Source organism: Nelumbo nucifera, chromosome 5 (assembly GCF_055504915.1).
Source record: "Nelumbo nucifera cultivar China Antique chromosome 5, China Antique-T2T, whole genome shotgun sequence".
Taxonomy (NCBI): domain Eukaryota; kingdom Viridiplantae; phylum Streptophyta; class Magnoliopsida; order Proteales; family Nelumbonaceae; genus Nelumbo; species Nelumbo nucifera.
The window spans coordinates 22,342,375-22,414,013 of NC_142653.1; the positions used below are offsets into that span (position 1 = coordinate 22,342,375).

Here is a 71,639-nt window from a genome sequence, read left to right on the forward strand (position 1 = left end):
CCATGTATTGGGACTATTTTTTCATGGGAGATATTCTTAATGCACGCTGAGATGTGCATATAGGGCGCTAATGTGATTTTCAATATTCTGGGATTTTGTCTTTACTCATCTCACATTTAGGCAGCTAGTAGAGAATCCTTTTCAGACTGGCCTGAAGAGGATTCGGGGTGCAATAATGGCGAGACTGGATCTGCTCCTCACACAATGCACCTCACACCGACATCACAAGCACATCCAAGTCCGACTTCAGTTAGAGCAAAGCTTATTCGAACAATCTTTACAGCCTTGCATTGGGAATATCTCCTTACTTATGTGCTTTACTTCATGGGTAGATATTCTCAATGCAAGGTTACAAGAGGCTGTTGGAACGGTGTGAGGATGGACTTACTCTGACTGAAGGAAGATTTTTGCCAAATTCTTTAAAAATCAGAGGAGGTTTTTAATAAAATAAAAATATAGGAAAAGTTTTTATGATTGTCAAGATCCTTCAGGGAGGTTTTTGTATTTTAATACTCCTTTTGAGCCTAACACACTAATTTTAGTTAATTCTGTAAAAGTGTTAATTGTTAAACATGAAACTGATGGACAACATTTTTTCCACGACTCATGATGGCAGCCATGAACTGACTATTTTTTTTCCAAAGTACTAACAAGTGTGAAGACATCGCAGATCGCACAATTAAAATAAGAGCCAATTTATTGACCACCGGCACCGATTCCCTTCTTAAGTGCAAGATTTTTGTCGGGTGAATCATGGTTCGAAGCATCGATGGGATGCGTCCCTTGTTAAGTGGAAGATTTTTGTCGGAGGTTAGAAGTATTGGATGTATCGTGTTATATCGATATCTTTGCAATTTCTTTTTTAAAAGTTTTTTATATTGGGTGAAATTTTTATATTTCCCCTAAAATTTCATACAATCATAAAAATTTTCCTTATAACTTCATTTTAACAAATACCTCTTCTAAACTTTTAAAAAATTCCACAAAAACCTCCATTCTCTTACCTTTTCAGATGGAAAATGTTAAACAGATACACCAGTTTTTTCCAAGTACCTGTTCTACCCTTTAACAAATTACTTTACATATAAAATTATTGAAATAACCTATTTTAACTCAACAAAAATGTTAGAAGATGATATTTAGTGGAGGTTTTTGTTAAGTTAAAATAGAGTTATTTCAGTAATTTTGCATGTAAAATAGTTTGTAAAAGGATAGAATGGGTATTTAGAAAAAAAACTGATGCATCAGCGTAACGTTTTCTATCTACAAAGGTGATGAAAAGGAGGTTTTAGTCGAGTTTTTCAAAAATTCAGGGAGGTATTTATTAAAATGAAACTATAGGGGAAGTTTTTATTATTGTCAAAAACTTCAAGGGAGATTTTTATATTTTACCCTTTTATATATTCAATGTTTTAAGCTTTAAACATCATTAAAAATGATCCTAAAAGACAAAAGAATGGTTTAAAGTATTGACATGTGTCAGGGTGTATTGATAATTTGAACCTTAGGCTTAGTTTGGAAGGAGTATAAATATAAATATGTAGAGTATAAATAAATACAAAATAATATAAAATGCAAGGTTTGCACTCTACATATTTATGTTTGTATTCCTTTTCAAATTTGTACCGTACATATTTGCATTTGTATTCCTTTCAAACTGAGCCTTTGGAGAAACAAAATTGAAACAACCCCCTCCCCACACCCACCCAAATGCTCTTGAATCTTTACCACAAATAATGTATATGTTTGGCATCGATGCTATAGATATAACACCATTTTCTTCGAAATACCGTTTTCTGAGAAAACAATGTCTTTTTTTTTTTGTTTTGGAAACGTTGTTGCCAGGTAGAACGTTTTCTGGAGCAATAACAATGTTTTCTGTTTGGCACCAATGCTCTAGTAAACGTTTTCAGCACCGGTACCTATTAGTCAGTGCCACATCATGTCCCTATCACTGCCACCTCACCTCCCTATTGACAGCAATGAGTTGTAGCTCCAGGAAACACCAAATTCGGCATTGCTCTAAGCCATGCTTTTCTGATTTCTAAGGTGTGACTTGGAATACCGTTTTTTATGGAAAAATGGTTCCAAATAAATAAACGCTAATTTCATGGAGCACTATTTTTCTGACGTGGCACTGATGTATCATCGTTTTCTGGAGCAATGGCACCGATGCCAAACAGACACAATGGAACCACTCTTTTATCATTTATTGCCCGAGAGAGATGATTAGGGCTGTCAATGGATTTCAAAAGCATGACATTTGATTTGATTATATCAGATTTTGAAGTCAAAACTTACATTTTATTATCATTCAATAACCTTGCCCACTCCCCTTAAAATTCAAGTTCAATTAAAAATTATTATTTAGTTATATTGCATAAATTACACAATAAAACAAAAAATGTGAACTATAAATTGGGACTTACTAAGTGATATCTTTAAATGTTATTAAAGGTGTTAACATGACGGATAATTATATCTTGTGAAATATAAACTAATGAAAAAATAAATAAATCATATAACATCTTTTTTATGTAGTCTCATGACATGACATTTTTAATGTGGTTGGAAATGGAAAGACATAAAACTTGCAACCAATCAACTGGTATCATTAAAATGATAACTATTTAGATGGTATTTATTAAAATTTACCAACTTCCGATATCATGTCTTAGGCAGCATAATTTTTTCTATAAATATATATGTATATTATAATTACATAAAGTTTATAATCAATAAATTTATTATTCTATATTTATAGACATTTATTATACATATATGTAAATTAAAACTAATTACTTTTTCAAAACTCGTTTTAGTTTTCCGTCATTTAAAACACAATGAGGTCAAAGAAAATTAAATCTTAATGCTATTCGAGGATTCGGATCCAAAGATTCGGTAGTCAAATTGGATGGGTCAAATCTACATCCGATCCAGTTGCTAAATGGATGTAGATTTTAACATCCAAACCGGATCAAATATTGGATTGGATATCAAATTTCCGGAATCCCTGACGACACGAATCCAATTACAATCCTCCTTTTGATGAACTTCATCAACTACTAAAAAGTGGAGGATTTGACTTGTTTTCGTGAAGTACCTTCAATTAAGAGCCCTAATTAAGGGCTAAAGGGGATCAGGGGATGGTCCTAAAACTGAGGTGAATATTCAGTTAAATTGGTTCATTTATTTTTGAAGCGCTCCATATAAAAATCTGTTGGAAGAACTTATGCAGCGATTGAGTTGCATTGACTAAACGACTTCTGAGTTCTGAGATTTTGAGGTTCATGCAAACCTATTTTTGACTTTCCGGTTTTTACCAAACGGGACTTTACGACTTTGCGGGTTTTTTCACGGTTCATGCAAACGCGAGAAGCCACTGACTGAATGTCACTGAGTGACAAGGCTAAGGCATTTCTACACTTTTGTACTTTTTTCTAACGACGACCACTCACAACGTTAGCATTGACAACTAAGAAAAAACCTTTGATTTAAAATTTGTACACGTGGAACTCTTTAATGGCACTTTCGTCATTTTCTTTTTTTGGTGGAATGGCACTATCGTCTAAGTAAATATTCAATTCTCCACATTTGCTCAGGATCTAACGATTAGCAATTCTCCACGCGGATAATTTAAATATGTAGAATGCGCAGTGCTTCTACAGGATTGAAGATGCTAGGCGCACCACCATGCTCCTTTGCCCGATTACCGTGATTATGATTGGTAGGACGGCAATGAAGCGTGGTGCTTTCCTATCCAAAATCCTATCTTTGTGTTACGTGGTTTTGGTTTTGAAATGTCGAAATTAACGGAAGAGAGATTGGAGTTTTGTTTTACCGAAGTTGGTATATGATGGCGATGTTATGCTATTTACCATTCTCCAAAGGAATCTTTGATTCTCTGCTCTTTACTAACGTGTTGTTTGGCAAGTATGCTTTTAGAAAATTTTTTGATAATCCATATGGACAAAAATGGACAAAAGACAAAAGAGGCTATTTATCACATGAAAAGGCTAAAAATTTTTAAAATTTGTCATTTTTCGGTATTTTTTAAATTCCACTATGATATAGAAAAGATATGATAGCTGATTTTTTTTTTAACCAATCAACTGTTGTCATAAATGTGATAGTTAGTGTTATTTATCAAAATTCATGAGTGGTTTTTGATTGATTAAAATTTTTCGATACCTTATCTTTCCTGTATCATAGATTTTCCCTATTTTAAAAGATACAACTTAAAAATTAAATTGTCTTTTTTTTTTTATTTTTATTTTCTGCTTATTTGATGCTCCGTTTTCTTTTACAAAGAGAATACTAAAATAAGCGCTTTTGTTCCGTTCACTGTTTTTCGCTTGAAAGCGTTCTCTTCTCCACTTAAAATGCCGATGAATTCAGACACCAAACCTTTCATTTGAATATTAGCCATCTTCACTTTTCCTTGACAAAATAAATTGTAATCACAAAGCATTCAAAAGATCACTAGATTTCAAACGTTCGAGGCTATTAAGAGAGCATGGAGTTCATCAAACAGGAGGTTCTAGTATACCTAGCTATAATTGTCTCTCAGAACACAGCATTAAGGGCCTGCTTGGCAGGGATTCTGTCTTGATTGAGCTGCATTGACTCAGTCATTTCAAAGAAGTTACTTAAGATGGCTTATTTTCGACTTTTTAGGGTTTAATATCAATAAAAGTAATATATTTAAAAAAAAAAAAATTCAAAAATAGATTAATTTTTTAAAATTAATATCAATAAAGGACAAAAACACTATTCATCTTCATTCTTCTTGCCATTTGTTCACCAGAGCCGTTGTCCGCCGCCGCCTGCCTCCGCCTCCAGCAACGTTGCCGGAGGCAGAGGTGGCAGCGACGGCACTGGTGGTCATTTCTCTGCCCGCTGCCACTGCCACCTCTGTCTCCACCCATCTCCGGTAACGTTGTTGGAGGCGGAGGTGGGCGGCGTTGGACAGAGAAACCACCAGCGTCGTCACCGCCACCTCTGCCTCCAGTCATCTCCGTCAATGTTGCTGGAGGTGGAGGTGGAGGCGGTGGCGGGCGACAACGAACGGCGATGACGGGTGGTGGTGGCAGCGGCTCTGGTGAACAAATGGCAAGAAGAAGAAGATGAATATTGTTTTTCCCTTTTACTGATATTACTTTTAAAAAATTAACCTATTTTTTAAATTTTTAAAAAGTTACTTTTATTGATATTAAACCCCAAAAGTTGCCCTTATATGCTATTACCCCATTTTTTTTATCAAGTATGACTTTACCTCTTTCAAGGTTTCTCGGCTCATGTAATGCCACAAATTGGCACTTGAAAATCCTCCCCTTTGGACACCAAGAGTTGGGAAATCAACAATCTCAAATAGACTTGATATTTGAACCATCGTTAATCCAGATGGTTGGATCATTCGGTTCAGGAACTGTCTAAGCAACTGATTCCATTTCGTCCTTAATCCGGTCCTTGACCAAAACTGTTGACCTAGATGATCGAAGTCTTCAACTCGGCTGCATTTGGCATTCTGTATTTTAAGGACTTATCTCATTTTTTGCAGCTAAAAGGAGATAAATTCTTAAAATAAAGACTGCCAAATGCAGCCTTAGATGACTAAGATTAATTAATTGGTTTTAAGAGATTTTCCTGACTTTTAGGTTAACTTGGTACATGATTCCAAATTTAAATACCGATACATAACAATTGATATGTATTGATTTGGAGGCTACTCATGAAATTTGGATTTGTTCCTCACAAATTATGCCTCACACCAATTTTACAGCGCATTGCAGTTGTAATATCATTTCATAAATAGTAAATAACATCAAGAATGAGAGCTGTTCTATTCAATGAACGGCTGCGATGCATTGTGAGGTCGAGGTCGGTGTGAGACAAGCATAAGGAGAAATCCGATCTCAGGTGGAATTAGTACTCAATTCCATTCCACCTCTATCCACCTTATCAACCAATATGATAATTGTATCAGTTTGTAATGGGCTTATATCTAGCATCATAAACGATATTGTGAATGTATCAACATATACGGCTATACCTTATAGGTTACAAGCATATCGACAAATACACAAGGAGTGATCACGGGCCAGACCAGCCCAAGTATATCGTTTATGATGCTAGAAACACATGTTACCGGAAAAATGATATTATCTTATTAACCCTTAGTGCTGATTGGTCTAATTGATAGAAGTTTTTATAGTACCATACTTCTCTGGCTTCATAGATACATGCTATTCCCCTCATTTAATAGGGGTACAACTTGGGTTGGACTAAGGTGGAGTTTGAGAGTGCTTATTCTAATAAGTATCGATGAGAGTTCGATGAAGAAAAATTATTTCAAATAGGGGTTGTACAGGTATTTTCAAAATGACGTGGTAGGTCAACATATGCCATTAGAGAAATAAGCACTTAAAAATAAATTCGAAATCAGAGTTTTTCAAATAAGTGCTTATTATTCAGGCTTATTTACAAAACACAAATATTCTTAATTTTTTTTTTTAATTACAAATTTGAAGAGGGAAATGCCCACTTCTCCCCTTGAAAAATAGGATCAGTTGGGCTGTTGGAAGCGTTTTGGACATGGCACGTTACCATCGGAGTGAGTACTTTTCCAAAAACGTTCAGAAAGCCGAAGTTTTCTTTTTTGAAAATATGGCCATGCACACTTACACATGGTCTGAATTTCCTGTTGATCAATTGCGTTGGGACATGTAGAATACAGCCAGCCACACCATTGAAGGTGTGCCCCTATTTTTAAACCAATTTATTGATGAATGTTGATGGATAGGAGTGACGTGTGGTTAAAATCGCTTTTAAAGGTGCCCAGAGCATTCAACTAACACACAATGCCAAACATCCAAAAAGGTGGTGTTTAAATATCTTAAAAATGTGTAAAAGAAGTAAGGTTGCATGTATGAGTGGGTTTTGCTCATACTATATCTTTTCTGCATCATAAATTTTCCACCTTATAAAATGCGCCTAAACCTCCCTGACCTTTCCGGTCCAAAGAGCTCCCATTATGGGATGACATCATTGCATAAATACCTCCATTCCGTTTGCAATCCAACAACATTAATTGCATTTACACATGCATGATATTATGTCTGGGTGAAGAGTTGGGATCTGGTCCAATACAGGATTCCAACACAGTCCCAACAGGGTTGGATTTCCTCCTCACAGAAACCTATTTACATCCACCTCACACCATGTTACAGCCATACATCGGAAACATCAGTGTTTTTAAAATCATACCGGACTGGACGGTTGGATTGGAAATCAATTATTTGACCAATTCCATTTTACCCCAGAACCCATTTTTGGTTAAAAAATATTAATTTGGTCAGCCAATCATTGACTTACAAAATTGAACCATCAACCGGGACAATAATTTTTGCCTTTTTATCTATTTATTTTTATTTTTGACCTAAACAGTTCTGATGAGATGATCAAACCATTCAACCTGATAACGAGACTCAGAATGGTTCTCTTTCCTATCCAATTTTAAAAGCCTTGAAAAACATGTCCTATGCTTATGCTTGTATATTGTCATTCATGTGGAGATGCTCCTAATGCACAACTTCAAGGACTGAGAGCAGGAAATCCGGATACACCTCTATAAAACTGCAAGTCTGCAATTGCTGTTGGAAGTAAATCCAGAATCCCTCTAGAATACCCACCTACAATGGATTCTGATTGCCCGCATTCAGCCCAACCACCAAAGATATCTTGGCTCTCATGTTCTTGTATGTATTTATATTGTATATATTTGTATTTGTACTGTTTTTAAACTAAGCTCAGGAACATCTCCCACACCTGTAAATTTTTAATTATGGGACATGTTTCCAATGCATAGCTGCAAGCTTATGATATTGATGTGAGGACCCTTTTGTGAGAAGGAAATCTAAATTCATATATATGGAGATGTTCCTGACTGCAATGTGCTGTAAGATTGGCCTCAAGAGCGCTCTGTGAGGAGCAAATTTAATTTTGAAGGAATGTCTCTAAATTGATAGTCTTTCCTGCTTTTTTTTTTTTTATTCTCTAGAATTTATATTTAAGGACAAGGCACCTCTAATGTCCCTGCTAACGACTAGTGACTCAATTGCAGGTATTCATTCGTAGTTATTGATGTAGCGCGATCCGGTTGTTCTCTCATGTCAGATGACTTGGATGTCGATTCGGAAGATTCCTTGTTAGGGCTGAGCTATGTCGGGCCAAGCTGATAGTGTTCTGCAAGAGAGAATGTTAGAGTAACCGACTTATCTTTACTTGGGGTGGGCACTCTGATGCTTAATCTAAGAGTGTTTGAGAGTTCTTTGAGAGAATGAGAGAGCTTGAGAGTATGTAATTGTGTGTACCTTCACAAGTAAAAATGAGTGTCTTATATAGGTATTGATGGTTAGAGTCATCTTACAACGTGTCTCTTCTTCTCGCGGAACCATTTCTGCTTAGTTGGGCGTATTAGTATGTTGGTTACGAGATCTTTGTGGAGATTGCAGTTAGCCCGAAGAACTTTGAGGCGTGCTATGCGGTAGGCCGGTCAAACGGTTGAGGTATTAATGTTTGTAGACCTCGGGATGGTAATGCATTGTCAGGACAAGTCAGCGGGCTCACCTTGCAGGTCACTATTGATTCCTACAGCTCGGCCAGCCTTTGAGACAAGTCGTCGCTAGTCAGGGGACCTGACAATTCAGTCTAGCCGAGGTGGAGGTCGATCTGGGTGAGGTGCCTTGGGCTACCTTGCCGAGCTGGTTTGCTTGTCCGGCGTCGATGTGTTAGTTGAAGGCCATGTGTCACGAGGCTATTTGGAGGACCAAATTACCCCTCATCAGTTATGTTTCAGAAATAGGACAAGTGAGAAACCCATTAGAATGATAAGAAAACATGATTTGTAGATGGGAGATGTTTCCAATGCATGATGGGATGTGCCTCTGAGGTGCCTTGTGTGATTAGTAGATCCCAGTTCCTAGCCAGCAAAAAAAGAATAGCTCACTTTGGAAGGAGTACAAATACAAATATGTAGGGTGCAAAACTTTATTTTTATATTATTTTATATATATTTGCATTGTACATATTTGTATTTGTATTTGATATATATATATGTATATATATATTACTCTTGGCCAAAAAAACTACCCTATCATTTCTAACCGTGACAGTTTCATTACCCTCCTTTATGTTAATAGTACTGTCCTCTCTTGAGCCTTGTTACATTCTTGTAGATGGAAATGGGTAAAATTATCAAAATACCCAACTTAAACTTTGTCTGTTTGAATGGTAAATTTTCCCTTTCTTATTAAATTGATCTTAAAATTCATAAAATTTGTGTTTGTTCTACAATTTCTATATATTTTATTGAATTATATAGATTTTTTTTGTTTTTAATGAATTTTATGTATTTCCTACATTTTCTACTTTTTATTAAAATATCTTTTTGAATTCTTATCATTTTATTTGTTTTTTGCACATTTTGCCTTTTCTTACTTGAAATATATACTTTTTGAAAATTTTATCATTTATGTTTTGTTTTTCATGCAACTCTGATGTTTTGATTGAAATATATTTAAAAAAAAAGTATCATTTTTATGTTTTTTAAATTTTATATTTTTCTGAATATAACTTTTAAATTTTTATCAATTTTTGTGTTTTAAGAAAAATATTGAGTATAATGAATATATGGGAATTTGGATTAATTGAACGTGAGCAATGGAACTAATGACAAAGTTTCATACTAATGAGCCCCACTATAAAAAATGCGGCCTCCATGTCTGGCATAAAACCTTACCATTGATTCCACAACGTATTAAACAGCTAAATCATTCAACTAAACCTTCCTCGATATATGGATGAAAGCGGGTGGATTGAAGTGAGTGAGGGTTAAGGTGGATTATAACCCACTATTCAAAAAAATATTGATGACTAGTGTTGTCGATATATTTTTTTAGTGTAAAACCACATGATTAATGTTTTCTTCTCGGAACAATTTTGATATTTAAAAATGTTGAGACAATGTCTAAAGTTGAATTAATGAAATAGGAATGTAGATGCAAATTTCAGAAGTTCACATCTGTGCACCCCATGAGCGCCCTAGATACACATCTCAGCGTGTATTGGAAATATCTCCGAAGTTATTCGGATGTACAGTGGGGCGCGATGTGTGGGACGCCAATCTCATCTCAAATTTCAGGAGAGGGCAGTGTCAGTGTGTGAAGGGTACTGAACCGCAACCGTGAGAACTGAGAAGGGGGAGGTGGGGAAGTTTCAGCAATTTACCGAAAAACAAAAAACAGCCTTCACATGTCCGACTGGTTACTATTATCACAAGTATCAGCTGTCGCCAAATAGAGAGTGTGATGTCAAAAGATCCCGATTCTATAACGGCCGTTAGTCGGTTTCCATTTGTGATTTGCCAATCTTCCTTATCCTCTTCCGTTAAATCGAAGAGATAGTGGATTCTTTATTTCTTTTTTCTATTATTTGTTATAGAGGTGGATATTGGGAATTTCCAATTCCTGATTTCCATACAGCTATCAGCATGGTAGACAGCGAATAGCAGAGGAGACCCTCCTTCCCATCATGTGTTCGCAGTTTTGGAACCATAGTTGAACCCAAAAGGATGCAAAATCAAAACGAATTCCTTTTGTTTTTAAGATTCGTTCTCACTAATCCTACAGATTTTTAGATTCGCTCTCTCTCCAGAAAGAACAGCAAAGGAAAACCTTTTCAGGTTTTCTGCTCTCTCTCTCTCTCTCTCTGATAGATAAGTAAAGCACAAACCAGAAGATGAGTACCATCCTGGGTTCATGTGTTCAAACCTGTTCCATGTTTAACCATACAGGAAGATCCAGACCCACAACCTTCTGCACGTTTAATCCCCTGAGAAGGATGCCCACCTATTTCTTACCTGGAAGGAGAAGACGAGGGATATCTTCTTACGTCTCTATCTCTGCCGTGCATACCGCAAAGGAGGAGACTGAAGAAGAAGCCCAAGAGGCCACCTTCAATTTCAAGGCTTACTTGCTTCAAAAGGCAAATTCCGTGAATAAAGCCCTCGACAAGGCTGTTTCCCTCAAAGACCCCATCAAGATCCACGAAGCCATGCGCTACTCCCTTCTCGCCGGCGGCAAGCGTGTACGTCCGATTCTCTGCATTGCCGCATGTGAGCTTGTCGGCGGCCTGGAATCGATGGCCATGCCATCAGCATGCGCTGTGGAGATGATTCACACCATGTCTCTGATTCACGATGATCTCCCCTGTATGGATAATGACGATCTCCGACGTGGGAAGCCAACGAACCACAAGGTCTTCGGCGAGGATGTGGCGATCCTAGCCGGAGATGCTCTTCTGGCCTTCGCATTCGAGCACATCGCCACGGCAACCATTGGGGTTCCGCCTTCAAAGATCATTCGTGTGGTCGGGGAACTGGCGAGAGTGATTGGGTCAGAGGGACTGGTTGCTGGGCAGGTTGTTGATATCGGGTCTACTGGATTGTCTGATGTCGGCTTGGAAGAGCTTGAGTTCATCCATCTTCACAAGACCGCGGCGCTGCTGGAAGGATCTGTCGTTATTGGGGCAATTGCGGGAGGTGGATCGGATGAGCAAATCGAAAAGCTGAGGAAGTTCGCGAGGTGCATCGGCTTGCTGTTTCAGGTGGTCGACGATATCCTCGATGTCACGAAGTCATCTCAGGAATTAGGGAAGACGGCTGGGAAAGATCTGTTGGCCGACAAGACTACTTATCCGAAGTTGATGGGTCTCGAGAAATCGAGAGAATTCGCGGAAGAGCTGAGGAAGGAGGCCCTGGATCAGCTCTCCGAGTTTGATCCAAATAAGGCAGCTCCATTGATATCTTTGACGAATTACATTGCTTTTAGGCAGAACTGATAATTTTCTCTTCATGAATTTTTAGTTTAGGGAGGACTGGAAGAGCAAGAAGCAATATTTATGCTGTAGCATGGAAAGAAAAAAAGAATCCTTCTTCGTGTTCTAGATTTCTGGTGATAATGTCTGTAAAACTGTTATTTCAATTGGATTCTGCTGTACTGCTCAAATTAAAGTATGGTTATACATGAATATCTGTAACTCAAGTTGGTTGCCATCGCAAAGACCAGTTCATTAAATAAAAAAAGAAAAGAAAAGAAAAGAAAGAACATTAGAGATCAATTCTGTAGCCAAAGGTCACTCGAGGACAACTCCCTTGCAAGCACAGAAATCTCAAATGGCTGGAGCATGTTCTCTGGTCTTCAATGCCTGTCATTTCTTAGAAAAATTTTTTGATGTTACATTTTGGAGCAGATTCTGTTAGTTGTATGTATATGTGGGAGAATAAGTGAAGTTTCTTGACCTAGTTTTTGCTTTCCCATTTGTTTCTGTTGAGTGATTTTAGATGTACCATTGACTTATTTCTTTTTTGCTTGCCAATAGCTTTGGTTCATTTCATGGGTAGACAAGAGTAGCCATAGTTCAAGCTGGGGAAATGACTAAGCTGCTTCAATTTGAGATTGTTATCAGCTTCCCAACGTTTATAATTGCAGAATGTGTCCTCATATACTTGGAATTAGATTTGATCTGCGCTATAGTTGGTTAGACTTCGCTGCAATCCCTTTCTTATAGGAACAGTTCTGTCATCGTAATTCCAATTTTGTTTCACTTTAATGGCTGTTTTTGGTTTGATAAAAAAAAAAAGAGAGAGAAACAGAAAATGGGAGAAAGTTTAAAATGCAATGGTTGAACTTTTCCTTCCTGTTAGTGGCATTGTGATTTTTAATTTTTGGAAAGTGAGTTTTGGGAATCTCATCACTTACTGAATGTTGACACCAATGATGATCAGAAATACTTTAGCGATGTCCATTTGATCCAAACAAGTCCAAGATTCAAGAAATTGTTAAGTTAAAGCTTAAAAGGAATAGATTCTTTTTGGGGCAATGACTAGGGGGAAGTAGCATCTCCTTCAATTGCTTAAAGAGAATCCAGGGGACCAAATGCCATCGATAATATGAACGGGCTTGATTTCATGATATTTGGCTCTGGAGACTCTATTAGAACTGGAATAACCCTTGAGCCTTGATGCTTACAAGTTAGAAATTGGAGCGGCTGCTCATGTGAACTTATACCCCTGTTCATGCTATCGGGTGTATTGATGCTTTAAACGATGTGTAAAAAAGAAGAAAAGATCCATGGGTAATTTCACCATCAGATTCAATGAGACTGATAATTGACACCACTTTTATAGCAGAACTACAAAACTGGTACAACTGAAAATAAGTCATTGGTCTTAAGGCTGCATTTGGCATTCCTTATTTTAACGACTTATCTTGTTTTTGCAGTTAAAATACTTCTATGAACACTGAGTTTTTAACTACAATTAAAGTGAAACTGGAATGCCAAATGCAGCCATAATAAATGGGTATAAAAAGCAGTCACAGAAACCATGCTCATCAAAGTTTTGAATTTGTTTTCCTTTGGGTATATTCTCATTCTCCATGTGGTTAGTTTAATCATAGACCATCTCATGACATGCTTACATATGGAAGTTAGGGCAACATGAACAATTAAAGTGAAACTGGATTACTCTTTCAGAGCAAGAGAAGAGACCTCACAATTTCGGAATGTTTTACCTTCGGTGCAAACACCCGAAAGTATGCATTATGGTTTTGGTGCAGGAGAAATGAGCTTATGTTAAATGAGACCGATCTAGACATCTAGTATGCATTCTTGTTAGTGCAGTAGTAATCACAGAGTAATGTCATTCATTAGCAGGATGGAGCATCCTTTATAACAGTACTACAGAAAAAATTAAGGATAATTCATCATCTGAATGGGCGAGACAGAAATAAGTCTCATTTTGCAATTAAGTGTCAGTTTGGAAGGAGTATAAATACAAAGATGTACAGAACAAATCACTGTTTTCAAAACTGGATCGGACCGGAAAAATCAGGAATTGGTCACTTGACGGGTTTCGTTTTCCTCCAAAATCGTTGATTTTGGTCAGCAAACCGCTGAACCGGCCGGTTAACCGTTCAAATCGATAACCGGTTCGTTTTTTAAAAACCATGGTACAAATACATACAAAATACAAGGTTTTGCACTCTACATATTTGTATTTGTACTATTTTATATGTATTTTATATTTGTACTCCATCCAAACTGAGTATGAAGTTCAGCTATATAACATGCTAAGGGGGCATTCAACAACATGATTTTTTTTTTGTTGTCAGTTCCAAAAACAAATCAAAACCATTTTATCTAGAAACAGATTTGATATAACCGTTTCTGGTCACGTACGATTTTTTGTGATGTATAAAAATTTTTTGGCTAAGTACCTCGTTATTTGATCCAGTGGTGACGTGCCTTGGTGGCGAACTCCCTGGGGAAGAACTTCTTGGTGACGAACTGCTTGGTGGCGAACTGCCCGGTGGCGAGCTCCCTGGTGGAGAGCTACTTGGTGACGAACTGCCGGGTGGCGAACTGCCTGGGAGTGAACTCCCTGGTGGCGAACTGCCTGGTGGTGCTCCTTGGTGGCGAACTGCCTGGGGGCGAACTGCCTGGTGGCGAACTCCCTGGTGGCGAACTGCCTGGGGGCGAACTGCCTAGTGGCGAAATCCTTGGTGGCGAACTGCCTGGTGGTGAGCTCCCTGGTGGCAAACTGCCTAGTGGCGAACTGCCTGGTGGTGAACTCCCTGGTGGCAAACTGCTTGGTGGCGAACTACCTGGTGGTGAACTCCCTCGTTATTTGACTTGCTCTTAGGCGGCCTGCAACTCAGAGAATGGTGGAGCTCCCTGGTGCAGCGCAACCCGACTACCCTCTGCGTGAAGTGATTTCCTCTCCTTTGTAGGCGACGGGAGATGAGGGACCTGCAAGAACTGAATCAGAGGACCCGGGGGTATTTTCCCGACGGGGGCTCTCTGATGCCTAAGTTAGCATTCTGATTACAGAGAGCTTGGAGAGAAGTGAGAGAGCTAGAGGGCAGGGGTTACCATCCCATTTCCCCTCCCCCTCCCCTTTGGGGGGTGAGGTCTTTATATACTGGAGTCCTCGCGGGTTAGGTGGGTGAAAAACCTCCAAATGGTAGGACTCGTCACATCTCGTCAGAACCGGGGTGCAGTGGTGAACTCCTCGAGGTCGTCAGGCTGGTGCTTGTGTCAGGCGGCCAGGTCGGCGCCTGGGCCAGGTTGTCAGGGTGGTGCCTGCGTCAGTCGGCGGGTCGGTGTCTGGGCCAGGTTGTCAGGTCGACGCTTGTGTTAGTTGGCGGGTCGGTGTCCAGGCCAGGTTGTCAGGCAGGAGATCTTCCTGCGATACGCCAAACTACTCCTGTACCGAGCTACCTTACAAGGGGCGAGCTTCCCAGAGGAGCTATGCAGAGTTGTTTGTGGTGAGCTCTGCCGAGCTGCCTGGCTCCTTGGTGGCGAGCTCCTTGGAGAGCAGCCTAGCTCCTTGGTGAGCTACCGAGCTCCTTGGTGGGCTACCAAGCTCGCGGGGTAAGCCGCTATGGTTCATCGATGGGCATCTTATGGGCGGCTAGGTCGGCCAGGTCAGATCATGCGCTAGGCCGATCCAGGTCGGCTAGGTCGCACAGGCCGCGCAGGCCGCGCCAGGTCGTGCACAGGCCGCCTGTAGCCCATGTGAAGGTCGCGCCAGGCTGGCCATATCGGTGCCTGGGTGGGATACCAACTTGGTAAGTTGTTACCTGGGTGTTTACCTAGTTGTCACGAGGTTCTACATGTCGCAATTTCAGTGGAGGGCCAAATCTGCCCTCATCAAGATTGTTTCTTAAAAAAGATATTCTTGGTCATGTGTGTGTTTTTTGTTTTCAAAACTGAAACCAAAAGCATATTTGAAAGGAGTACAAAATCAACTTCTATTTCGCATTGAAAACAAAGAAAAAAGAGTTTAAGAACATGTTAGTGTATTTTCTGATGGTTCAATTTGGATGGAGTACAAATACAAAGATGCACGATACAAATACATACAAAATACAAGGTCTTACGCTCTATATATTTGTATTTGTATTCCTTCCAAACTGACCTGATGTAACAATTTCAAAAACAAATAAAAACAAAAGACATTCATGTTGTAGAACGCCCCTTGGATGAACAGAACATTGGTGGGACGTGGCATTTTATTCACCCAGCGTGATTGGAAGCTTGGAAGGTGAGCTAATGAACTGTCCCATAAATGAGAAATTTGCTGCAAGTGTGGTCGCATTCAATCCCTAGAACGGTGAACACACTAATTTTTTAAATAAATAAAAAAATTAGGCACTGCGTTGATAGACTTCTTCTTCGGCAAAAGCATGTCTGTTTGTACTTTCGATGATGGTTTTGGAGTCTAAGGCCGGTGACGGTAATCTCAGTCTAGCAGAAGCAAGTGGAAATAGTGTTGATTGCACGAAAACGATGATTTCATGCTTTTGGATTTTTTCATACTTTATGAAAACAGAAAGTATAAAATACACAACACAAATGTCATATCGTATTTTTCATACTTGTATACTTTCAGAAGTACAAATAGTTTATAAAAGTCTATCCAAAGCCCAGTTGATGTAATGCCTTGGATTTACTTCAAAGGCTAATGTCTTTGTACACGGGATCCTGTATGTTGCTTGAACACTCGGAATCGGATCGTTTATGTTTAGGGAATATCGCATCAAATCAGCAAATTTTATGTTCACATCTGCGCCCCCACAGCACATCTGCACCTTGTATTAGAAACATCTACTGAGTACTATAATAGTATGGGAGATGATGAGAAACAGAGCAAGAATCATCTTAACCATCCAATCCAAATATTTAATTACACGCAGCATTCTTTGGTCGTCTAAAACTACAGAGGCTTATAGACACTAGTCCAAAGTCTGAATAAAACCGGATCATGATATGATTATGATTTGAATTGAATTGATTGGGATTTCTCCTCTATCGTATTTTTTGGACCGGATTGGATTGAAAAATGGATCTGTTTCAAATTCGGATCAGATTCAAATCACCTCCAATTTGATCCATGTGTGTATACCCCCCATTTTGTTTAAAATATATATATATATATATGACAAAAATGAATGAAAAAAAATCATGTGTTTTTTTCTTTGTATAGACTGTTTTGTTTTTCTTTTCTTATTAATAATTAAATTGGACCGGATCAAATTCTGATAGCTGATATCCTTAGCAAATTTGAATTCAAATTAATCTTTTGAAGATCCATTGGTCATTAAATATTGGATTTACATTATCAAATTGGATTCAGATAATACCTTGAGTTGAATCCCATCAAGGCCCATAGTCTTGCGATGAACTTGAAGGATTCCCCAATCATCATTAGGGCGAATTGAAGTTGGTCATCTCCTATCTGCAGCAAGCTATTCAACCCCTGTGGAGACCTAGGAATATCATTTTAAGTTGCTTGGAACTTACAGATACGTTTGAGAGGAGTGGGTGTAAGCTTTCAGCATGTGTCTCGTCTCGTGAAACAAATCAAACAAGTAATATTTTTTATTTGCTTTTTGTTGATCTATGTAACAATATTCCATGGTCTTTACCCTATATCTATTTCTTTGATTTTTGTGGATGTGCTAGGGGTGTAAGCGAGTCAAGTCCACTTGAGAGTTATTCAAGCTTAACTTGCTAAATACTCAAACTTGGTTTGAAGATTACATAATTCAGTTGAGCTTGACTTGAGTCAAATAGTTAGTCGAACCCACTTCAAGCTTTGTAAAACTCAGTTAGAGTAGCTTGAGAGCCTAATCAAGCTTCTAATAAAATATAATTTTTCAATATTTTTATTTATAATATAAATAACTATTATTTTTTTTATTACTTGTATTTGTAATATGAATGAATAAATTTAGAATCAAATTTTATAATATATAATATTTTAAATATTAATAGACTTAAAAAGTAAAATAAAATGACTTAAAGTAAGCATTCAATAAATATTTTGAATGTCGCCCTAATAACATACAAACACACCTAAACTTTAAACAAAAATCAGTTGAAGTGATGTCCTATTTTTCTTTGTTAGGGAAACAGAAAAGAAACCGAAACAGGCTACACAATATCTGGGGGTAACCCTCCCCCACAAATCAACAAAAAACAAATAAAAGCCAAAATCCTTTTGCTATGAACAAAATTATTACTATCTTCCACATGACCAACGCTTGCCGTTTGGTTTGCTTATCTGAAAATTTGGGAACATTGAACGTTAAGCCTCCATATTTCACATAATAAAGAATCACACTCCTCAATGATGCACTTTATGCTCCACGGCGCCACATCCTTATGAGGAGGAAGTCGATCAATCACCAACTTTGAATCCACTTCAATGATATGATGATAAAAGGTACAGCAATGTCAAGGATCGCCTAAGCCTCAGCAACATTAATACAACAACACTGGCCCACTTATTTACTTCTAATGGGCAGGACCAGGATCTCCCCCTTTTCGTTTCTCACGACACACACACCCAACCACTGTCCAACCATTAATTTTCCTTGATGCATCAAAATATACTTTAACAAAGGAATATCATTGGGGGCCATCCATCGAACCCAAATGCTCTGGGTTTTCATATCATTTTTTGTTGGGAGTTATGGGATTCATAAATTCGTTCCATTTATCCCTGGCTTTGCTGAACAGCACAGCAGGAGGAAGAATGGTATTCTTAAGCACATTTCCATTTCTGTTCAACGGTATTAGGGTTAAAATCACTAATTGGTAGCACATTATATTCAATTTTATTGTAAAATTTTCTTCAGGATCAGAATGCCAAACCATCGAGTCCTCTTTATCTTTAGATGGAATAACAATCATTCTTGTTTTATTCATTCCATGTTTTCTCTGTATCATCTATATCTCTAAATTTCTCATTTGAATTTGTGATATCCCTCCTTTCAGTTGAATTAGCTATGGAGTGGCTATCAATCCAATTATCCCTCCAAAGGCTTCCCAGGAGTCAATATTTCGTAAAAGTTTTAGGGTTTAGTTTGAATATCCAACCTAGTTTTGCTTGGCAAGCAGCATACATCCATTCACCTTTTTTAATATCCCACCCGCCATTGGATTTCAATCTACAAATGCTTCTCCATCCTATCAAATGAATAGGATGTAATGTCTTGAATTTATTAAAATGCCAACATGTTTATATTCAATAGTCACGCGCTTTTGAGTAAAGGGATAAACAAATTTCTAAAATATTAGGCAGGATTGGCAATTTTGACCCTAACCCATCTGATTTATCCATTCCCACCCATTTGATTAGTGGGTTAAGATGGATCAAATTACCTCAAATGACCCATTAGCGTCAAGTGAAAACGGGTTGGATCAGGGTGAGTTAGCGTGGTTACCATACTTCTTGTTTAGGCCTTAGGGTTTGAAAATCAGAAAATCGAACAGAACCCTCTCCCTCCCCGCTCCACCTCCACCCTCTCTCACTCCACTCCTCTCCCTCCATCTCTCCGTCTCCATCCCTTCTCTGGTAAGTAGAGATGTCTCCAACCATGCATTTATATTCGCAATGGGCGTCCGCCGTTGACTTCGGCTAACGAGTTACAGATCAAGTTGTAGATCTTCAAGTTGCAAATAGCTAATCTAGTTGCAAATCTGCAATCTCTAGATGCTTCTCTTGGATCTAACGAGAGTGACAGGTTCACTTCCTCCGCTACTTTGAAAAGCTTTTAATGGCCTTGATAATAGATTCAAGATCTAAATTAATTTCCAGATCCACAACTATTGCGTGGTCATTGTCATTGTATCGTTTGACACATGTTCTTCAAGTCGGAGAAGAACCAAAAAAGCGAAAATACTCCTCTTCATCTTCTTCCCAAGTTTCAGTTCTCTGAATTAATTTAATGACAAGAACCACGATATGAATGATGAGATTTCGATTCTTATCTAATTATCTAGTTATCTTACAAATTAATTATATCTTCTATTTTTAATAAATTTTCTTGGATTTTAATCTTTCTCTGTATAAATGTTGATATACCCCAATTTAATGGTGGAGCCAACACCATGAGACATCCTACGAGTCATAAGATCAACTAAGCTGTAATCTGGTATTTTTATATATTGGTAATGAACTACAAATTTATGTGGGAGATCAAAGATTCAAGCTCCAAAATTTTCTACATAATGTCTTACAACAATGGGTTTTCACCTTACACGTTCAAAAGGCAACCTCCCAATTTTGCATTTTCTACATTTTTCTACAAAATGTATGTATTTTTTGTAATTTTTTCCAATTTGCACTTTTTATAATTTTCTACAATGCTCTAATTTTTGCATTTAATCATTTTCTCAAGAATTTTCCATTTTCTTATTTTTGGTTGAAATATATTTTTGGATTTTTTATCATTCAATGTATTTTCTATGATTTTTTTTTACTTTTTGGTTGTAAATATTAATTTTTTATCTTTTTTTTTTTTATTTTTTTGGCATTAACTACACATCTGCCTAAAAAAGACAAAAACAGTTGACGTGGTATCTTTTAACTTCTTCAAAATGCTGACGAGTTCAAGGGATTAGGGGTGTTCACATTATATGTTAAATCGACTAAACCGACCTGACCCAACCCGAGTTGATTGGTTTTTCAAAGCCACCAGTCGGTTCCAGTTTGTGTGAGAAATAAACTACAACTCAGTTCAGTTTTCGGTTTTTATACATGAAAACCAAAACCAAAACCGACCCTATATGTTTTAAGTAATTACTAAGTAATCCCTATTCAACGCTATTCCCTATCATAGTTAACTTTAAACTTAAGTAAAGTTATTTATTACCTTTCTGGGTTTAGCAAGCATTGATGTAAAGGAGTCTTGGAAATTTGAATGGACATACATGTTGGATTCTTCATTCTTCAATTTTGGAAAGAGAAAAAAAAGAGGTTAGCAAGCATTGCATTTAAGGACTCTTGGAAATTGGAATGGAGAGATGGAGTATTTACTCTATAGGCCTCGTTCTCTTTTCGGTAAGTTATTTATCCGTGTAAATGCAATTACCTAGGTAAGTTTTTCCCTAGGTAAGTGCATTTACCCATGTTCTTTTATTTCTTAGGTAAATAAGGCAATGACCATTTTAGCCATAGAAATCCATTATTAAAAGGGGCATTTTTGTCCCATTCAAGTGTTGTCAACTTTCCCCCTATGTGGGAAAGTTATTTACCCACCTAGGTGATGGGTATCACTTTCTGCGTAAGTGATACCTAGGAAAATAAACTTTCCTTGGTCCCCACATAAAACTGAAAAAAGAACATGAAATTCTTGGTCAATGGGAACCAAGATCCTATTAACCAACTTCCCCCCTCTCCAAATCCAAAAAAGAACACCCTCTTAGTTTCGAATAGAGAAAAAAAAGAGAGGTTAAATAAACCGACCCTTCATGTTTGGGTCAGTTTTGCTTCAAGATCGATTGGTTTCGGTTTAGTCAATAAATAAACTGACTAGGTCGGATCGGTTGAAGAAAATGACTCAAAGCGACCCAACCCGACCCGTGAATACCCCTACAAGGGATTCAAAGGGAGTGTTGCAATCATGGTCACAGCAAATGGAAACTACACCTCAGTTTTGATAATTGTCTAATGTCTCAAATTACATACATACTTTTTTGGAGAAAAAAAATGGAAACTACACCTCAGTTTGGAATGAGTACAAATACAAATATAGAGTGCAAAACATTGTATTTTATATTATTTTATATGTATTTGTACTGCACATATTTGCATTTGTGTTCTTTCTAAATTGAGCTTATAAGTTACCCGTTTGAAACAAAACTTTAGGCCTGGTGGTTTATAACTTTATAACTTATCTTGGTAAGTGCTCTTTCCCAATTAATGGGCAATTTCACTTACTCATGTTCAATGACATTTTTACACAAAAAAGCTAATATTAAAATGGGAAAAGTTGTCTCATTGTATTTTATAAAATTTTTCTAACATGGGAAAGTTATTTATCCACATGAGAGATGGATAAGTTTTATTGGAGAAGTGAAGTTAATTTTACCGTAGGGCCCAAGGTTCAAAATATTGATATGCCCGATATGTCGGTAGAGGCATATCATGCAGTATTGTTTTTTTAGTTCTTTTTCAAAACTGGTTCAGAGGGGCCGGTTTAACGTCTTTCACCCCCTGAACCGGTCAAAACCCCATTACACCATCTGTAGGGGCGTATCATAAAGCTTCTGATATGATACATACCGGCCGATACGGGCCAATTTTTTTAACCATGGTAAGACCTGATGGAGGGAGATTTGACCCGACCCCTTGGCCATGCAACACGTGGAAGCAACCGAGAGTGACCTGGCAAAAGCACTGGCTCGGCACGGCAGCAGGCCCACAACCCAAGCTCCGAGAAAAAGAGTCCCAAGCTCTCCCAAAGGAGGAACCTACAACCTGAGCTCTAAGCTAAAGAGTCCTGAGCTCCCCATGGAGGAACCCGAGCTCTCCCTTTGAGGTCCTGAGCCTTACAAGGAGCACAAAAGGCAAAAAACCCGAACTGCCCCTGGGTAGGCAGTTCGGTCCACACTTCTATCCGAACTCAAGACCACCTCACACACCACTTCGGCTTCGCCTGACTGAACAACCGTACCTGACGCGTAGGAAGCTCGTACACGGAGGCGGCGCACCTGATTGATTAGGGGTCCGACACATGATAACCGCCCGCCAACGGCCACCTGCCACCGCCATCTCAAACGTGGCAGAGACGGCCCTGGCAAGGAATAGTGGAGGTTATGACACCCGAACTAGCAACTGGCAGTGGAGGTTATGACACCCGATCTGGCGGAGGTAATGATGCCCGAATTAGCAGAGGTATATGGAAGTAAGTGTACATGGTGATTATAAAAGACCCCCATCTCCCAAGGAAGGAGGTATGTGATTCTTGCGCTTTCTGGTCTTGAAGTTCTTCATTTCCCTTGCCTTCTCAAGAGCACTAACTTGAGTTTCGGAGTGTTCCAATCGGGTTCCTCCCCGGAAGCCTTCGTTTTCTTCCTTGTTTCAAGCACCTCCAATTCCGTCAGAGGCGAGGTAACCGGCAGCTAGGATCGACCGGATCGCGCACTATCAAGACCCATTACTAAATGCAAAAAAATATATAAAGTTGGTCAATAAGAAAAATTTATATGAAGAGCATGTAGGTATCATCTATCTTAGATTTTAATACAATGTCTATTTCCTTTTGCTTCAAAAAATGTCTATATTTCCAAATTCTCACTAAGCCTTTCTACACTTTTTTCAGTCCATATCTTGGATCAAGACAAAAGCCATCACCATTTTCTGATGGGAATCAATCCAAGTAAGGCTGATAAGTATAGATCCACGGTTGTAGACCTAAGGAGATTATCTAAAAATGCAGTAACGCAACAAACCCTAGTTCAGGCCATGCGGTAAGGTGGGGAACCCACTTGACTGGTGGGGGTGATGGAAAGGGCTGAGGAAAATTTGGTAAGCGGTTCCTGGGTTTTGAATTTGCTAATTTCTATCACATCCAGTTGATCATTATCTACAACCAATCTCAAATGGCTGGAGCATTCACTTTGGTCTCCAATGCCTGTTTTTACTTGTAAAATACTAGGTAACACTTTTTCCCCTTTTGCTTGCCAGTTACTTCGGTTCAATTAATAGCTAGACTAAAGCAGTTATCATTCATGCTTGGGAATTGACCAAGCTGCTTCATTTCGATATTGTCATCAGCTTGCTTACATTTGTAATTATTGAATGCGTCCCTGTGCACTTGGAGCTAGATTTGATCAATCCTCTAGTTGGTTGGGCTTCATAAGCAATTTCTACAGCCAAAGAAGGTCTGTCTCTGTTTCAAAAATAAAAAAAGATGGGATTGGATCCCAAGTTTGATACCTATAAATGCCTGATTTCAGCATGTCGTAATCAGCAATAATGGGAAAAAACTGAGGGTCTTTTTGAAGGTCAGACAGCTCTCCTGCTAATGATCACGCGAATGGTTGCACGAAGGAGAAGGGGTAGTCACACAAGGTTGGGACAGCTATTGACATGTTATTGGGTTTTCTGTAAGGTTTGGAGCATTGGGTTTACAGGAGCTTCAATCCTTTCATTTCCATAATTCCATTTGTCCCATAACAGGTTCGCTGTCAACACAAGTTATATTGATGTGTTCATTAGTTCTGGTGACTCTGGCCTTTCCCATGAACCATGATGAGCTTCTTGTCGTTGCAGAAAGTTGGGTACTCTCCTGATGTGACAAGAAGCCCAATTACATGGAATTTAGCTCCCTTAGCGTATTGTCATTTTGCTGCTGGTTTCCTCCGAGAAGTCAGTTTACTTATACGTTCCTTCTCGCTCTAATCCTCTAGGAGAAGCACATCGTTTGGTAAACAACCCGCAACCTTCATTCTCCCTGCCAACAAATCCAGCATTTCATAGGTTTCCTTGGATCTCAAGTGCGAGCTGTCTCCGGAAACAAACTCATGAACGTGGAAATTGACTTCAATGGAGCTGCATCCAGGTGTTCTTCTCGTCCCTTTCTCTTTCATCTTCTTCCTTGTTTTAGCAACATCATCCCATCTACTAGTGGCAGCATAGATGTTAGATAAGGTCACAAGATTTCCTTTATTCCAGGGATCCATTTTTGAAAGGCGTTCCATCACTTGCTCCCCCAATTCCAAATTCTTGTGCATTTGACAGGCACCAAAGAGGGATCCCCAAATAACAGGATCGGGTTCAAATGGCATGGCTTTAACAAACTCCATAGCCTCTTCAAGTAAACCAGCCCGTCCAAGGAGGTCAACCATACAACCATAGTGCTCCATTCTGGGCACCAGAAGGTAATCTTTATTCATGGAATCGAAGTAATGAAACCCATCCTTAACAAATCCTGCATGAGCACATGCACATAGAACCCCAAGAAACGTTACTCGGTCAGGCTTTATACCTTCAGTCACCATGCGATTGAAGAACTCTAGGGCTTCTCTACATTTTCCGTTAATGGCTAGTCCAGATATCACTGCTGTCCATGTAATCACATCTTTCTTTGTCCCCAGGTTGAAAAAGACCTCCAAACCTTTCTCCATATTTCCACACTTAGCATACATATCTATAAGTGCAGTACCAAGATTGGTCTCAATTGAAAAGCCAATCTTTTTTATATAAGCATGAACCCATTTTCCTAGTTCTAGTGCACCCAAGCTAGCGCAAGAAGTGAGCACACTAAGAAGGGTCACCTCACTGGGTTCGATTTCAGCCAGCTGCATCTGATGAAATAGAGCCAAAGAACGATCATAGTGACCATTTTTCACATACCCGTCGATCATGGCTGTCCAAGAAACGACATCCCTCGCCGGCATTCGATCAAAGAGCCTTTCTGCAGAGTTAAGGTCACCAATCCTAAGGTACCCGCTGATCAGTGAATTCCAGGACGCTGTATCCTTCTTTGGCATCTCCATGAACAATCTCTCTGCTTCTTCAATCCTCCCAGAGTTGGCGTACCCAGAGAGTATCGAATTCCAAGAGACAAGGCTCCTTGCAGGGGCATGATCAAAATATGTTCTCGCCAACTCCAAGCTTCCATGTCTGACATGCCCAGAAACCATGCAATTCCAAGACACCACATCCTTCAGGGGCATTTCCTCAAAGACCTTGGTTGTGGCTTTCATGCTACCTCCACACACAGAGTACATGTTCAAGAGTGTGGTCAGAACATAGAGATCCGACCCAAGCCCAGTTCTTAGAATGCACCCGTGAACCTCCTTCCCGCCTTTGAGGTCCAATTTGTCCTCGAAGGCACGAAGAACAAAGGGAAATGTGAAGTTATTGGGGAGGAGATTCTCACCCCGCATTCGAATGTACAGGAAGGTGGCTTCTTCTGATCTTTTGTTTATTAAGCAACCCCTGATCATGGTATTGTAGAGGAACAGGTTGGGATTTTGGATCCGATAAAACAGCTCGCGCGCGTAAGCAAAGCTTTGAGGTGTAACAGAAAGAGAAGTGAATTCTACAACTTTGCTGACTTCATATGGGAATTGATCCAATGCAGTTTTGATCATGTGGGCATGGATTTGTTTCACTTCTTTCAAGCTGCTTAGTTTCGGAAGCAGAGAAAGGCACTGTGCGGTGGCTCTTTGTTCCATTTTTCCGATTACTCACATTCATTTCTATATGATAATATGAATGAAGAAATAACAAGGCAATCGTATTTCGTAAATCCTTGCAGAAATAAAATAAAAAATAAAAGAAAGCGCCGTTGCCGGGGATCGAACCCGGGTCACCCGCGTGACAGGCGGGAATACTCACCACTATACTACAACGATAGGACATTTATGACAAGTTTACTATCATCATTTTATGGTGGATGAATAACGTGACTTCACATCTAAACCATAACATGAAAAATCTATTGTATTCCATTCATTTTTGTCTTAGGAATCTTTCTCTTCGGTTGCATGTATCACATAACTAGTTAATGCATCATTTTCTAAGGTAAACCTTGTTATTGTATATAATAGATAATTAGATATTCAACATTTCTAATGACAAAATTATCAAATTTGGACATTCAACCTTCCGAAGAGCAAAATGGTAGATGATAAAAGGGCTTCTCTTGAGAAGTGACTTAAAGCTATATTTGGTTTCAAGGAAATTGCAAGAAAAGGAAGGAAAATATAAGGAAACCTTCACAAACCTTGTATAGATTTTCCTGTTCTTTTATTTTAAACCAAACATAACCTAAATGCCTTTCCAGTTTTACCATCAAGTTTATTCACAATCGACCCTACATTTTATTTTCAGATAATTTACCCTATTCTTGTCAATATCCTTCAGAAAAAACAAACTCTTCGAGAAACACTGATATAGAATGATAATTTTTCTTCCTTTTCTTTGGGAGTGCAGAATTGAGGGATGTTGTGTTCAAAAAGCAACGATTTGGGTGTTGAATGAACCTAATCTTTTGTTTGTAAATTCACTTGGTTCATATGCCTATGAGTGTTGGTGGTTCATTTCAGATCATATAAACTTATCAATAAACAAAAAACAGTGTCCGGCAAAGTTGGAGCCCAATGCAAACTTCATTTCTGCTCTACCTTCACAGTGGACTTGTTTCTGCTTCTTTTTTCACGGTTAAATTTCCCTCTTAATTTGATGTGAATAACCTGAATTCAGCTTGGTCGGTGCAATGCCCATTCAAACAACCTTTACAGTCTTGCATTAAGAATGTCTGTACTTTGTCCTATTTCATGGAGAGATATTTCCAATGCAAGGTTAGGAGAGGCTGTTAACAGTGCGAGGACAGACTTGCAAACAACCCTTTGATGATGATGGGGGATCATCTCATTGGATGTTAAAAGGTCTTATGAGCCAAAATGAACTTCTTGTTTGTTGATAAATGTGTAGCATACTCTTCTTTTTTGTCAAGTGTACAGCATACTCTTCTCCTTTGCGGTTCTCACAGGCAGTTTGGTTTCATGCGTTAAATATGTCTGGTACCTCTTGGGCTGAACCTACGGTTATAGAGTAGAGGAACTGAGGGGTTTAAGTCATTCGGAGAATGGTCCCCGGAGCAATATACTGATCAGTATGCAAAGAGTGGAGTGATAGAACCTTTCAGAATCAATACATGCCAGTTGCAGTTGTAGTTGAGAATATCTGCGGCAGAGTTGAGAGAATTCTGGTGAATCGGGCCTCTTTACATAGCTTGTTTTGGGGTTTTAAATACAGTCATTTCCATAGCAATTGAGGCAGAATTACATGGGGTGAAAAATTGAAAACTTTGCTCTGTAATCTCTAATGCTGTAAAGGACCCAAAACGGGTTCATTTCCAGTGAACATCTTCAAAATTAAATTTGCATGGTTGATTTTACTTTAGTACTCAAGTTGCTTTCAAAAGGTAAATTAGAACACGTTAAAGGCCACACAACTGACATTGCAGTGTTTTCAATCGCAGGGCTGTAGAATCCCAACAATGGAATCAGAATAAACATAAAATGTGCATCTTCAAGAAATCAAACCAGAAAATACCAATTCCGTGCTTTTGATTTGGAGGGTCCACTTGATAGGATTAGGCTCCATTTATGAAATATCACTAGACACCAGATGGTTAAATGGTTAAAGAGACTTCTTGTAAAACGGAAGTTAAGACTATATGATGGTGCGTAATCCGGCTGGTCCTAGCTGTCAACGATCTTGTCTCTGGCTGGAGCAGAAGGAGCCTGAAACGGGGAAGAAAACGAGTTATCTCCGGGGAAGGATCCGGTGAGAGTGCTCCGAAACTCAAGTTAGTATCCTCAAAGGCAAGATAATAAACCAGATGGCGCAAAGTTCACATTCCTCCTTTTTGGGGGGAAGAGAGCCTTTTATAACCACTTCGCACACTCACTCCCAAGCACCTGTCAGGTCAGGCATCATTACCTCTGCACTTCTGCCAGTTCGGGTGTCATCACCTCTGTTGGGGCAGACAACCGCCACTCCTCTCTTTGTCGGAGCCGTCTCTGTGACTGGGGGTGGCAGTGGCAAGTGGCCGTTGAAATGCGGCTGTCAAGCGTCAGATCCCAAATCAGCCAAGTGCGCCGCCTCAGGTTACGGATTCCTTTGGTGTCAAGTACGGTTGTTCAGTTCGGCATCCTGGAGCCAAAGTGCTGGAGTGGTGTGCGAGTTGAAATCTTGAATTTGGGTAGAGGTGTGGCCCGAATTGCCCTAGGGCGGGCCAGTTCGGGTTTTTGCCCCTTGCGCTCCTTGTAAGGCTCGGGGTCAAAGGGGGAGTTCGAGCTCTCCTTTTGGGGAGATCGGACTGCTGGTTCCTCTTCTCGGAACTCGCGCTTCGAACGTATTACCGTGCCGAGCTGTTGCTTCTGTCACGTGTTGGGTGGTCAAGAGGTCAGGCCAAATCTTTTTTCATCAAATGCCCGTTGCAACAAAGGTTGATGAATCTGAAATAAGCAACATCATGGATGAACTGCAGTAATGGTCCTGGCGAGGCTCGAACTCGCGACCTTTGGCTCATAAGACCAATGCTCTAACCAACTGAGCTACAGGACCAGCACTAACTTTTTAACAACTGAACTAATATATACTATCTGATGAACTAAGCAAATAAGTTACAGCCAACCAAAATATCAAACAAGATGGAAGGTATTAAATTGCCAAGAAGTGATAAATTGCTTTTTTCACAAAGAAAACCATGAAAGCAGAGAACCAAAGTATAGACTGGTTGTACATGATAATCTTAGGTGCATACTATGATGCATTTATCAATTTGCAAAAATAAACAAAATAACTATAAAGATAATAGGATATGAATAGTCTTCTACGATGTGTATGGAAAGCAAATAGTAAAACACCTTCATGAGTTCAAAAAGGTGTTATCAGCGAAACTTCCTTTTTAAATTTTGGCCTCCCATGAATCAGATAAACACAAATGCAAGTTTACCTGGGATTATGAAGGCACAAGACTTGTTAGAATTGCATACCGGAAGAGATAGTGTGTGAGAGAAACAACAGATCGCAAACATTTAATTTTCAGTAAAAATGAAGAGTCATAAACTATGGCTTCATAAATAAAAGTCCATAGATGCTACCATGGACAAGGCTCAAACTCACATCAGTAATTGATCAACCTATTAGATCTACACCACATTGTCTCATTGTCTGTATTCAATTATACATGTATTCCCCCCCCCCCCCCCCCCCTTTAGTTGTACTCAAAAACCAGGGGCAGCTGGCCATCCATAGAAATAGGAGAGAATGGGCATTTTAACCATCAAAGTTTAAGAAATAATAAGGAAGTATTACATTATTACTTTGAGGAATCTAAAACTTAAAAGTTAAAATAGACCAACGGTTTACAAGTGGGAAAACAAAAGTCTACCCTTTATATTAATTAAAAAGTTTAAGTGATTGTGTGCACAATATGTTCTGTCTAGGTACTGAACAAAAGCACCCCTTCCACCGCAAAGAAAAACAGAGGAAAACAAGCAGGGAAAAATAATCCTACATGTGTGGCAAGCTACTAGTAAAACACCTCCTAGAATTCAAGAGGTGTTATCAGCGAAACTTCCAGCGTTAATGTAGGCCTCCCATGAATCAGATAAAAACCAAGAAAGTTTATCTGGGATTATGAAGGCACCGAGACCCTGCTTGAGTTGGGATCAATGAGTGGTGGTAGTGGGGCATAAGAAATAACTGATGTCATTGATACGTTCCTAGCCACCACATCCTCTATGACACGAATCCTACACTCCCAGTAGAGCGTTATTTTCCCTCATCTTACGGAAATTCAAAAACCAAGCTTGACAGATAGACAGACCATTTCTACACCCATCAAATAGCATAACGCATTATGATGAGGGATTAGGAGACATAGACTTAACAGGCATTGACTTTAGAAGTGAAAAATTGAAGGCATAGTAACAGCTAGTTCTAAAAGCTTTGACCAATATTTTTTGAGCTTTAACCGAGAGAGAGAGAGAGAAAGGGGAGCTAACCAGAAGCACTGTCACGAAACAAGCCCAAACTTTACTATAAAACCAAAAAGTCTTACCCAATCAAAGGTAAGCAAAATAAAACATCACAGACTCGAACACAATGACGAAGAATAAAGACGATAACCTCGTGATCGATTTCTACAATCTGCCGTTATAGGAGCTAATCAGATTTGCAGATGAGGAAAGGTTAGCTCCTCCTATGCGCCACTACTGCTGAAATCGACGGCAGGGTATATGATTTTGTTGGAGGCAGTACAGCAGGACTCTGTGAGGTAAGGAAACAGAAACGATTGCGTGCCGAGCCGGTGGCTAGCCGCCACCACCGCTCCTCCACTTTTTCATCGACGGTACTCTAACCCTAACTAAGCAAGGTAATTTACACATTTGACGCTATATATAAACGTAGGGTTGGTTAAACTCGAGTAGCAACAGCCGATGAATTAGGGCATACATGTAGGAAAAAGGACTCCGGAAGATGTTCTCCTTTTGTGATTGCGATGTTATGTGGGTAGAGTTGTTGTAAGTAGGAAATCTGACTCAGGAACGTCCCATCGGCATCGAAAACATTACCCATACTTGTGATGGGAAGATGTTCCTAATGCTCGTTTGCTCGTTTGAGGTATGGGAGCCAATGCGATTACCAGCTAAGAGTAATTACGGACTAAACCAACCTGAACCAATTGAATCGGTTTTGATTCCAGCAATGTCGGAACTGATAGGTTTTGGTTCTTGATATTGTTTCCATTATTATTGGCATAGAATCGGTTTTACCTAATCCTAAATTGATTCAGATCTAACCTATCGGGTCTAGTTCAGTTTTGAGTCTTTGATATTTCTTGTTGGGTCAATTCTGGTTGTACCTAGACCCGACCGATCCAACCATTGATAGCCCTACACATTAACTCCCCACATAGCGCCCCATGGAGATTGGAGATGTGTCGTCAAGTGCATTCAAGTGTGGGGAGCCAATCCAAGCTCGGGCGGGAGGTTTTATACAAGGAAACTGAATTTGGTCCTCATAAGATTGTACTCATCCCGTTCTCAGAATCCTTTTCACCCTTGAGAGCATCTTTTCCATGAATAAAAAGATCAGATTTGGATCCACCCTCCTTTGTAAGGTAATATAACTCTTTTGAAATCTACTTAAGGATGCAAATGGATCAGATCAGATTTGGATCTATCCAATTGGATCTCATAAATATTGATTTAAATTTGAATCTGATTATAATATCGAATATCTAAATCTGATCTAATCCAATTTCATTTAAAAAAATAATAAATTATTATATATAACAATTTAAATAAAAAACAAAAAATACAAGAAATTTTCAACTATTTTTATCATATTTATACACGTTTTTACTTTTTTATCATATTTAGATAGGGTGATCCAAATTCAATATGATTTCTCCGATCCATTCCGAATATCCAAAATTGAGATATTTAAATCCTACAAAATAAAATCAGAATTTGGATTATCCGATCTATTTGCACCACTATTTTGAGCTACTTGGGCGTAGCCCAGCCCGTATCCCCGAACGTGATATTACATACTGATGATGCACGATCCGGGCACTCCTAGCTGGCTGCTGACTGGCTCCTTGTAGGCAATGAGCGGCACCTGAGAAGATGAAAGGAAGGATTCTCGGGGATTTGCCCGGTGGGAATACTCCAATGCTTAAGTTAGTACTGTGTATGGGAAGTAAAGAGAGAAACGAAGGTTAAGAGTGGAGGTCGCGCTTTATCACTATACTCGATAGATTAGAGGTCTCTCAAAGCCGTTTCTCCCCTGCCCTGAGGGCTTTTATAGGAGCGCTCTTGCGAGATCAGGCATAACCGCCACTGGGTCCCTGCCACAGCCGTTACCTGCCAGGGCTGCGTAGGTGGCCGTTGGGGACGAACTCCTTACTCGGGTGAGTGACACGTCCTCAAAGTGACAGGCACACCTCCGCCTACTAAGAGACGTGGGCGCAGACTGTCGAAAGGACAGGGACTGCGCCGTCAGTTAGGGACGTGGCCCAGTCTGACTGGTACGGCTTATTAAATAGAAGCTTCCTGAGGAATGCTCGTGCGACCCATTCGCGAGCTACTTTGCAACGAGCTTCGAATACTTTAGAAGTACCCTTAGTAGAATTGGTCCTCGGATGACTCGCCTTGTCCGGGAGCTCGGGCAAGCTGGCTTTCTTAGCTCGCAAGTTAAAGTTTGCCTCGGAATATCCCTTGAGGTAGCTCGGGGGACCTGGAGCTCGCGTTGCGGCGAGCCCCTCCTTTAGCCCGCTACCATGTAGCGAGCTGCTTTATGGGCCTATCACTTAGCCGTACTGGACCACAATGCTGAGTTGTCGCTTACGTTGAGTCAACGTCCACGTGTCACCGTTTCATAGGTCGGGTCAAATCATCCTTCATCAATTGCCCCCCACTCCTCGGGCTAAGAGTGCCGCTTTAGCGCGGGGAGTTTATGAAGCGCGATGGACTGATTTGACCGAAATTCAAACTTTGATTGACTGTCTCCAATAAATGCATTTGTGGGAATCAAGAGATCTTCTGACTTCTCTGACTTTTCGGATTCTGAAAACGTGCTGAGGTGGCCTTTAATTCCGAATGTCGTGCGGCTGCGACTACCTTAATCGTGGAAAATGTGCTGCCAATTGCCTTCGGTTTTCAGAAGGAGTGCGGTCAGGGTGCCCGCGGACCGTTGGATCTGCTTTGATCCGGGCCGTCAGTTTGAAAGGGTGAGGGCTATAAATAGGGAGCCCCCTCGGCCCTATCTCCTTCCACGCTATCTTGCTTTGGACTCTGAGGTCATGTACTTCGCCTAGTCTACTTGGGTTCCTCAGTCCGCTCCGTTCCGTCTACTCTGGTGAGTCCCAATCGCCGTTCGCCATGTCTGGTTACCCACTTCATACCTATCACAGGGGTGATAGCCAGGATGATGATGCTCCCTCGAGCTCGGGGGGAGCCTGGGAGCATATCCCGGAGGCTCGGGAGGCCTCTGGCGACATGGCGTCCACTTCTAGGGGGAGGGAGCCTGATACCTTTGGCCCTTCCTTAATGACAGCGGAGAGACTCAGGTCTCTGATCCGCTACTTTCGCCTTCCTGGGGACTTGGTTTATAGCCTCCCTACTGACAACTTCCCTTGGGAGCATGGTCCCAATGACATAGTGATCTTTTAGGAACAGCTCGAGGTTGCCCTGCGTCTTCCCCTGCACCCCTTGATAGTGGAGGTGCTGAATCACTTCAACGTCACTATTGACCAACTTCACCCCAACGTTGTTCGAAACATGGTTGGGACTATATCCCTATGTCACGAGTGCTGCCTCCCTTTGGACCTTGACATTTTCGCCTCTATCCTTTGTATAAAGAATGCTGCTCCTGGGGTTCCTCCAAAGAGGCGCTTTTATTAACTCTCTCCCCGTCACGGCTATAAGCTCTTGTACGAGCTGCCGAATAAGATCCCCGCCTGGAAGCGGGACTACTTTGTGGTCCGTAACCCCGAGGGGTGGCCCTTTCCCATCGCTTCGAGGGGCGCCATCCAGGACCTCGGGGCCGAGCTGAACCCTGAGATTCGGAAAACGATGCTGTCCTGGGCGTCGGTAGGCTTTCTTTGCTTGGACTACTTGGTCGAGGAGAAGCTCGTGCAGGCAGGCTTGAACCCGGGTAGGTTGGCCTTTCCGATCGCGTAGTGTCTTGTGACTTGTGTACACATTTGCTTCCTGTTGGACTAATATCTTGTGGTCTTTTGGCAGCCATCATGTCTAGTGCTGATTCGCGCCGCCTTCTCTCGGGCAGCCAAAGGCGCCAGGTGAAGAGGATGCGCCCCGACCGGACCCCTCCTTCGGGAAGCACTGAGTTCGGGGCCGGTCCTGCCCTCTCCTCCGCCCGAGGTTCCGATGCCCCCTCCTGAGGAGACTAGTGGGATCAACCCTGGGGGAAGCGAGCCCTCTCTGCCGGGGGAGGCCCCCTTTAACCCCCTTCAGCCCCGTCCTTACCCCCGGTTCCCAGTGGGAAACTGGGAAGGGGTAAACGATTATCTGGTAGCTTGCCAGAGGAGTCGGAAGGCAATCAATAACGACGAGATCGCTCAGTGGGGAAACATGGAACCCGGGGATCTCTCTGCGTTCGCCTCTGCCCACTACATGGTGGTAAGTGGCCTTTTTCCCTTTTTCCCTCTCGTTTTGCCCTTTTTCGTTGTCTTATGATCTTTTTTTTCGTCGATAGGTAAACTCTGCCATCCATGCCATGGCTCTCCAGACGCGCATCCACCGCGTCGACGCCCTCGACCAGTGTGCTGCCAACCAGAAGCTCCAGGTCGAGCTCGACCGGATCCGGGTCGAGATCCATCACACTCGCAAGGGGAGCGAGTCTCAGGAGTTGCTTGTTCATGACCAGGAGGCTCAAATCGCTCGACTTACTGAATAGAGTGCACGCTATAGGGAGGAATCATCGAGGATGGCGGGGGAGAGGGAGCTCCTTAAGCAACAGGTGCGGGACCTGGAGTCCACTCTTCTGAATCGGACCCGAAACTTTGACCAGATGGTGGAGGCTGAGCGAGAGAAAGCAGTCTGGGATTTTAAAGACTCCCAGGAATTTCATGACCTCCAGGCGGAGTATGGTTCGGGTTCGTACCGCTCAGGGTTTAAGCTCTGCCGGTGGCTAGTTCGAAAGAAGTTTCTCCGGACTTAACCTCGACAGCATTACTGTGAAGGGTCTGTCCCCTAAGACAGCATACCAAGCGGATGAAGAGGAGCCTGACTCTCCGGAGGACGAGGAGGCGGATACTTGAGGTGGCATTTCTCTGGGCTTCTGTGGCTTCCGGGTGCCGTAAACCCGGTCTTTCACAAGTTTTTCGGTTGGGCAGTTGTGCCCTGTGATGATCGAACCTTTCCCGAGCTGTTTAGCTTGGTTACTGCACTTGTTATTTTCCTTTTCTGCACTTGTTTGTTGTTTTTTTTTGACATTGAAAGTTTCTTCCCTCTTCTGAGTATGATGAACTCCCTTTATTTTTGCTAAAGCGATCTCATCATTTGGGTTATTGAAGTTACCTACCCAAAGTAGGGCTCTTTGGTAGGCATTATCCCTATTTGTCAGGGATACCGCGAAGTGATTACTACGTACACATTAACTCTCCACATAGCGCCCCATGGAGATTGGAGATGTGTCGTCAAGTGCATTCAAGTGTGGGGAGCCAATCCGAGCTCGGGCGGGAGGTTTTATACAAGGAAACTGAATTTTGTCCTCACAAGATTGTACTCATACCGTTCTCAGAATCCTTTTCACCCTTGAGAGCATCTTTTCCATGAATAAAAAGATCAGATTGGGATCCACCCTCCTTTGTAAGGTAATATAACTCTTTTGAAATCTACTTAAGGATGCAAATGGATCAGATCAGATTTGGATCTATCCGATTGGATCTCATAAATATTGATTTAAATTTGAATCTGATTATAATATCGAATATCTAAATCTGATCTAATCCGATTTCATTTAAAAAAATAATAAATTATTATATATAACAGTTTAAATAAAAAACAAAAAATACAAGAAATTTTCAACTATTTTTATCATATTTATACACGTTTTTACTTTTTTATCATATTTAGATAGGGTGATCCAAATTCAATCTAATTTCTTCGATCCATTCTGAATATCCAAAATTGAGATATTTAAAATCCTACAAAATAAAATCAGAATTCGGATTATCCGATCTATTTGCACCACTATTTTGAGCTACTTGGGCGTAGCCCAGCCCGTATCCCCAAACTTGATATTACATACTGATGATGCACGATCCGGGCACTCCTAGCTGGTTTTTGACTGGCTCCTTGTAGGCAACGAGCGGCACCTGAGAAGATGAAAGGAAGGATTCTTGAGGATTTGCTCGGTGGGAATACTCCGATGCTTAAGTTAGTACTGTGTATGGGAAGTAAAGAGAGAAACGAAGGTTAAGAGTGGATGTCGCGCTTTATCACTATACTCGATAGATTAGAGGTCTCTCGAAGCCGTTTCTCCCCTGCCCTGAGGGCTTTTATAGGAGCGCTCTTGCGAGATCGGGCATAACCGCCACTGGGTCCCTGCCATAGCTGTTACCTGCCAGGGCTGCGCAGGTGGCCGTTGGGGACGTACTCCTTACTCGGGCGAGTGACACGTCCTCAAAGTGATAGGCACGCCTCTGCCTACTGAGAGACGTGGGCGCAGACTGTCGAAAGGACAGGGACTGCGCCGTCAATTAGGGACGTGGCCCAGTTTGACTGGTACGGCTTATTAAATAGAAGCTTTCTGAGGAATGCTCATGCGGCACATTCGCGAGCTACTTTGCAACGAGCTTCGAATACTTCAGAAGTACTCTTAGTAGAATTGGTCCTCGGATGACTCGCCTTGTTCGGGAGCTCGGGCGAGCTGGCTTTCTTAGCTCGCAAGTTAAAGTTTGCCTCGGAATATCCCTTGAGGTAGCTCGGGGGACCTGGAGCTCGCATTGTGGCGAGCCCCTCCTTTAGCCCACTACCATGTAGTGAGCTGTTTTATGAGCCTATCACTTAGTCGTACTGGACCACAATGCTGACCTGTCGCTTACGCTGAATCAACGTCTACGTGTCGCCGTTTCATAGGTCGGGTCAAATAATCTTTCATCACATACCCACAAGGGGGCTGAGTCGGGTAACTACACCTATCTCATGAGAAGAACCAATCATTCATTCCTAAATTCCACAAATTGGGTATTTGGGTTGATCTTTGAAACTTCAAAGAGATCATGTCAGGGTGGTTTTTGACATGGTCGTGTCTATGCCATAATGTGAAAATCATAAGATGTTCTTAAGGGGGCATTTGATAATGGCTGAAGTTGCTGAATTGAAAAGACTTATTTGCTTTATTTTCAGGGATATATTGATCTACCAAATTTCAATTTCATTATGCTATTACGAACTGATGGTAGCTTTATTGATAGGATATCTCACTCGTTGTAGGGGGTTTTAGGAGATTGGAGATGTGCTACCTCCCATTATGAAACAATCCCTTTAGTTGGTTTTTAGTACTCTCCCTTTGAGAGAATGGGAAGCAATTGTTCTCTCTATGCAAATACTGAAAATCATGGTTTTTGAACTATCGTTAATTTGGACGGTTGAATTGTTCAAACTGAAAAACGTTCAGACAACTGGTTCCACCATAACCTGTATCTTGGCAAAAAATTGTTGGATTGACCAGCGATTCGCTGATTTGGGCAGTTGGACAACGGTTTTGTCCTTTTATTTTAATTATTTTTAATTTTTTAATTGGAATGAACCATTCATTTGAATTAAACGGTTGAACCATTGACTTGAAAACTGGTGGCCAAAACAGTTTCGGTTTTGGATCATTGAAGGAGGTGGCGATCCTTACACATTTTGGATGATAGAATAATGAGATTATAACTTTTCTAGCCTCTAACTCCACAGCTTGTCTACTAGGTTTTGGTTTAATTCAAGAAGAGAGAGAAACAAGAAGTCGAGGAAACAGGGTACTTTACAAGACCACAACATGAATTATTATTTTTGGGTAAATTGCTGAAACCTCACCTGAAATTTTTGACTATTGCTGATACCACCCTTGAAGTTTGATAGTTGCAATCACCTCTCCTAAACCTTTTCATATAATTGCAAGTAGACCCCCTTTGGTAGAATATTCTAAAAAGTCATAAAAACATCCAAAATACCCATGTAATTGCCTTTAACAAAAATGTTTATTTTTCAAGTTTTCTCTTCATTTGAATAATTACCTCAAACCCTTCAAATATTTTTTTTCTGAAATTGATTTATTTTTCAAATTTGCCCTTTATCAATCACTCAAAGGTAAATCTACAACTTTAAATTCCCTTTGTTTTTGTTGTTCATAAAGTTGTATTTTTTTTATTCCTTAGAAACTAGCCTCAATAGGAATTATATGAGTATTTTAGACATTTTCATACCTATTTTAGAAGATTTTACCAAAAGGGGTCTACTTGCAACTTGTGTGAAAAAGTTCAATAAAAGTGATTACATTTGTAATTATTAAACTTCAGGGGTGGTTTTTATCAGAATTCATTGAGGGTTTTGCTTGGTCAATGCTCTTATGGTATTATACCTTCTTATCATCAGGAATTTTCCCTTTTGTTTTCTTGTCGCAACATAAATGCTTTTACTTTCATTTGTATTTTAATTTACCACATCAAAAAAATAAAGTAAATATACTTTGTCGAGCTCTGTTTTTTAATTAGAATTAAGTTGGTTTTGTTTCAGAAAATAACACAACCATCTCTAAATAATGTTTTTTAAAACAAATTAACAGAACCTAAATAAGCACATGAAAATAGGTTCTTTAAGGTTATGTTTGGTTTAAAGGAAAATATAAAAAAAGGAAGGGAAAGGTCCCTGCCTTGCCCTTCCTTTCCTTACCTTTTCCAACAAACGAAACATAGCCTAAAGTAGCTCCATATGAATAGAAGATTCCAGAATATGGGTAGAAAAAATATTATTGCCACGTGTCATGTGTCTCGATTTAACACATGAACGGTGGATTTCATTTCCCTCTTTCCCAAGCAATCTTCGGAAGACCTTGAATTTGAAAAAGTAGTCAAACGTTTGAGAATTATTGATATCGGCGATATAACAGTACCCCAGCATCAGCATTACGAAATACGATTCGAGTATCTACGGTTACCCGATTCAGCCCCACGCGTTAGTAGACCTGTATTGGGAACATCCACCTCACACTTGGGCGCCTCGCATCCACATCCACCGTGTATTGGGAACATCTTCCATGAATAATAGTTTATAAGTACGAAAGATGTTCTCAATGCATTGTAGGATGTGCATGTGAGGTGCCCTATGTGAGGAGCAGATCAGGCCTCCTGTTTATGGGCCGGATAGCTGAACAACCCGGCCCAACCTTGGACGGGCTTTGACATATTATTAGAGTCATGTTTGGTTCACTGCTGTGGGTTTCATTCTCTTAATTCTTACTCATTCTAGGTAAGAATGGACAAGAATGAATAGCATATAGTGTTAGGTTACAAAATTATTGTCAATGGTTACATTCTTTTTTAGAATGAAAAATCAACCCCATAGCATAAAAAAATAATCATGCCCCATCTTGCTCATTTCATTCTTTGAGGAAACTTTACCTATAAAACTACTTCCATAGATGTTTACTTTTACGAAAACACTTTTATAAAAGTTATAAAAGTATTTTTATATGAAAGAAATTTTTATAAAAGAACTTTTACAAAAGCATTTTTACAAATGTACTTTTATAAAAGCACTTTTGCGAAAGCACTTTTATGGAAGTACTTTTACGAAAGAACTTTTACGGAAATACTTTTATATAGCACTTTTATGGAAGTACTTTTACAAAAGCACTTTTACGAAAGTAATTTTATGGAAGTACTTTTATGAAAGCACTTTTATTAAAGCACTTTTACAAAAGTACAAAAGCGCTTTGCGGAAGTACTTTTATGAAAGCTCTTTTATGGAAGTACTTTTACAAAAGAACTTTTACGGAAATACTTTTATATAGCACTTTTATGGAAGTACTTTTACAAAAGCACTTTTACGAAAGTAATTTTATGGAAGTACTTTTATGAAAGCACTTTTATTAAAGCACTTTTACAAAAGTACAAAAGCGCTTTTAAAGTACTTTTATAAAAGCATTTTTAGGAAAATACTTTTATAAAAGCACTTTATGAAAGTACTTTTACAAAACATTTATGCCTAGGCTAGTCGTTTGTGAATACCATCACAATTTTTTTTTGAAGAATGAAAATGAGCAACATATGACACTTGTCAGTTCGAAAAGAATTCATTTTTTAAAAAAAAGAAAGTGTTTGGTTCATAATAATATTTTCTCATTCAGCCTATTTTTACCCATTCTTTTCCATTTTAGAATTTCATCTTGGATAAGAGTAAGAATTAAACCAGACATGGCATAGGTTTGCAAGCCTGGGCTCGGGCCCAATGTTCTAAACTCAATTTAATTTCGAGTTGGGCTCGGGATTTTACATGAAAGCCTGACTCAAGCCCGGCCCAACAATATACAATATTATTATTATTATTATTATTATTATTATTATTTTTTATTTTGTAAATCTAACACTAATTCCAAATTTCCAAATCTACCGGAGCAAACCCCAGCTCTCACATCCTCCATTACTGGTATCGAGCAATCAGGATCGACGGTGAGTGGCTGCAGCCCAAACTAATGGTAAAGCCTTGATTGAATAGGCTTCGTTTCAGTTATCTCCCGCTGCTTACTATAAAAGATGAAAATTAGTGGGTTTCAATCTGCATCAGTCTATCAGATCAGTATCAAGCAACAAAAATGAAAATTTTACTACAACCTCAGCTTGGAACATGGTTAGAGTTAGAGATTCAGGATGAGGTTAGCTAGTCAAAATTTGTTTGGAAGCTGGTCTTCTGACGAAAATCTCAATTTTCATGTAGCACTCTATGTTTTAAGGTTATTATTCTAATTGATGATCTTGTCAGGAAGAAGTGAATTAATGTTGTTTCGAAGTGCAGGTGTTATAGGAATTAATGTGATGCGTGCAATAGGATGCTATTATGAATGTGACAGAACAATAAATGCACAAGTTAGAGAACTTATCAACTAAGGCATGCTTGAAACAAAACTTTTTCGCCTCTAGATCAAGTCAGGTGCAGTACAAGAAAACCAACATTCTGCTCATAAATTTCAACAATCTTAAACTCAACTATGAATGATAAATGTGTTATGTGATTATGAATGTATGCAAAGACTAAGTGGAGTATGGGTATAAATAGACCCATTATTCCAAGTGAGAAAAGGTGGTGACTCTTTTGAGAGATGCCATTAAAAGATAACAATGGACAAATGACAAGGGCTTGTTAAATTGGATATTGATGTACTGTGCAAAGGAAACCCGGATCCAGGGGCGGTGGAGGGATTATATTATGTGGCTTGGTTTATAGCCTACGTCCACGGGCAAAGGAGGAGTGGAAATCTGCTTTGATGAAATTAATAATGTAGAAGAATACAAAGTTGTGCACTAACAATCTAATTCACAGAAAACCTAAACCCTAAATACATCCAAAGTTGTTCGATTTCTCTCTCAAGAAAAAGATAGGTGGTATACAAGAGAAGAAACCCCCAAAATAAATATATAACTCTCTGTATTTGAATGTAAACCGCAACCCAAGCCTATAGCCCACCACTAACCACTATAAGTTTTTTCATGAAATGAGTCGCAACAACGGATTCAAGGCATAGCCATAACCGTCCTTCGTGATGACTTTATAGTTTCTTTGCCTATAGTTACTTGTTCCAAGATTCTCTTAGTTTGTGGTATTTTTCTTTTTTGTTGGGCTGAGTGGAGTGGGATAGGGATAGGGAGAGTTTATGTACTCGGCCCAAGGTCTAAGTTTTGTGTTAAGCCTAGGTTGGATAGATGATCAATCCAAACTGCACCCTTAGGCTGTGTTTTGGTTTGAAAGAAAGTTTCCCCATCTTTTCCTTCCGTTTCCTACTTTTTCTTTCAAATCAAACACAGCCTCAGTTCTACCTAGTCAATTGATGAGCGATTTAACCTGTCAACCTTGTCTAAGGTGTATCATATATGACCTCACCCGCTCAGGCACAACTGCCCAAGTCACATTCTCTCTCTCTCTCTCTCAACAAAAATTAAAAACATTCTTTATTTTTGTCTCCCAATAAATAATAACGAGACATTCTGTTTTCCAATGCGACCAACATTCCCATTTTCTATTAGTTCACCAGAAAAATGGAAAAAGAACAAAATCACACGCCTGCTTGTATCATCCAAACACACCCGAGCCAAAATGCTTATCTTGCAATTGCTAGGCGTTGTAGTGAGTATTGACGATAAGATGGCGATTCGTTCTAAGAAACTTCTCAGACGGTAGGTAGTCATCACTCATCGACTCGTCAGTCGTCTCCCCAATCCCAGATTATTACGCTTGACGATGACGGGGTTCCCTCCAGTGGCGAAACACCACGTAGTCTCACGTACGTATGTTAAAGGTGTAATTATGATTAAATTACGTTCTCTAATTTTAATTATCAAAAGTCAGGACTGTGGAGTTTAGAGGCATAACGATCTTAATTGTGGGCGGGTTAAAACTAACCATAGTAATTTAGTAAGCCACAGCCTCGGCAGCCCTATAAATACGAAGCCCCGGATTCCACTGGGCTATTTTGTTTACTCATTTGCATATACTCAAACTCAACACACACAGTCTGTCTCAGTGGCCAACAAAATGGATTGAGACAAAACACAGAAGCCTCTAGAACGGAGACACGACACGCGGAATTGCCAAGGATCGTTACTTGCCCTCTCTGTCTCTCTGTTTCTTCTTCTTCAACTCAGAGGTTTGGGCTCGTAATCTTTGGTTCTTCGTATTATATTTTCTTTTTCTTTTTTTGTTTCGATTTTTCTATAGTTGTTTCTGTTTCTTTTGATTGCTGAACTACGTTTAATGAAAGCAGATTTGGAAGCTTAATTGCGAAGTTTATTGAATTTACTAAAGGAAATATGGTGCTCTTTCTTAAGAACGTTCTGTGTTCTATGAAGTCCGATTTTAAAGATTTTTTTATCGGATCATACTGGAGACTTGTTGGTTCTGTGGAGTGATTTTTAGTCATTCTCTGACTTCCACTTGGCAATGTTTCTATCTTTTGGTTTGAATTCAAAGTCCACTAGCTATAGAATTTTCACTTTTGCTAGTTTGAATGTTTGAACTATTATTTCTTTCTTCTGTTCGATATGAAATGGTAATGCCTTTCGGGGTTTATTGCAAAATGACAGAATCTCGTTACTAGTCTGGGGCCAATTGGAGTCCTTGGCATTTAGATTGGCGTGGTTTTACTCTAGTTACTATTTAAGGTTAACTAAAAAGCTTTGTAACTCTAAGTTTTTCCTGGTATCCAAATATCATATTTCTCCCCGTTTTTAGTTTCTCTAGTCATTATAAGCATCTAAACAGTACTTATTGTTTGTTATTTCAAGATTTCGTATTTCTGTGGAGATATTTGTCTTTGTGGTTTCTTACAGTGGTTAGTCAATGCATTGTCTTAACTTTATGACAATCTATATCCTACAATAGGGATTTCCAGCTTTCTGTTGATCTTCATTTATGGAGCAATCATAACTAGTTGGTTTTTTAGAAATCTTACCAACAGAATGGCCAGTGTGACCTTGTGGAGGATGGAGGCATTGAGTCTACTTGCTTAAATTGTACTTCAATTCAATCCTTTTCACCCTAGTCATCTCTTAAATCAAATTCCCTCAGCTATTTACTGGCTAGCAAAATAACAAAATAAAATCCCAGTGATATTTATAGATTGCACTTCTTTTGACTGTAATTTACATCCGTCAGACTCTGCTCTTTCCCATTTTAGTTTTATATTTTTCGTTTCCTTGTTTTTGCTCAGGTTTTCTTGGTCATTTATGCTTTAATTCCTTGTCAGTTTGTTCAATAACTGTGGTATGATGCTTGAATACTTTGGTTTATTTCTACCTACTTGTTATTTCTGACACTCCAGCAATCAACTGGTCACATACAGGTTTCTGACCCTAATTCACTCTTTTTGACTCGATTAAGAATGTGTCCTTTTGGACATGTCCCTCCTGAGTTTGGTTTCCATTTGACTGATGAAGAGCTTCTAGCGTCCATGGAAAGAATGGAAAATGGGGCTCCTACTCCAGCCAACATTATTACAGATGTCAACCCTTGCGATGTTTTGCCCTGGAATTCGCCTGGTAAGTATCAATTCTGTTCCTTGACGAGGCCTTATTGAACACAGAGTATCATATTTCAATCTTTGGTAATCTATTGGCTTAGATCTTTTAGCATCATTTATAATCCGTACACATTTATTGTCATCAACATGTCTTTTTCTCTAGTATTCATCCAAAGCAAAACATGTTTTTTTCTCTAATTTATATTTATTTTTAAGATAATTAAGTTTTATCTTTGAACTTGCCCTTCATTGGTTGGGAAAGGCATAATATCCATGGATCTATGACAAACACTACAAACAAAATATTTTCTAGGATCTTCTGGTGCTCACCTAAGATTTCTAAGAATTTTGTAGGATCTTCTAACTTGACAAGAAGACAAATCTCTAGACAATGACAAAAAACTCAACAAGTCGATCCATAGAATCTTTTGTGAGGATATCCTTGTTAAATGTAGGAAATCTTGCTGGACAGGTGGTCAAAGCCCAAAATATTGGGCTTGTTTAAACATGATAGGCCAGGGAACCCGTTCAGAGGCCAGTAAGAGCTGTACAGGCCTAGAAACATGACTTTTTTTTTCAGGTTTAGGCCATGCGTTATTCAATCAACTTAAAAAAGAATTTCAGTTCTCTGCTTTTAGTCTTAATTCTCTCTTCCTTTTGTATTATGTGTTACTCCCACCTTGCAAAATCTCATTAACTAAAACAAGAAATCGGTCATAAATGGTAAAATATTTTTTATTATATATATAAATATTTTTATCCATCTTCTACAGGTGCATGACTGTTATAAGAATTCCAATAAAGATAAAAATTTTGCAAAGTGACCATATTGTTTAATTTGAGATACTGCTTGTGGAATGGGTGACAGTATTTGTATTGCCGAACCCGCCTACATGAGATAATGTGATTTAGGGCGGTTATACTTGTTACTATTTATGGTATGACTGTATGAGGTGCAGTCACCAACCATTTTAGGTTTCTCTTTGGCACAATCATATGTTCAAGTGGGAAGAGGGGGCAGTTAATTATGTTTCTTACTGCCTTTTGAATACAGCATTTATGTGCCAAAACCTGTTGGATGCAGAAAATATGTGGTATTTCTTCCATTCGGATGGCCCTAAAACAACTGAAACTGGATATTGGAAGGCTACAGGAGAGGATCCTAAAACAACTGGATATTGGCAGGCTACAGGAGAGGACCATATGGTACTTAAAAATTCTCCTAATACCGGTTGGAAAACTACTCTGGAATTCTACACAGGAGAGGCCCCAAATGGGATTAAAACTAATTGGATGATGCATGAATACAGGATGAATCAGAAAGAAGGCAGCAGTGGACAGGTATTTTCTTGGATAAAATAATACTTTCTGGTTCTCAGTTGATGTTCTTCTTTATTTAAATTATCAGCCCAACTTGCTATTCAATTGCCAGTTTGGTTGCACAAATTTCAGGGTTTCAATTCACTGTGTAGAGTCTTCTTAAATCACAGTCACAATCCAAAACATGAATTGCAACGTAACCATGCTGGTATGGATAATTCCAGTAGACATCACACTCATTTAGCATCACCAATCATGCAAGATGCTGAACAAAACAACAATAATCGTCAAGATCAACCAAACAGGTCCCAGGTAGGTGAATTCTATTATTTAGGCATTTTAACAGTGTCAATACTTAATCCTTCTGCTCATATTCATAAACATTTGTCTATTACATTGCCTTAACAAGTAAAACATGTTTGGGATTGAGCTTTATAGTGAAATATTTTATTTTATTGTATTTTTTGTAGTATTTTTTCCAGTGGCCTTTATTCAACATATGGACTAGTTATGACATGCATTTGTTTTATGTTATACTTTCTTTATTTTATATAAGTTCAGACTGTTGATGCACATGTAGGTGACAGGTCGAGTTAATGAGAATAGGCCATTGCGAGTGTTTGACAGTCATCTGCCAGACAATGGTCCTGAAGATCCCATTCAAGGACAGCATGAGATCTATGATTTCTCCAAGGGGGACTACTTGGAATTGCTAGATCTTGTTGATCCAGAATCTCCTTCTTCCAGTTCAGAAAATTCTAGTTGCCTAACAATGTCCTCGGATGAGTACTTCGACTCATGGGCCCTGTTACAAGACCTTGATGCTTGTAATAATCAAGGCATTCAACAGAAAAATCCAAATTGCAAGCTTAATGTCTTCAAGTCTGTTGGATCCAATAAAATAGTTGTCAGGTCCTCCTCTTCAGGTATGTCCACTATATTCGTTATATGGTTGTATTTCTGGTACTCAATTCAACTCAAGAAAACCTTATTCGAACTAAAATAGGTTGGCTCATTTTGCATTTTTATCTGTGTTGTGCATGTATATATTTCTTTTGAACTTTTGGAAACTCAGTTCCCATAAGCTATGATTATGGTCCATTGACAACAGAAATCTTAATTGCTATCTTTCTGGCAGCCCTAGTTGTGGTCTGTCAACAATAGAGATGGAAGCACTTGCAGGTTGGGAGCCACAACTTGATGGGACCTTCTGAGGGGACCTATTCCATGTTGATGTGATTTCATTAAACACATTGCTAGAAGGATTACTAGTGGTTATTTAATAAATATCACAGTATCAAAAGGGGAAGCACCCGGGGGATGTGGGCGGTACCCTATATGCTATTATAAGATAGTGGTAATATTGACCGCATATACTTTGCAGTCAACTATATGCTTTCATAGGATAGTGGTAATATTGACCCCACATACTTTTTGTTCATTTTAGCTCCCATCCCCACCCTTTAATGGTGATCATCTGAGTTATGTGGGACCCAAATTTTCATGGCCTCATCCTGCCCAGTTGCACAATGTTTTCAGATATTAGGCTTGTAGATTTTCCTTCTTTGAGGAATTCCATATATGTGCTTTGTGTTGGCTGCACCATGAAAGTCCCCCTTACAATGAATATTTGCAGATACTACTGTTTACAATCTTCATGTTATGCAATTTTTCCCCATATATCTTATTGGTTGTTATCTTTTCAGTTGGGGAATTGTGATATATTCTGACTTCATACTTTGTGCATTGAGAATATTACATTCTCTAGTATTTTTAGACCATGATACTGCACATGTACATGTACAGTTGGGGAAGGGATTCATGATTGATCAGTCAAAACGATCATAACTATTTTTCTAGATGATGAAGTATCATTTTGTTGGCTTCACTTTTACCTGAGAATTCTAGGTAGTTGGACCATTTGTTGATGGTTACTGCTCAATCCCATAACTATCACAATTGCTGTTGGTTGTTTCATTCTGTAACTAACATACATCATGAGAAAAGCTTGGCGGTTTGGAAAAAACAGATTGGGCTGTTTTGAAGCTTCCTATACATGGCACATTACCCAATTTAGTTCTTTATTTGTCCTTTTAATTAAAAGAATATTGATTGCAATTACTCTTTTACGGTTTTACCCAACACTGATGCTTAACTTGTCATGCACATGAAGCTTCAAAACAGCCCAATTTGTTTTTTTCCAAACCGCCTAGCCTCTCCCCATACATCATCATTGAACTTTCCATCAGCCCATAGAAAATAAAATAAAAGAAAGGAGGAAAAAATATTACTATTGCTTGCTTTATGCTATTGGTTAGAAGAAAAAAAAAAAAAAAGAAAACCACCACCACCAAAGATAAGGAAAAAACAAAACAAAACAAAACTTGTTACTGGAATTTGGTTTCTATTGTTGTTTAATATAAAAAGCTATGGGTGAAGGTGTCACAGATTATGTTAGAAATATGAAACCCAACAAAAATATTTCACTGTCAAAAAGGAAATGTTGAGCATTGTTTTATGCATTACAAAATTTCAAGGAGATTTAATAAATCAGCATTTTACCTTACAGATTGATTGTAAATATTCCAAAGAGATTTTAGAAAAAGATGTAAAAAATCTTGTTTCAAAGCAGATTTTTGGCTAATGGCAAGCAATTTTATCAATTTTTTATTTTGAAATAAAATATATTAAAGGTGTTGATAATGCTTTGTTTGATCTCTTAACTAGAGAATTTCTCCAAGGACATCTAAGTAAAGATGGCAAACTGCAGCAGAGATCTTCCTCCAAGCCCTAATCAGAGGCCACATAATAGGACTTATCAGTCCAGCCCTATTTCTCACAGGACTAGTCAGTCCGACAGATCTGATTCTCCCTTAAATAGGGATCAATCTTCAATAATTGATGAGGCTGATATTAGCCAATACAAGACCAATTCCTCTGACTTTGTACTAATAATAAGTCAAGTGGAGGCATCAATGGTCTTAACCTCCATAGTTGTCGATGGAGCAATTAACGGACTTGTCTCTGAATATTTAGAGGGACATCATTTCACAGTCTGTGGTCTGAATAAAGACCAAAAATATTATGAAGAGATCCTTATTCACACAGGATCTGCCAGAATCCAACATTATTATAGGGATTCGGGTAAAACAAATATAGCTTATTCAAAACTAGTAGTTGTTAAATTCATGACTAAAGAGTCATGGGGAGACAACAGGCCTAAATTTATCACCAGGCCAATCAATCGAAGACCCATAGCATTCAACTATTGGGATTATCAAGATGCATGGTACAAAAGTGTTCTTAATTCAGAACACAGTGTTCTGACATTCTTGGTTCATCAGATTCTCAGAAGAATTTCAAGGCCCATATCTAGACTGGGTTTATGTCTGGTGGACGACTTGGGGAGCATCCGATGATATATTTCCCAAAAAAGAATTATTTGATAAATATACAAAATTTGGCCAAGGAAGGATCTATCTGGAGCATGAACATGTTAACTAGTTCGAGTTTTTCAAGACCTATCGCCTTCCATGGATCCTACGATGGAAATATCATCGAGACATGTCGTGGATGCCTCCTGGCTCCTGCACTTGAAAGATCTATAGAAATTAAGTGGTGGGATAAATTTGATCTAACTACCACTGTAAAACTAGTTCAAGAGGACGAGGTATTCCAAGCCATTTTTGAGTCCTATCAAGAAAAGCTCCGGACCAAGTTTCTGGATCCTGACTTTATTGAGCTAGAGTAAATCTCTCTTCGATTTGCCAAGAAAGTGAAAGGAAAAAAGCAAATGAATCACAAAGGACTTAGACACTAAGGCTCGATAATGCAAATTTACTGTTGATAAATTCACCACTTTCTTCAACAGTATAGGTTTGCTATCATTTTGTCAGGATAAAGCCGAAGATAAAGAATCATCTCCAGATTGACAGACATTAAAGATAAGAAGGCATCTCAGTTATAGAGGCCGAAGATAAGATCGAACCTGAAAAAATAGATGATAGATTTCTCTAGAATCAAGCCCTTCCTGTCTATAAATAAGGCTTGGATCTCATTTGTAAGGTGTGCTTCGGGTAGTGCCTGAAGGACTGATTTAAGTGTGTGCTTCTAAGTTCTTCTTTGAATGTCTTGTGTGAGATTCTTCTTCTTTGTGTGTTTTGTAATCTCTTCCTATTTTTCTTCTGAGTGTTCATTGTATGCTGTGCAACTGCTTCCCGTATTTCGCAAGCTTTGTAAGTTTTTTAAAAAATGCTTTTTTCCATTTCAGTTTTTAAAGATATTATTTTCTTGCATTGCATATTGATAACCATCCCAGTATGCCTAGGGTAATAAGGCTTCTTGCTTTTATATGAGAGAGGGAATGATTATTCCCATAGATTTTGACACTAGTACCTGCTGTATGTAACTGTCGCGTGAGATCCCCCTCTCCCCCCTTTGCTCTTGTATATTGGGTGGTTTGGTTCATGAGCTAGTGACTAATAACTGTTGTTTTCTTCTGTTTTGTTTAAATATTATAAACATTAGAGGGATAAAATTTTCAGATGTGTACTAATTCCATCTTCTTCCTCAACAGGTTCTCTTCATGGGTGCGACAGAAGTAACCTGTCCAGAAGACCAATGCTTATCTCAGACCCTTCACTTCCAGGTTCATCAGTTGAGCAGAAGTTTCTCAATAGTGAGTCATCAAAACATGAGCGTTGTCTGCCCAAGTTAGGGGATACTGTTGAAGGCCTTTCATCCACCTTAGAAAATGGGGTGGCATCATCCAGTGGCCTTCCAGCAGCATCTAGAGGCAAAGGGAAGGCTGTTAGTAGGATGTCAAAGCTGAAGAAGAAATACTGGTGCTTTATGCCATTCTAGCTTCATTATTTTCTTACATAGGCACTGACAGGGTATTCTGTTTAGAATATTCAGTGGTGATCAGATGAGAACACTCTCAACCCTACCATGTTCATCCATTGTCTAAAAAAACATATTAAGTTGAGACCTTATTTGGTGTCTCGATTTCAAGCCAATGAATGATACCACAGTAGGGGTTCTAAAAGGTTAATGGGAGCGTTCTCATCAAATCATCACTCTTAGACACTACAGCTTTGGCTCCCTAATACGGGTTCCTTTTTGCCATGTGGAAAGCTAACATGGCCTATCAAAACCACTTGTATTTGAAATCTGATTGATCAAGTGAACAATTAAATTTTCTACATTACAATAGGTTGTTCTTTATATAGTTCATAATACACGAGAAAGGAAAGAAAAGAAAATTGTCTAAAGAATAGGAAAGAATGTTAGTACTGTGATGAAATGTACTTATGGAATGATAATTGGCCATCTTGCTTGAATGCAATCTAGTTTGGAAAAGGTGCAGTATCTAAATTCAGACCATATTGGTAATTCTTGTTTTGTTTTTGACACATGCTTGCAAAAAGAAAAAAGAAGTTACAAATAATTGCATGCTTTTTGGCTACCAACATAACATTTGGAACTAGGAATGACAACGGGGCGGGTTTGGGGTGGGGCACTCCCTCCCTGTCCCTGCCCTGAAGTCACGATACCTTGCCCCGTACCCGCCCCACCACTGGCATCCATTCCCCACTGGGGACGGGGAATCTTCGAATTTTCCTCGCTTCACTTAAAAATTATCTAGTTTATGGACAATTAGTATATAGGATATAGGAATTTGGGGGTATTTTAGAACTGAATTTATAATACTTTAGAGGTAATTCAAAAATTAAATTATGGGATCCTAGGATTTTAAAAATTTAGGGAAAACTTAGAGATATTTTAAATATCAATATTAAACTTAGAAATATTTTACTAATTTACTTTTGGGTTTGGGGAATTATATAGAAAACCCGTTCCCGCCTCATACCCTGTTCGGGGAAAAATTATTTTCCCCGTCTTCGTCCCGTCTTTGTTTAAGGTCGGGGAAAACCCACCCCGTTCGGGCGGGGTGGAACCCCGGTTTTACGGAGGAAATTGCCATCCCTATTTGGAACCTGAAATTTGGTGAAAATGGATAGGGGTATAAGTGTTGGGTTTTAGGCTAAATATGGATGGCTGGGCCTGAATTTCAATCACGCTGAGTTGGGCCTTGTGCCTAATCAAATTGCAACACATGGTAGGTCCAAGGTTGGCCCTCTGTTTGATAGAGCAAACGACTTTGGATCCAGCAAATTGACCTTGTGTGCGTTTCTTTCTTTCTTTCTTTTTCTTTTTGTCCAGAAAAAAAGAATACGTGCTGAGACAAGGAACAAGAAAAGAGGCAATGGTAGTAGGCAAGGCATCGCAGCGCGTCGCAGAGAGTGCAGACATCAACGAAAGTCTGCTTGAGGTTTAACTCATGATTACGTCCAACCAAAATTGTATTAAGTCTTGAATGTTTGAATTTTTTATTCAGGCTGACGTCGAAGTATGGTGTTGGTGCACTTAGCAATCAGCATGCGAAAAATAAACACCATGTCAACCGACGCCCCATACGCTTGAATTTAATAAAAGGGTCATTTAAAACACCTCCAATCTTTTATTAAAAACATTTGTAATAATCGATATTTAGTGAAAAACGATAACTTTAACCTTAATGTCCATTTGAATAAATTTAATAAAAAAGAAAATAAAAATCAAAATATCATTTTTGCCCCATATAAGAAGTATTACGGGTGTTTGTGGAATAAACAACCATAAACCGTTCTCTTGAACATTTTTTCACTCAATTTAGGTTATAATGTTACTATTTTAAGATGACAAAACAAACACTTATTCGTGAAAAGTCAATTAAGTAAATAGGTTGTAAATTATAGGGGGTGTTTTAGTATACCACCAATTATAGAGTAGGTTTAAGTAAATCTATAAAACTATAGAGGGGGATTCTATCCTTATTAGTATTACCATCATGATTTATTTTAGGGTTAGGAGAATTTACTAGAACACCCCCTTATAGTTTCATGGATTTATTTAAACCTATCTTATAATTTTTATTTTACTAAAGCACCTCTATAGTTTGTAATCAATTTATTTAATTGATCTTTCATGAAAAAGTGTTTAATTTGCCATCTGAAAATAATAATATCATCACCTAAATTGGGTGAAAAATGTTCAAGGACATGGGCACATCATTGTTTATTCCAAAAGTACTTCTAACACTTCTTCATACAAAAAAAAAAGACCAAATAGATCCAAATAGAGTGGCTGTTCATGTTTTACTAGGGGCGAAATGATATTTTCTTTTTATTTTTTATTAAATTTAATCAAATGGACATTAAGATCAAAACTGTCATTTTGTAATGTTATGTAATGAAAAATTGATTAAATAAGGAGTATTTTAATAAAACATAAATTATAGGGGAAGTTTTAATAAATCCATAAAAATATAGGGGATGTGTTAATAAATGACCTTACTAATAATTTGATTAAGTTAGAAAACATCTAAAAAGTATGCATCCTCGGACTCTCAACTCTTTTAGTCTTCACGCAAGAGTAATACCTGCAATACTAATCCAACCACATATTTTTTCCGTACACTCTTTGATATGGTATGTTGTGCACTCTGTACTAATTTAATATTATATGTCTTAGTTTCGGTCTGGTAGAGGGTTGGACGTGGGTCCGGGCTGTCCCTACCTGCCTTAAAAGAATTAGGGTCGGGCCTAGGCCTAATTTAAAACGCAATCAATGTCTACATCAGATTGAGTCAGGCCCGAGGGCCTAATGCCCGGCCCAAAATGATTTTGGGTCGAGAAACAAATTATAACTAATTTCAGTCCTTTTTTTATAGATATTATATCAATAGATTTTGGTCTAAAGACTAAAGTCAAGTCAGTAGGAGCCCATCCTGAGGCCTAAATTTGAGTTTGGACTAGATTCCTTGGGCTTAGTTCAGAGCCAGGCCTCGCCCAAGTCCAAAGTTTGAGATCGGGCGAAACTTGACGAGGAAGGGCCTTCCCCAATGCCTCTTGGGCGCCTTGGGTTGGGCCCTTGGCTCCAAAAGACTGCCATGCCAATGCCATCATATCCCATCAAACCAAACCAAGCCAGGTTGAGGTTGAATCAGACGAATTTCATCATGTGTACAGCAGCTAAACCAACTAATAAGGCACGTACGTAATTTGCAGGTTATGCACTTGGATCAGATCCAAATATACTTCGACATGTGCAACCCGAACCTGATTGGACTCTACTAGCATAGTAAATAATGTGACCGACTTGCTTGTATAGACATAGAAATTCAGCAAAGAAAACTTGCATTAATAAATGCTGGGAGTCTAAAACTAAAAGTGATTATTAGTAGGATGCACCAGGAAACAGTAACAGGTTTAAGGTTTTGATTTGAATGCATACGCACTCAAGCATGTTCATGTTGAAGTCTAAGTTACGCACAAGAAAGTGATAAAATAAAACTAATGAGATTTGGAAACAGAAAGGAAGAACAAAAGGAATAAAAGAAAAAAGAAAAGGTGTTATGGTTTGTGATTGTGAAGACTGAAGAATCCCACAAAACATTCCACAGATTTTAATACCCTTAAATATAGCCATTGGAAAGGTTGTTTGAATTTGTAAGTAAAAGACGTGTGCCTGGCTTCTCTCAATTCTGCTGCCTGTTGGTCTCGGAGTCGGAGGGTTCCATTAATGAAACCTGTCGGACCAAATTCCAAATTCCTTTACTGCGTCAACTCATCATCGAAATTCGAAAGGGACTAAGGGAGTCGCGAAATTCCTGCTCAAAGGAATTGGGCTGGGATGATGGGGCGGTGAGTGAAAGGTGATGGAGCAGAGGCAGAGGCAGAGGCAGAGGCAGAGCGTTACGTAACGATGGAGAATGACGTAACGTAGAATTTTGAAATTTGGGAAAATAGGTAGTCAAACCGGTGAAATTGAGACACGTAGCGCTACTCGTAACGTGCCGCCCGCCCCCACGCCGGCAAGTAAAGAAAGAGCTGAGCCTTCCTCGCAAAGAGAAGAGGGCCTTGAAAGCACGCGGGGGTGGGGCGAGGGAGAGATGGAGACCAAGGAGGAAATGGTCTCTCAACTCTGATCCCTGGTCCCTGGTCACTGGCTGAAGAAAACCCCATCTGCTTTATTTTCTTTCTTGGGTTGTCCTCGGATTTTCCGGTTTAGGGAGGGAGTATTAAGTTTCAACTTTCAACTTTTACGTGTTGTTGGTTAGATCGGATCTGCTCCTCATTCATGGCGCTTCCCACCGACCTCACACGTATATCCTACCGTGCATTGGGAACATCTCCCGTGGGATGTGTCACCGAGGTCATTGTGAGGCGCCCTGTGTGAGGAGCATATTCCAATTCGTTGTTATTATATAAAATCATTCTTCTCCAACACCCAAAATAACGTAATTGCCATCATTAATAACCTGAGTTTGTCTCTCTCATATGCTAAAACTCTAGAATTATTATTATTATTATTTTTTATTTTTTATTTTTATTGTCGCCCTTTACAGTTTTACACTTACTAGCTAAACACAATAGCTGTTTATAGTAGTTGCCACGAGCTATTTCAGCTTGGTTTGGCTTGATTTAAATCAAGCTTCGAGCGAAGTTTGAGTCCGATATATAGGCTCGTTTGTTAATTAAGTCAAGTTCGAGTTTAATAAAAACTCGACTCATGAAACTCACGAGGCCAATTGAGTCTAGTATAATAAATAAATAATTTTTATTATATACATAACAATATATAATAAATAATTTTGAATCGAGCCAAGCTCTAGCTTAAATCTCTAGCTCAAATCGAGCTTGAACTCAAACCTAACAGTATTTCTACGAGTCAAGCTTGAATAGCCAAATATTCAGTTTAGTTCCACTCAAATCCACCCCTAGCTGTTCAGTAGTTATGGAGTCAATTATAATACTTGGTTATTCAGCTGCGTGTGTAGAGTTTTTATTCTTGTTCATTCTTTTTAATAATAAAGTTCTAAATAGACAAAAATGGGTAGAAATGACCAGAATGATAAAATATTGTTACAAATCAAACTTTTTTTTTTCAAAAATAAAAATTCTTATTGTAGCAAAAGTAAGAATAAATTTTATAAATTTCATTTTCAATCATTTTTTCATCAATCAAAATGGTACTCATTAGCAAATATATAGGGGACACATGCAAGACCCACACCAACAAAACACAAATCAATTATGTGAGCCCCACAAATAAAAAAAGCTTTTGCATTTGATTGCATAGAAAAATATACTATTAGCACCTATTGAAAACTAATTGAAAGGAAATTAGTTTGTTGAATTGAGTACACAGTTATGCAAATGAAGAAAAGAGCTTAGAATTTCAAAATAGAAATGGAATTTGAAAATTATAAATTAATAACATGAAATACAAAATGTCTAACAATTTCATCAAATTAATAAAGATAATATAATAAGAATGTTAGAAAATATAATCAAACATCATAAAATCGTAACTCATATCGCTCCTTTTCAATTTTCATAGAAGCTTTGTGCCGGTAGTCATAAACCGTTGGCCGAGGTCTTAAAATCCGTCGGCACAGTTTTTACTAGCGAATGGTTGACGATCAATGTCTGTCAGCATAAGTTTTCACAATAGTCGATAGATCATTGGACATATCTACCGATAAAACTATGCTAGACCATGGCCGATGGTTTATTACCGTCAGCATAAAGCTTCTTCGAAGAATGAAAAGCAGCAATATGGGGCCCCATTATTTTTCATTCTATAAATTCTCAACTTTTATGCCATTCACTCATTTTTCATTCTAAAATGAATGAGGCTTGAGGAAAGAATTTTGTAAGCAAATGCTCTCATATTATTCATTCTTACCCAAAATGACTAAGAATTGAAAAAATGAGGCCCATAGCAGTGAATCAAACATGGCTTTTTTGCTTCTAGGAGATCTCATCCCACAAATTTCTTGTAAGTTGCAGAATCCATAATAGTCAAAGGTATTAATAATAAAAACAATATACAAAATATTCAAAAATAAGTAACACAAATATGGTGTATGTTAAAAAAAAAAGGTATCCACATGCTAACCCATATGAAACTATGGGTGTCCATGGTACGGTTAACCGAACCATAGACATTTTTTCAAATTGAACCGGTCCTATTGGTTTTTTGATTTTTTATATTTATAATATATCTTATATAAATATATGTATAATATTATTTTATAAATAATAAATGATATATAATATACGTATATATTTATATATATATATATATATATATATATATATATATATATAATGCATACATTAATATATATAAAAATATATACCAGTTGGTTCGGTTAATTACTGATTCTTTTTTTTATATTAACTGAAAACCGAACTGGTCCTTTGATTTTTCAAAAACGTCAAACTGAAAATGAATTGATTGATTCAATTAACCACATTTTCCAATTCAATTTTTTCAGTTTGGTCTGATTATTTAATTATGAACACCCCTAAAACAAACTACATTCACATATCAGAAAATATATCTTTTTCCTTTCTTGTGTGAATTTCCACACCCACAAGTCCTGATGAGCTGAATCTAAAAGTGGAATAGACAGTATGGCCTCGACTTCAACAGAGTTGAAAAGCTTAACAAGAAGGGTTCCATTCCATATGTGGGGTGTATGTAGTAAAAGACTGAAACATAAATGCATTGATAGTGGGTTGCATGCGAAGATTGGATTTAAAAGTTGGGGAGAAAAGGAACCCAAGGATCCTACAATACCAAATTCTCATAGATTCACCACTCCCAATCCTCCAAAGTTAGGAAGGATTACTACCGGTGCTAGCATTGAGAAAACAACAATTTGGAAAGCATCGACCCTTGACAATTTTGCACCAGAAGTTCAGTTTGAAAAGATTATACAATATAAATTTTTTAGGTGAATTTGGTTAAAAGGGCAATATTAAAACACTAGAAGTCTTTAAAACCTAGACCTCCTTAGCTTTTGCTATCACAAAGACGGAATCAATAAGCTTTTGCTACATAAAGACAGAATCAATTGGCTTACGGGTAATGTTCCCTAGAGCAAATCTCAATTCCAAAAAATGCGACCTCTACAAGTTTTTACTAAGCACTGCAACCAAACTAACTGTAGATGCATTGGTAAATAATATTTGCTCAAGGACTGACACGAGGAAGGGCCACTCGAGCCCACCAAAGGCAGGCTTTGAGTCCAATTTTATAGCCATATAATAAGAACCTCCTTTCTTCTTAGAATTAAGATAAAATAAAAAGCCTCAAAGTAGACTGATTTTGAGTGATGACTTCAGAAATTATAGGCTTTAGGCTGTTGACAATGCATTTTGATAGGATGTGATATTGAACCTTAGTCAGGATGATGGGCCTATAAATCTTAAAATGTCAAAAGCTTCGTGCCATTGAAGTCATTACTGATGCATCAATCATTAATACAACTTTGAACCATCAATACGATGTCATTCCCCACGATGAAGTCATTACTGATGCATCAATCTTTGTACCAAATTATAAAAATACCCTCTAATATCAGGATCTAACATTTTTGGATGATAAAACCCAAACCCAAACCCAACTGAATCTTGTCTTGGCTTGTCGAAGTGCCAACACTTTCACCCAACCCTATAGATCAGTTCAAGCAGAGTTTACCATTTACATCCTTAGGACCAATTGTGCCCTCTTCGGTCCCCACCCACATAAGCGTCCAATTATTTGTGTAAGCTAAGTTTGGCAAGAGTACAATAAAAAATATATACAGTGCAAATTATGGTTTTTGAATCATCGTTAATCTAGATAGTCAGACTATTTTACCCAAAAACCGTTCAGGTAATTAGTTCCGTTCCGTTTTATTCTAAACCTGGTCCTTGATCAAAAAACACTGAATCAATCAATGACTTATTCACCTAGATAATTGAACTGTCGACCATTGATCTGTTCAATGGTTTTGACCATTTTTTATTTTTTATTTTTCATTTTTCGAATGAACCATTCATTCAAATCAAACGATCGAACTATTGGCCAAAAACCGATGACCAAAACAATTCCATTTCTAGATCGTTTTTTAAAACCATGATGAAAATACCATCTAAACTGAGCGATAATAAAAAAATTTATATCAATGAGACTAATTGTTTGGAATGTAGTGTTGCATGTGGATAGTAGCCGGTTTGGAATTGGTCCCGCAAAACATATATGCAAACCACCGCAAAGCATGTAGATAGACCTGGCTCTATCTATGGAGGATTGGGACAATTAAGTGGGGGCCCATATAAAAATTCTTGATCTCTAAATCCACATGACCCCAACTTTAAATATAAGTTAGTTCCAAGAATAATTAAAAATGAGATGATCCAGAATATACATAAACTTGATGATTTTGCTGACTAAGCGATCTTGATTATTAGACTAGAGACCATACGGTGGGTCCCGGATTTTTTCCTGGCAGGCTACGCAACAGTCAACTGGGGTGCTGTTGAAGACTTTCTTTTTGCTTCATGGGGCTACAACAGGGCGTAGCCCATCCCCTTCCCTTTAGCCCCAACCCTCTGGTGGCAGCGGAAATTAATCCCAGGTCTCTACTTCGACGAGACAGAAAATCTACCAACTGAGCGGGTGCTGTTAAGACTTGACAGGCCGTTTGGGACATTTGCGTTGATCGAGCCCTCTTAAGAAAAATTACGTGAGATGGCTTCATTTTGGCTTTCTAATTTTTAACAAACACAATTTCATTATACATTAGTCATTACTTTCCCGATCTATCAATTCATATAACACCAAAAGCATGAAAACCCTCCCAGACGAGTCCGGCTTTTTTCAGGGCAGACTGCCAGAGTTAGTGCGCGCACCGTTCGCACAGCATCCGGTCCACGATAATCCTGATCGCTCAAGCTGGCTGATCACTCTTTTTGCATTAACTACTGTTGTGTAGTAAGGTTACGTATGGGGTGTCCTTGAAAGATAAGGTTTGAGGTTAAAGGGTAGGTTAAAATCTAGGGTGAATAGAATGTTAAAATGCTAAAAAATATTTTTGTTATGAGTTAAATCTCTGCTTATAGGAAAACATCATGAGGTGCAGAAAGAAAAGAGTTAAAAGTGTTTTATTCTCATTAGAAAATAAAATTTTTGATTTCATGTCAATTGTCGAAAAATACAACTAGTGTTTCGCCATATGTCTTATGAAATATTTAAAAGATGAGTTTTTCTTTCATCTAAGGATTCTCATAATATGTATGTTAATTCTTTTTTGTGAATTTTTCAAGACTAACATGGCGTGAAAGACAACAATATTATTCTCACGTGTCTTTTCGTCTTATCGGGCACTTTATCATGTGCAGGGTAAATAAATCACGTGCTTCTTCACTCGCTTTTCTAACCTGCGATGGTCCTGGACTCATTGCAAGTCTATGATGAGTTTGAGCTCATCGCAGGTTTGCGGTAATAAGTTCATCGCAAGTCTACAATGGATCTGAGCTCATTGTAGCTCTGTGATGGCCTTATGCTCATTGCATGTTCATGATGGTTCTGAGTTTCTTTTCATTATTGAGGTTTCGGGGTCTATTACGGGCCTGTGGTGGTCTTATACTCATCACAAGCCTATTTCAAGTTTTGAACTCATTGCAAGTCTTTGCAGGTTTTGAGCTCATCGCGGATATGAACCGACTCATAAACTCGTCATAACTGTTCTACTATTGTCGGTTTAGCACCTTCTATGTCCTCACAGTCGTGACAATCAACATATACCTACAATTGATAACCAGTTTTTTATTGACGTCCTCCATCGTGTTAAGCAAAAACCGGTCGGACCTCAACCAAAAAAGAGACAAACCTCTTTCAAGAATCCGCCATTAAATGTCTGGCAGAGCTCAAGAAAAGTCCCAGGAGAGAGAGCCCTGTAAATCACATTAGATGGCTCCATCAACAAAGATTCTGCTAACTTCGCAGAAGGCGACTCATTGATAGCTTGAATTTGACTCTGCGGCAAACCAATGATTGTTGGAACAGAGTACGAGCTAGAGCTACACACCTCGAAGCTTCCTATTGGCCCTCTAACTCTAAGCAATGAAGCCACCTCATGAGCCGTCGACCGGATATCATCAACAAGGAAGCTTCCTCATGAGCTTGCCAACCGCCGTCTAATCTGTAACGCCGCAATGTCATAGGCAGTGGGTGCCATCTTCGGCGTTTCGAAGTTGTCCAACCAAATTCTCGTTTTCATCCCCAGCTCATGTATCTCCAACACCCATTTCCCCATTTCCGCCTCCAAACGGCGAGGGTTGTAGCAATGGTTTCGACGGCGTTGTTGTTTGGGCGGTGGAGATTCAGGCATTCGTTGCGGCGGTTTGATACTATGTAGGGACGGTGGGGAGGAAAGATAAGAGAAGAGAACACCGGCGACGGTTCAACACATTACGTTATAAATTTACCCCAAAAAATCGCTTTACATAAATTCATTTATTTCCTTCTCTTCTTATTCTGGCCCAGATTTATTTTATTTCATCTACCAATTTTCTCTGGTCATCGGAGATAGTTGTTGGTCGCTACTGATCGGAGAGGGAGAGAATGAGAGTAAAAACGGTGGGTTCGATTCGGTATGGCAAGAGTGGTGAGAGGAGTAGGGGTGAGTATCCAAAAAAGCTGAAATTTTCAAAATCGATTTAACAAGATGGCAAACCAAATCGAAAATGAAATATGTAAAAACCAATTAAACTGAACTGAATTTTTTTTTATTATTTTTGTTAAAATCGAAATTAAGTCAAGCCTTGTTTGTTCTATAAAAAATGGAGGAGAAGACGGCCTCTGCGGCAGCCGATAGCTATGGCATTCGGCGATACTCAACAGGACAAGGAAGACGCCCTCAGCCAGTCAGCCCCTCACCCAACGGGCAGCAACAGCATAGTAGGGCACTGGTCAACCTATTCGATTGTATTCCCAAATCTAAACTTCTAAATACGGAGAGATTAGAGAGAAACTAGAGAGAGTCAGAGAGATTATTGAGGAAGGAAGATGCTTAGACTCCCACACCAATAGTGTGTTCACTCTTTTGAGTTTTGCTTTTCTTTTATTTGTCTTTCATTCTTTTGAGTTTTGCTTTTCTTTTATTTGTCTTTTACTCTTTTGAATTTTACTTTTTTTAAAAACTTAACATTAAATGAATTAATAATGTATATTGCATAATATATTAAATAGGATAAATCTCTTAATTTAGTTAATTGACATGGGTACTCTACTGTTTACCTATTGTCTTACGTACCCTTAAGTTTTCGTCCATCTTCATCTCTGTTCAGAACTACCATTATCGACAGCTGGCTTTAGAAGGTTGAAAACACTTGTTGCCTCCTCAACGACTACCGATTTGTCGTAGCTGGATTGTGAAACCCCTTCCTTTGTCGTAGCTGGATTGTGAAACTCCTCAACTACTGGAACAAAACCAGCAATTTCCATGCACTAGTGAAGATCCATATGTCGTGCTTGCTTTCAGGGTGCTATTTTGCTGACCCTATCAAACTAAAGCAAATCCAAATAAAGTGGAAGCCATGTTATACCAGCAGAAATCGTGAAAATTTAATATACTAAATTGTAAATTATAATAGCTATCACAAACGAAAACTCTAGAAAACAAATTATTGTATTAAACTGGAAAATCTTCCCCGTTAGTTGTTTTAGTAGACAAGCATACTTATCCGTCTCCAAAATTGTTTAAAAGGATCAGAAAGAAATAACTTTCAGGAAATTGCAATTAATATTTCAAGTCATTGAGAGAACACTCGACTAGCATATGGAAGTTAGGAAAAACGCTGATGCTTTGACAAGAAATTCAGTTCTAAGGGGGCGTTTTCTTTTCAGATTTTGAGAGGGAGGAAATCCTAGGAATTTTTTGTTCTTTTTTCAGATTTATGTGAGGATCATTGAAAGTTTATTTTCTTAAGTACTCATCTCTTAGGTGGATAAATAACTTTCCCACTTAGGAGAATAGTTACCAATACTTGAATGGGTAAATAAACTTAATCGAATAAATGTTTCTCAGGAAAAATTTACCCAAATAACTGCATTTACCCGAGTAAGTAACTTACTGAAAAATAAACAGACCTAAGGCATAGACGAAAAAGAGCCTATATGGCTGAAAATCACTTTTTCCTGAAAATAAGTTAAAACAAAATTGAGAAAGGAAGAAAAATCAGTTAAAACAAAATTGAGAAAGGAAGAAAAATCAACATGGGATCACGCTCACATTTGTCCTCTAGGACATCAAAAACCACATACAGCTGATCCACAAGCACGAACTTCACAATCTTTCCTATTCGCACTAATACGAAACCCGACACTGATATCAAACAGAGAAAAGCCCTAACAAAAACCCTAGTTCATTCTCCACAGGGAACAAATCAAAATACATAAGTAAAAAACAGAAAAGAAGAAAGAGCAAAGGAGCGTAGATCCAGCAAACCTTTGGTTTGCTCATTTTCGGTGAATTCCTTCTCTAGTGCCCGATCGATCATACCAACAAGCTGTCTTCTCTAGATCTCGTGTGTGAACCATTGGATTGAGTGGAATTGCTATCCCCGGAGCGAGGCAACTCAGTTTCAAGGAGAGAGAAGGAAGAGAAGTGAACACAGACCATGGAAGCGAACTCAGCTTTGTGTACTTCAACGAATGAGAGACAAAAGGCGATAAAGGCGAGGACTTCAGAGTGAACGAGAGTAGAGGATTTTGGTGGCCCATCGTCTTTGTTAGCTCAGGAGCTCAACGGAGTGACGGGAGTTTAACTGTTCATAGGTCCAATTAGCTGTCAATTCCTGGCAGGAGTTCATCAGTTTTTTTTTTTTTGCAAATTCGAAATAGTCTGAAACATTTATTTTTAGGTGGATTTCTTGCCCTAGTTCTGTTTTCAATTCAATGAAACCCTGATACAAGTAATAAAAGTATGGAATAAGTAGACTTTCAGATTAGTGATTTTAAGTAGAAAGCCAGGTATATTCTATCCTATTTAGCATATATCAAAAAAACATTGTTTTATTTTTTTTTATATGAGGCATTAATGTTGCCTTTGCATTTTGGTTACAAACTTTCTTAATTTAGACTCCCTAAGGAATTCACTATTCATTTGTATCTCTCCATAAATTTCTTACTATATTCCATTATTTCTTATATCTATTGCAGCAAGATTTGATCATTTCTCTTCTTTGAAATTTGTACAGTATGACTTCATATTGTCTAAAATATTTGCACCTTCATTTATACTTCATTTTGATTATAAACTTGCAGTTGATATCTTAGGCTGTATGTAAATGAAGCTAACCCATATGAAATTAGGTCCAATCAATTGTCAATTCCTTGTAGGAATTTTATTAGTTCTTTCTCTTTCATTTTAGCACAAAGTGATTGCTTAAGAAAATTTTACATTTTATTTTCAGCCTCCATCTTTTCTTGCATATGTTTTTGCCAAGAAAACTGGGAAAGACACCCACGTATTGATCTCTGCCTGATGTAATCCTTTAACCTATTAAAAATTTGAATTATTCACATATATATTTGCTTATTATTATACTTTGCACAGTTACCAACACTGGTTCAATTGTTTACGAGGAATAGTCTACACTATACAAATTCTTAAATTGCAAGTATAAATATTAACCTGAAATTGCCGGATGACAATCAATTAGACAATAGAAAATCTTCATATGAACCAATCCTTGATACATTGAGGTGTTGGGGCTGAATCAGGACCCCCAATGCTTATTGTGGTTAATCAACCATTGGTCTCCTTGCATCGCACGAGACATTCTACTATTTTCTAAAAAGAGAGGAATAAATAAGTATAAAAAGGTATCTCTAAAGTCCGAGTGAATTCAGCCCGAATAAGGATAATTTAGTCATTTTAGATGAGAATGGCAGGCTTTGTTGAAGAGCCCCACATTTGCCTTTGTGTTTGTTTCAATTCTTTCTTGACTCATTGGTTTATTGACTCCAACCGAGAGGGCCGCCTCGCTTGATTTCTTCTTTTGTTCCTCCTCTCTCTCATTCTTTGCACTGCCAGAGTCGCCCTTCTCTCGTCTGACTGAGTCTTAAAGAAGGGGGGACTCCCCACTTTTATGATCCTTTTCCTTTAAGCCCCCAGTTTATTTGGTAATTGTTCCTTTGCGCCTTACAACTGTAAAACAGGAAGAGAGGGAGAGAGAGAGAGAGAGAGAGAGAGAGAGAGAGTAGACATTTGCTTCCCGCATTGTCCATCCCTCCTTCCACTCCGTTTCTCATGCGTGCAAGCCATTATCAAACCTTCTTTCAATCTCTTAGTCTTCTTTCTAACGGTTTTAATTATCTGCAAGCATCTCCTGCATCCCTCACCCGAAATTCTTTGTCTCTTTCTTCATTTTCTCTGCTTTCCTACTTATATAAGTCGATCGCTTCCTCTTTCTCCAAAATTTTCATTCTTTGATCCTATTCTAGTCCCGTTTTGCCTTTCTGTTCTACAGTATTTCTGTCTGCCCGTCTGGTGGAAGAGTCTATGAATCTCAAATGTGTTTGATTGCAACAACCTTCAATATTTCTGGTTAGGGAATCTTGGGTTTGTTTTCTTTATTTATATAATATATATATATATATATATATATAGATTCGTATTTGAAGGCAAAGTTGTTCTGTTTATATTTGCCTTTTCCTTTTGGAGACCGGATCTCTGAGAGGTTTTAGTTGGAGTTTCAGGAGCTTTTCTGATAATTATTAGCTAATGATTATTGGGTTCATCTCAAAAATACAAGTTTTGCTGGAAATCAACCTTCTTTTGTGCTAGAAAGCCTCGATTGAAGTAAGAAATCTAGCTTGAAATTCGTCATTTCTTCAAGCTGAGATTTACATTACTAGCTGCAGCTTTGAGGGATCTTTTGCTTTGGTCTCAAGTCTGAACTTGCATCAATGGGAGGACAATTTAGCAAGAAGACGGGTGAAAATCCGCCCGTCCTCCAACTAAATAGCAACTTCCAGTACACAGCCGAGCTGAGCTCCTATGAAGCAGCATGCAGGCATGACCCTGAAGTGCAAACCTTTGACAGCACCCTTCAAGCCCGCACAAACCGCGTCATCAACACCCTCGCCCATGGCGTTGAGGTTCGAGCGCTCTCCTTCAACTCGCTGAGAGAAGTTACCGGATGCCTGCTTGAGATGAACCAGGAGGTCGTCAAGATCATCTTGGAATGCAAGAAAGATATCTGGAAGAATCAAGAGCTCTTTGAACTCGTGGAAGAGTACTTCGAGAACAGTTTGCAAACCTTAGATTTCTGTACCGCCATGGAGAAATGCCTCAAAAGAGCCCGGGACAGCCAATTGATCCTTCATGTCGCCCTCCAGCAGTTTGAAGAGGAAGATGGGGTAGAGGGGCAGAAGAAGTATTTGAAGACATCGGAGGAGTTAAAGAATTTCAAAGCTGCAGGAGACCCATTCACGGAGGAGTTCTTCCAGGTTTTCAATTCGGTTTATAAGCAGCAGGTACTGATGTTAGAGAAATTAATGCTTCGAAAGAGGAAACTCGATAAGAAGTTAAAATCTGTCAAAGCATGGAGAAAGGTCTCAAGCATTATCTTTGCTGCCGCCTTTGCTGCTGTTCTCATCTGCTCGGTGGTGGCTGCTGCAATGGCGGCACCCCCTGTCGCAGCTGCCCTGGCAGCTGCAACTTCAATTCCTTTAGGGTCGATGGGTAAATGGTTCGATTCACTGTGGAGGGATTACGAGGTTGCACTGAAAGGGCAGAAGGAGGTAATACACTCAATGCAGGCAGGAACTTACATTGCAATAAAGGACTTGGATAGCATTAGGGTTCTTGTTGATCGGCTGGAAATAGAGATTGAGTCTCTAATGCAAAATGCCGATTTCGCACTTCGAGAGGAGGATGCCGTAAAGATCGGAATAGATGAGATCAAGAAGAAGTTGGGGGTCTTTATGAAGAGCATTGAGGATTTGGGTGAACATGCTGACAGGTGCAGCAGGGATATAAGGAGGGCACGGACGGTAGTCCTGCAGAGGATTATTAAGCATCCCAACAACTAAAAGCTTTTTTGAAGCTTGCTCCTTCTTTGGGTAAATCTCATGCGACTTCATACTAAATATATGTTAAGCAACAACAGCTAACTCTGGATTTTTGATCCATTGAATTGGATATCTCACCTTATGGAGAACAATTTAGGAAAAGTTGATACTTTCAGGTCTAAACTTGGATGTCTCTGTGTCCAATTTTTATCATTCTTAACTGTGGGAATAAATTTATTTATTGTTTTGTACTTTTATATTGCCCTCTCATTCAAAGTTGTATTAGAGTTGTAAAGTCAAAACTTTTATGGATATTGTAATTGTTTTTGGCTTGATTATAGCCTAGAAAATTTAATAGACTGCCCTACAGTCTACAGATGTGACCTGCTGGCCATATTTGTAATTGAATCTCTGCATTATGCAGTTCTTTCTTCTTATCATAGTGGATTTAAAGTGGGGAAGTTAGTTGAAAGTGAAAATTCATATCTATTTCTTCAAGTCATTCCTTGTGATTTGTTTCACTGCACGACAACAAAAAGATTATGGAACACAACCATTCTGCTCATAAAGCACTGTTATACTTTCACACAGAAGCTCAGGCATCTATAATCTATAGTTGAACTCTATTGAATGAAAACCAGATTAGTCCTAGCAGTCTATAAACAGTTTATTTATTGTATAGTGTCAGGTCTCAATGATGGAATTAACAACAGTAGTTTTGTTTCTTGCTCTGTCCTGAAATAATGCAAATAAATCTAACCAACCCAAATAGGAATGGTAACAATAATAGTATCGGTCATTATCAGACAAGATAGCATTGCTTATGGTCCCGGCAGTTACCTCCTCCACTTAGCTATAAGTTAATTGACGTAAAAAAAATAATACACATCAAATAATTAAAATAAAGCATGAAAAAAAAAACTGAAGACATAGTTGTCCTGGTTTTGTAATTTGTTGATGAGTACACCACATTGAATTGAACCTTCTCTTCTCCCTCAACAAAGGAAGACTGAAGCCATCACAAACTAGTGTTGTGCTTGTCCAAGTATTATCTCAACTACTGATGGTAGAAATCTTACCAGTTCCAACTTGGTGGAGATATTGAGTAGGAGTAGCAATGGGCTTTCCATCAGTTAATAATGTTCAATGCTTAAGTCTCAAGACTGATGTCAATCTGTTTTGTATCAGAAAATCAAGGTTTTTTCCAAGTCCTAGGTGTCAAAATTTAGCAAGAACAGATAGAACAGCATGATGATGCAAAGGTTGGACAGAGAGAAGGAATCATGATAATGGTGTCCAAAAGCCTGTTTGCAGTGTTCTCTAAGTGTCCCAAATTTTAATGGTTGAATATGTGGTGCTGACGTGGAATCCAAAGTATCTTTGCTAGCTTCCAATCCTTTGATTTGAGTCTCACTAACCAGAGGAAGGGGAAGGTGGAGTTTTAGCATTAGGAGAAGCCTCACTTCTGAACTAAAAAAAGTTGTTGAGCAGATAAAATATTCATTCATCAAAAAAGAAATTAAGGAGTACAGTTCCTTTTATACGAGAAGGCTAGGTTGTCATTGCAAGGCAAGAAAAATTACAAAAACACTCATTAATATCCTATAGTCTTATCTCTTGTAATATGCCTTAGTTCTCCTTTTAGTTTCTTCTGCTTTGAGTCTATTAGAGTGGACTTGATACAGGCTTGCGTAGAGCCTGGCTGGGTATTGAGATAGACTTGTAGGAAAAGGGCCAAGAATGTTGGTTATTGGACATGTAAATAGACAACCCACTTTAGTTGTGGATACAAGGGCATTGATGGAGTTATGTGGGCATGGACCTATTGCCATGTGGTAGCTGCATCAATATATTTTATTTACAAGTAACAAGTTGTCTCAAAAAAGAAAACTCACTGAGGCTTGTAGACTAACTCAGAAAAATACATAGAGTTTCAAGTAGGAGTCAAGTAGTGGAGAACATTGAATATATGGACTAAGAGTTTATGAAGAAAAATACCTGATAAGAATGTCATTGCTTCTTATTATATGCTCAGAGTTAACCAGAAGAAGGTATGATCAGTATCTAGGATGAAAGATTTACATCGAATAAAAAGGGAATCCACAAATAGGTCAAGTGGTCAGCAAAGTGAAGCATTAGAACGAATTAATTTCTTAAAGAAAAGAAAGTATAGCCTTGGATATGAAAACAACTGAAGTGGTTGCAATATTTTATGAGTCTGAAGACTTTGAACTGCCCTGCTTCCTTCATTGGTGATTTGGAATTATGTTGTTAAGAAATTGTAACTTGTGGATCTAATAGGACTCATGCTATGTTTACTGATAAAAAAAGGGACTCATGCTATGTTTGACAATGCCTGGTTCTAGAAAGAGCACCAAGAGACCAGTAAGTTCTATAATTGTAACCAATATTGCCTCGGTAAGCCTAGAGGCATCTGCAGATAAAGTTGTACCAACTGATTAATGGGGCAATTGCTAGAGTTAAGTTTACATGGTTTTGTGGTCTTTCTTATCTTCAAACTACTGTCTTAACTTAGATGATTATTAGATATAAACTTATTCCTATTTACTGCTATTTTGTCAGCTACCTAGTTGTGCAGAAGTGTGTTTGTGGGTCTGATGGCAAAATCAAAAGTAGAGAGAAAAAAAAAAGAAAAAAAAATCCACATAAGAATACAAGGTTCATGTGGTTTGACAATATGTTTGTGGCCACGGGTAAAGACAAATAGAAAATCCACTGATGTTAAAGCTGACTATGACTACAGTGAAAATCCAAACCTGTAAGAGTCAAAGAGTAACCTCCCAAGAGGAACATTCTTCTGATTGTAAGACAAAAATCCCTTGTACAAAATCTCAAACTTAGAGAGCATCCACAAAGAAACTCCAGACAAAAGGTATTTGTAAACTCCCCTCACAAGAAAAAAGAACCCTAAGAGACAAAACCGGAAGTTCTCAACAGTAACCTAAATATCCTTGCACTCTTACTTTCCCTTTTTTTATATAATATAACCTTAAGAAAGGCTTAAAATCACTCATACATGAAGAAAGGGCCATTACCCAATGTTGGTCCCAGCTATCTGGGGTCTTGGGAGGGCTACACTGGATACAGACCTACAACCATTATTACATGGATCTCTGAAAAAATGTGAAAGAGAGATCATTTTTTTTGGAGTTGTCTTCAAAATTGAAATGACTTTTTTATGTGTCCAATTATTTTGTGGCCTGTTATTCAAGCCATCATCTGAATACACAGATTGTAAGGCAGTTTGTTTCCAACTTTCCATAGAATGTTGTTCCCACATAAAAGTAGATTTTGTAATCTAATTAGTTTCTTTGAATCACTTCTAGTTATTTATCTCACGCAATCCTTTCCATCTTGAGCAGTCTGGAAGAAGCTGGGGAGCTCAGTTACAAACAGAAATGCCATTCTATTGTTAGCAATGCCAAAAGAGCAAAGACCATTATCCAATGTTGGTCCCAGCTATCTGTTTTGGAGGGGTGGACTGGACATGAACCAACCTTTGGGACTTCTTTGCACAAAGTGGCTGCTCTCATACTTGAACTGAACCTGTGTTCTCACTCCTGTCAGCCCAATATTTTACCATTACACCAAGTAATGGCCCCTTGTGTAATTCTATAAAAATATGAATTGGGCTGAATACCAATGATAGAGAGTGGCATGCAGTTGTAACTTAGAGATCATCTGTTTGAATAACCATCATAGACAGCTATCACAGTTAAAATCACATGTATCATTATTGAAACCAACTGATAAGAATGCTTAATTCCATCTCTTTTGGCTATAGAACCTGTTGAAACAATTTTCCCTATACAAAAATGATCCTTTCTGAAAAGAGTCCAAACTTCACCTGGTTTCATTTTGTGCATTTTGAAACGGCTCCTTTCTTCTATCTCTTTCACAATGTTGAATTGTAATATTGCTCCTTTTTGGATCCATTGAACCAGCTACCCGTACATGGAGTTACTTTCTTAGGACTGGAAAATGGGAAATTTGGAGTTTTATTCGGATGTGACAGTGATGGAGATAGCGCTTCATGTCATGGACATGGGGTCACATTAAATTAGGTCACAACCTAGTATGTTTAGAAGAATTCATTATAAATGCGTTTAGAGAAAACTTGTTTATGGGAAATACGTTATCTACTTTTTTTTTTTCTTTGGGAAGGATACAGTTTGACTTTAATGTTGATATTTCTTTTGATTTAGGAACAACCTTTCCAGTAGTAAACCATTTGTTCTTAGAGTTTTGGATGCCCAAGGAAATTTAATTGTTAGCCATCCTTCACTTCAGCACATACAATATTATTCTTGGAAGTAGCAAAGATCAATTCTTATCTACATATTTATTGGGCAAAAAGGTAGAGTGTTGGCTACAGCATAGCAAAAGGCAAATGCTAATGTGTAAATAACACTGTCGACTCTATGCTATGAAAATGGATTGTGACTATACAACCCCCCATTTTATTGTCATGCGTGCTACTTTGTGGCCCCTGGTCGTACTTGATGACCCCAGCTCCCATGAAATGAGAATCTGAGATATTCCTCTACCCTATGATTCTTATGGGGCCCCAATATTTGTCACTCAGAGAATCAAGAGTTCAAGGCCCACCACCATTGAATGGATCCCATAAAGTTGATTAGCTGCCCTAAATTAGATTGAGATATGACTGCAATAGTGCAACTGTGTTCTTAATATATACATTTTAGCTGTGTACATGAGATGGTTGATTGTTGATGCTGAATTTTGGTTGGGACCCATCCGTTGGTTGGTTCTGAGCTTCTAATATGACCAAATGATCGAGGGCGGATTGGTAGGCTGAGAACTGAGATGCAGGAACTAAGCCCAGCCCATTGGTTTATTTCCATCCAGATCCAGTATGACAGAGAATGTGCATTCAGTGTGGATGCAATCGAATCTTGGTTTATATGCAGTTAGGACTTTGGAGACAAAAGTCCCACCACTTTCGCTTACATCAGCGACAGTATTTTATAAGAGATTTGCTTATTATTAGAAGTGGGAACCCAACATTTTGGGATGGGGGAAAAGGGTTAAAGCTACAGTCTGTCTGTCTCCTTGCGGTTTTTATTGGTTGGTTCATCTCCTCTATTTGTAATCAGAAAAACAATAGGACAATCTTAGTGTTGCT

At 38.7% G+C, this 71,639-nt stretch overlaps 3 protein-coding genes, 1 long non-coding RNA gene, 4 other non-coding genes and 1 pseudogene across 15 annotated transcripts; 3 read left to right on the top strand and 6 right to left on the bottom strand.

The window, feature by feature from the left end:
• Positions 1–10,227: 10,227 nt before the first annotated feature.
• Positions 10,228–12,161, top strand: LOC104595767 (geranylgeranyl pyrophosphate synthase, chloroplastic-like). The gene has a single exon (XM_010256649.3). The coding sequence runs from the start codon at positions 10,798–10,800 to the stop codon at positions 11,896–11,898; it is 1,101 nt and encodes a 366-aa protein (XP_010254951.1). The 5' UTR covers positions 10,228–10,797; the 3' UTR covers positions 11,899–12,161.
• An 11,157-nt stretch (positions 12,162–23,318) lies between these two features.
• On the bottom strand, positions 23,319–26,265 carry LOC104595951 (pentatricopeptide repeat-containing protein At3g29230 pseudogene; annotated as a pseudogene). Its single transcript, XR_016076615.1, has one exon. The product of XR_016076615.1 is annotated as a pentatricopeptide repeat-containing protein At3g29230 pseudogene (transcript).
• TRNAD-GUC (transfer RNA aspartic acid (anticodon GUC)) lies at positions 26,206–26,277 on the bottom strand. The gene has a single exon. It is a non-coding gene; the product is annotated as a tRNA-Asp (tRNA).
• Positions 26,278–27,842: 1,565 nt separating this feature from the next.
• Positions 27,843–30,878, bottom strand: LOC148791287 (uncharacterized). Its single transcript, XR_016076547.1, has 2 exons — positions 30,569–30,878; positions 27,843–28,890 (listed from the first exon to the last, which is right to left on the bottom strand). It is a non-coding gene; the product is annotated as an uncharacterized LOC148791287 (long non-coding RNA).
• On the bottom strand, positions 28,926–28,999 carry TRNAI-UAU (transfer RNA isoleucine (anticodon UAU)). Its single transcript has one exon. It is a non-coding gene; the product is annotated as a tRNA-Ile (tRNA).
• On the bottom strand, positions 29,273–29,397 carry LOC148791288 (small nucleolar RNA snoR83). The gene has a single exon (XR_016076832.1). It is a non-coding gene; the product is annotated as a small nucleolar RNA snoR83 (small nucleolar RNA).
• On the bottom strand, positions 29,953–30,075 carry LOC148791289 (small nucleolar RNA snoR83). The gene has a single exon (XR_016076825.1). It is a non-coding gene; the product is annotated as a small nucleolar RNA snoR83 (small nucleolar RNA).
• Positions 30,879–42,543: 11,665 nt separating the features above from the next.
• Positions 42,544–50,855, top strand: LOC104595768 (uncharacterized). Of its 6 annotated transcripts, none has more exons than XM_088888620.1 (7): positions 42,546–42,817; positions 44,012–44,207; positions 45,273–45,394; positions 45,499–45,529; positions 45,641–45,820; positions 46,089–46,434; positions 50,085–50,855. In XM_088888620.1, exons 2-7 carry the CDS (start codon positions 44,136–44,138, stop codon positions 50,369–50,371), a joined length of 1,038 nt encoding a protein of 345 aa, XP_088744746.1. In that variant the 5' UTR covers positions 42,546–42,817; positions 44,012–44,135; the 3' UTR covers positions 50,372–50,855. The 6 variants fall into 6 exon arrangements, with proteins under 6 accessions (XP_010254952.1, XP_088744746.1, XP_088744747.1 ...); XM_088888618.1 differs by having other exon boundaries at positions 42,634–42,817; positions 45,243–45,394; XM_010256650.3 differs by having other exon boundaries at positions 42,544–42,817; positions 45,273–45,529.
• Positions 50,856–62,686: 11,831 nt separating this feature from the next.
• LOC104595769 (UPF0496 protein At4g34320-like) lies at positions 62,687–70,339 on the top strand. 2 transcript variants are annotated; one of them, XM_088889057.1, is made up of 3 exons: positions 62,687–63,252; positions 65,321–66,523; positions 69,856–70,339. In XM_088889057.1, the coding sequence occupies exon 2, from the start codon at positions 65,366–65,368 to the stop codon at positions 66,491–66,493; it is 1,128 nt and encodes a 375-aa protein (XP_088745183.1). In that variant the 5' UTR covers positions 62,687–63,252; positions 65,321–65,365; the 3' UTR covers positions 66,494–66,523; positions 69,856–70,339. The 2 variants fall into 2 exon arrangements, with proteins under 2 accessions (XP_088745183.1, XP_088745182.1); XM_088889056.1 differs by lacking the exon at positions 62,687–63,252 and adding an exon at positions 63,274–65,003 and having other exon boundaries at positions 65,156–66,523.
• The last annotated feature ends 1,300 nt before the right edge of the window (positions 70,340–71,639 follow it).

Bases quoted from the DNA above. Each gene is read 5' to 3' on its own strand.
- LOC104595767 (XM_010256649.3), top strand. From the start codon at position 10,798: ATGAGTACCATCCTGGGTTCATGTGTTCAAACCTGTTCCATGTTTAAC.
- LOC104595768 (XM_088888617.1), top strand. From the start codon at position 44,051: ATGTGTCCTTTTGGACATGTCCCTCCTGAGTTTGGTTTCCATTTGACT. The intron at 44,208-45,242 runs GTAAGTATCAAT...TTTTGAATACAG, and splicing joins TTTGCCCTGGAATTCGCCTG to CATTTATGTGCCAAAACCTG. The intron at 45,530-45,640 runs GTATTTTCTTGG...CACAAATTTCAG, and splicing joins AAGAAGGCAGCAGTGGACAG to GGTTTCAATTCACTGTGTAG.
- LOC104595769 (XM_088889057.1), top strand. From the start codon at position 65,366: ATGGGAGGACAATTTAGCAAGAAGACGGGTGAAAATCCGCCCGTCCTC.